Here is a 72089-nt window from a genome sequence, read left to right on the forward strand (position 1 = left end):
TAAAATCTGGGCTGCCTTTAAGAAGAAGACAGGCCTTAGGAGGATGAATTTTTATACTCAACTGTATGGTAACCCCATGCTGCCAGAAATCTTTTTGGATCAAATTATGGCTGAGTGGGCAGAGCGTGGCCTCTTGAAAGTTGGGGATTTATTGGGCTCAGACGTTTTTTTACCAATTTAAGGACATTCAGGACAAATTTGCCATTGACACTAGGATTTTCTTTTTAAATATCTCCAATTTAGAAACTTTTTGAGTAAAAAAAGTGAGTAGGGTTAATGGATTTGGTAAGGTGAAAGCCATTGATGTAACAAGAAGTGGGGATGGCTGTTCTATTAAAGGAATTTATACTGAACTATTGGCAACTAAACTGGATGATCTAGAAAAGCATGGTAAAAAATGGGAAGACAGGCTGAGCATCTATTCGGATAACTTCATCCAGTCTTTAGAGATGGGGCAGACCGTTTTATGCTCTGCTGGGCTTCAGGCCCAGCACTACAAAACAGTCTTTTCCTTGTATTATACCCTGGCAAAGATCTCACAATGGGGGGGGGGAGGGGGGCAGGAGGGTAGCAGGTGCCCAAGGTGCAACTCTCCTAATGCTGATCTAGCCCATATGTTTTCCACTTGCCCTCGCCTTGATATGATAAAATCCTCTATTACAGTATTCTTTGAATCTACCCTGGATCTTAAAGTTAAGTTAACCCCAGCTTTAATGCTTCTTGGGGTTGAAAACAGCCAGGGGCAAACCTTGTCTCATCACTTTCTCTTACTTGCTATGGCGGTGTTACGAATCTGTGTTGCCTCATTCTGTCATTCTGGCTTGATCAAGCCACCCCAACATTCCAGCTATGGCTTGCTCGGCTCCTTTCAGTATTCATCTTGAGAGGGGAATATATGAAAGGAAGGGCAAGAGAGGGAAATCACTCAGTAGACAGATATGGGCTCCAATTTACACCTGGCAGGAAGCACTGACTCATACTGGGCATAGCTCTATGTACTAGAAAGGCAGGTATTTTGTAGTTGAGTTTCCACTTTCTCACTTTTTTTAGTTATGGTTTACCCTTGCTAAATATTCCCAAATGAAATGTTGTTTTGCAAAATTTAGTCTGATTATTCCTCATTTCCAATTCTAAGTAGTTGATATAAGCTGTGCTGTATATTGAAAATGAAAAAAACATAATAAAAAAAAAGAAAAGAACTGCAAAAGTGAAATTCCACTGATCTCACTAAGAAGCAAAACCTTAATGATGTTCTGCAAAATGATGACAATGTTTTGTTTCTTCGATTGTATTCATGTGAGTGCGTTACAGAAATATTTTGGATTCCTATTTCTTTGCTGCCGATCTGTAACAAGGAAGAGGGACACCTCCTTGTCTTGCTACAGTATTGTTTACTGCAGTTGTAAATAGGATAATGCCTTATAGACTCCAATATCCACCACAAGTTTACACAAATCGACAATAATATGTCTTTATCGAGAAGTGACCAATGTCTTGGATCAAAAGCTTAAAACTGCAAAAAAAAGTTGGCAGTTACTTCACTCTTCTGCATAATACATAACAATAAATAACCAAACATGTTAACATATTTACATTTACAAACCATGTGGAGACAGTGGGTAGTGATCAGACATTAATTAATTTTACCACCATTTTAAATGTGCAGCTTCTGGGAAGTAGAACTAAACTATTCCTTTTAAAAGAAAGCAGAATATGACACGCTAAAGTCAACTCCGGGAAATATCCATTTGAAAATATCCTCCAAACAAGACAAAACCTACAATCAAATGGAATTAATAATACTGATTGTAAAAAGACGGGATTCTATTTCAAATTTGAATACCTCCAATCAGTAATGAGCTAAATCAAATCATTACTGAATCAGAGGCACACACACCACTGAATTAATTTTTGGGCATGCAGTTTATTCTGCATGAAAATCAGCTGTATACACTGATTTACGATATACTCATTTAGGATCTTGGGTATCAAATTCCAAATCATTGCGAACAATAAAAGTATTTAATGCAGTATTGACTAAGCTCATTGTATTTGCAAATTAAATAAATGCAATTTGTTGGAACTGGCCCTCTAGGCAGGATCACCCCCACATTTTTGCCTTCTGTTTCTGACCTCGCGTTGTTGACATAGGGGTGGTGCACTTTACCCCTGCTAGCCATTGTGAAAGTGCTTGTGCTCCCTCCTTCAAACTTGGCAAAATTAGACTTCCCCTAATTGGCACATGTGTTTTACTTGTAAGTCCCTCGTAAATGGAACTATCTGTACCCAAGGCCTGTAAACTAATTACTACTAGTGGGCCACCCATCGCCCGTTAAAGGAGCACTGTAAAACTGTCTAAGGCTGGCTACTGCAGCCTGGGTGTGCAGTTTAAACTGCCATTTTGAGCTGGCAAAATAAATCTTTTGCCAGAGCTAAACCTTCCTGTTTAGGTCAAGCCTAGAGTCATGCGCTTCTCTGCAAGACTTGCTCTATTCCTTCTGTGGAGATTGAACAACGCCGACACACGCCCACCACTTTTTATTGGTTGTTTTGTCTACCTTTACAAATTGCATTGCTCTCATTGGTAAATAGTGTACATTTGTCGAGCCTTTTGGCTACTGGCCCTGCTACATGAATCCTTTCTATAGTATCTATGGGCCTCATTTATGAAAAGTGACGCATCGCTGCGTGAAAACAGCGATGCGTCACTGCGCACTCCTTGCGACACCAATGATGCGTCATATTTAATGTATGACGCATCATGTCGCAAGGACTTACAGATACTTCAGTATTTCTGACGTATCTGTAAGCGCAAAAGTGACGCATTGCTGGAGTGTGTCACAAAAGTGACGCAACTCCAGCAATGCGTCCTTTCACATGGGGAAAGCCCCATGTGAAAGGGCTTGCGTCAGTCTTACGCCTGCTGTGAGGCAGGCGCAAGATTTTGACGCATCAGCATCCTAAAAGTGACGCAGTGAAATCTCATAGATTTCACTGCGTCACTATTACGAGGTTTTTTGTGGGGGAACGCCCCCTCTGCATACATTATACCTGACGCAGGTATAATGTGGCGCAGGGGTTTAAAAAGTGACGCATCTACCTAGATGCGTCACTTTTGAAATATGGCGCATATTTTACGCCGCTGGTGCGTCACAAAAAGTGACGCACCGGCGGCGCAAAACTGACGCAAGGCCTCATAAATAAGGGCCTATATGTTTTGCTTGAGAACACTGCTTTTTTTTTAGCTCTCTCCTCACTGCGTGCCAGCGCACAAATTTGCTTCCAGTTCACTTTATCTCCTAGAGCCTTCCCCCCACAAGACCTCCCAAACCTCGCAGGTTCTGTCTTTGGCCTCTGCTCGCTGGCTCACTGCGCTGATTTCACCCCACTTATTATCCCCGTGCCTCCCAACCCCATAACCCTTCCACGGTCCACCTCTCGCAGCCTCTTTTCTTATCCCTTAGGTAACCGGAGCACGGAGTTTCACTTAATCTCCCAGTGCCTTCCTCCCCCCACAATAAATCCCACCCCTGGCAGCTTCTTCCAATGTAACCCAACAAATAAAGCCTCCCTGATGCTCCTGCTGCTTTCACCTCATCTGAGCTGCACAATTAACAGCAAACAGAGGTGCGTATACTCAATGCACATTTAGTGAGTGATTTTAAGTTGTGGAAGCACGTGATCTGACCGTATTGCTTTCTAGAAAAAATGACCACGTATTTTGGTTTCCTTTTCAGGTAAAAATACATCCTTTCTTTTGATTGTCTCTTTTGCGCTCTGCTCTGTCGCGAAACTGCCTCTGGCATCTGAGTTTCATTTGTTGTAGGGGTGCGGACTACAAATCTAGTGCCTGAAGGTTGCCTACTCAAATTTGTGTGAGAATCGAATTAGTTTAAATTTGTCGCAGATGGCCATGCTTCAGATTTCTAGGTTGGTAGGATATTTTTTGTGGCTTCCCACATGAGGTGACACTACTGTTAACAGCAGTTCTCTCTCTCCATCTACCTCCAGGTTTGGATTATGATTAAAAATCAGCACGGGCAGGCTAAAAAGAATTGGCCCACATTTGCATATTGCCTTTCTGCAAAACACTGCTTCGGCGAAATTTTATTTAAAAAAAGGGGGGGGGGGGGGGGGTTAAAAAAAAAATCACAGATTAGTTTACACTGGTGAAACACCTGAAAACTTTTGTTCACGCCCCCTGCCCCCGCTCAATATGCATAAATGAATTGGCCGGCCCAGGGAGAGAAAGGGAGTCACACCTCTGCCGATGATAAGAGGGAGGTAATGGATGCTCATCTACCTCCAGAAAAGTTGTTCAGGCACCCACTGGGCCGCTGGCAGCATTGAACATTGCGGAAACCACCCAAATCGGCCCCCCAAGCTGCTCAAAAAAGCAGCACACAGCTGGAACTGGACACCGGCCCCTCGTGCATTGCATGAGTGCCCGCATTACCAATCCGATGCTGTCTACTGGTCAAGATAGGAAATCTACAAAACAGAGAGCACATGTGTCACTTGGTGAAAAGTTGAAATAATGCTAATATTTTCTTCTCTGAGTACCACCATAGTTTCTCTCACATTCTATTGTACATGAATTCGATATGGCTCTCTAGAAAAAATTTGGTGTTTCTATGTTTTCTCACTCTGTTCTAAGCAGGGCTAGCCTGTGAATTCGACTTATGACGTTCATTAGTAAAAAGCACTGTGATTGTTTTTAGTTTTCCCTTCGTGTATTTTTAGGTTTCGTAACCTGGCGAGGGGCGAAGCCCCTCCCAGATTGAAATCTGTTGTCTTTAACAGTGAGGTTAGGACAGCCTCTGTTTCCAATTGGTTAGCTCCATAAATGGAGGCTAGCCATTGGCAGACATTGCTGTCCGTCACTCTTTGCCCGTCCGGACGCGAATCGGGGGCGTTCCCGTGCCTTTTTTTAAGTCCCGCCCCCTTCTTTCGTCACCCGCCCCTTCGCCCCTTTTTTCATCACGGCATTTGTTCCCGCCCCCCCCCCGCCCCCTTTCCTGTTGTCCGCGTCTCCGTTCGTCCCCGCCCTCCCTTGTGTTGCTGTTTGTGGCGGCCATGGAGGTGCGGCTGCTCCCTTTCGGAGCTTATCCTTCCCAGCCGGGTCGAGTATTCGCAACCCGTTCCCTTTTTTTATTCCTCCTCCTTGTTCTGCCGTTATCTCTCTTGCTGTGGGTCAAAGTCGGTTGATGTAAAATAAGTTTCGGTCCCCAAAATGGTCGCCGGTCCCCACAACCAGTGCCAATCACGGCGAGGATTAAATTGGAGGTCTGGCCACTTACCGACGTGAAGAGAGGCGAGAAGGACCAACAGAGGCGCCGGGAGGGCCATGGCGAGCTTGTCCCGCAGCTGCACCGCTGACGCCTGGAGACTGAACTCTGCCCCCCCCCGGCGCCCTTTATACGGCGGCACCGCTCCCTCGCGCTACCGGGTGCTGGCACGTGCTGTGTAGAAGCACGGGCACCCGAAGGAAAACCACCGACCTCAGGTGCGCACAGAGGGCAACGTCCACCTCTCTCGTGACAGAAGCGCGCGAACACCTATCCGAGGTGTGGGACACTCTCACAGGCAGTAACACCAAACTTACGTTCACAGGTAAAAAAAAAAACGCCGCAGTGCGCGTTGAACACAGGTGGTTTGTTCGAACATTATTTTCACAGAGCAGCTGATGCCTTAAAACATCAAAGCGACAGCTTGAGTGGTAGGTCTGGGCAACTTTTATTTTAGCGCCCTGTGCATAATGAATTGACTGTGCCTCCCCTTCGCTGACTGGATTTTTTGTAACTTTCCCTTTTTAACTTTTCCTGTTTCAACTCTGAAGTTACCTCAAGGCTACCCACAGCTTTAAAAGGCCTGATTAATATTCCCAGTATTTTCTGTACAAATTCAGAACTCTTGGAAAAAAATCACGGTGGAAGGGAGAGTACTAAATAACCTGCAGAATTTGGAAATGGTACAATTTCGGGGGGAAATCTGTGGGGGAAGACCTCGAAAGACATGAAGCATATTTTAATTTTATTTAGTTGAGTATCATGCGAAGAGAGCAGGACACAGAGTAGCATTGTTGCATTTTTTTTAAATATCCAATCACTGATGCTATCATGAAAGAGTTCTGGCTGCTATGCTGCGTGCACCAGATATTAATCCTTTATATGTTCGTTGGTGGTAGGCAGAGGCCAAACTTGTCAGGGAAGCAGCTATGAAGGAAGTGGAGGACACTAGAGATGAATATGGCTAGAGCGTCCACTCTTCATAAGTGACCCCCATAGCCAGGAGCAGAACCGCTGAAAGGAAGCGCACTGGCAGTGGGTTGATCCCGAAGAGATGAAAAATGAACAGGTGGGCCAAGAGGCAGATAGGTTGATTGCCATGGAGAACGAGCATCGGCAAAGCCAATTTTCCTGCCCCTCCTTACACAAACAAGCACTGGCGTTGCCAATAGGTTTCGCATTTAGAAAGTTGGAGCTATTGGTTTTGTAAATGACATTTTATATTTATATATCATTATTGGCATTGTCAATAACAATATATAAATATAGGGCTATGCCAATGCTAATAACGATATATAAATATAAAATGTAATTTACAAAACGAATAGCTCCAACTTTCTAAATGCGAAACCTATTGGCAACGCCAGTGCTTGTTTTAGACTGCTTTTTAACCGGATATCAATCTTTGCTATTTGTAGCACATGATTAATGTCTTCAGTGGAACAAAAGTGAAATTATTGCATACATTTGCAGATTTGGTGGCATGACAAACATACTCCTTTGCCAGCAATTTAATTTTCTAAACAAGTTGTTCTGCTCTTATTCGAATGAAGGTTTGGGCTGCCAGGAAAGGAGTCATTTGCAATAACTATATCAATCAAAGGAGTGGGGTTGCCCTCTTCGCCCACCGTGAGGATGATATGTTTAAAACTGTAATGGGTGGCTGAGTTGGTCATCTTTCTGAAGTCAATATAATTGGCGTTCTGCAGTTTAGTGGTAAGAGCATCTTTCCCTAAGGCAGAAAAAGTCAATTTATTTTTTGATCAGCATGGTCTAATTGGCTTTTTCTATTGTTATTGGTTGTATTTAAACTATGGCTGCATGGCTAAATACTTATGAGATCCCAAAGATGAGACCGATTGCATTACAAATGCTTGTTAATACTTAGAAGTCACCCGTAAGGTAGGCCCTAAAGGCTCAGAGGGCATGGTACATTGCATTTGAAAAGGAGGATTTGTGCACTTAAATTGCACATGTTGTGGTACTGAAAAATACGTAAATTCATTTTTCACTGTTATAAGTCCTATCTTTCCCATTGACTAACACTGGGTTACTGTATTACATTTAAGAAGTGCTGACTTCATACTGGGGAATAGATAGAGACAAGCTGTTTAAACTTAACTAGATTTTAAATTAAAATCCTCTTGGATTGTGAAGTTGGGTTTTAAGTTACAATTCTGAAAATATCACTTTTAGAAAGTAGGCATTTTCTTTTTCTAACCAACTGTGCCTTTCTGCCATTGTCCTGGGTCACATAAATGGGCATAATTCTGCTTCATGGTTTGAGTGTTGCTTCCAGACAGTGAGACAAGGTGCTGGTAGGATTGGCCATCCTGACAGGATGGCTGGGGAGGAAATGCACCAAGCCCTACCTACACTTCCAAGGGCTTTGCCTTTAGCACACACAAAGAAACCGGACACAAGACCTCTGCTGCCTTTTTTCAACCTAGACTGTTTGGATCCTGGACCATGGGAAGGAAAGAACTGACGAGAACCAGACTTGGGGTTGGTATGGGAATTACCTCACACAAAGGTGGGCACAAAGTATGAAAAAGTACCCTTCAGAACCAATCATCAGAACACTCCCACATCAGTGGAAGATTCAGAAGGAGTACCCTCCTGCCAGAAGGACTGCCTTGCTGCTTGAAGGACTGCCTTATTGTCTGACGAAGGAAGTTTGGACCAATTCGCATTGATCTCAGGCTAACCAAAGTGACATCAAGGGTCAGTTGTCTGACAGCCTTAATGAGCCACAGGAACATAACAACCTTCTAGAGACTTACTTGCAACTGCCCAGCCGACCAGTTGCAATTGGACCTGCCAGGGTCTGCCTGAGCCTTGTTGCTTGCCTAGGCTGGAGTAAGTCCAGATTTCCATGAGGTGGCCCCTAACCCTAGGCCCTAATCTTTCTTCACCAGCCCCCTCAGCCTACATCTCACAGGCCCTCCACAACCTTAGATAAGATAATTCTTCAGAGGTTTTTCTCGGGATGCTCACCTAGTCCTATGTACGTGCGGTTAGCTCAAATGGCTGCCTTGTAAACCTCAGACAATACCAGCCTTTCCTCACAATGAGGTGACCTCTCAGCCTAAGGCGAAGGACTTAACGTATCCTCCCCTTCATAAACATCCTAGGTGCTTTAACCTAAACTGTTGCGCCCTCCCTAAAAATGAGACTTGTTTATTTAATTTTATCTGTGACATGGACACTGACATAATCTTTTTAAATGAAACATGGCTTCACTGGCTCCTCACCCAATATAATCTCTGCCAACTTTGCTGTTATGGTGATTAACAGACCTCACAGAATAGCTGGTGGTATCACCATTATTTACAAAAAGGACTAAGGATGCAATATTAAAGACCTTCATATCCCTAATTATGAGGCGCTTCATTTTTATCTATCAGCCTCACCTAAATTTACTCCCTCAGGGGCCCTCATTTATCACTCCCAGGGCCGTCAAGTATCTGGCGTGCAAGTGTACCAGATTTTTTTGGCGCCACTCATTTTATAGGCAGCAAATTTAACTTTTCTTTGCGATATCAATTTACACCATGAGGATCCAGAAGATAAGCTATCAGTAGCCCTCATAGAGGTCATGAGAACTCCTAATCTTCCTCTTCTGAAGTCAGCAGCCACCTACATTGCGGACCATCTTTTGGACCGTATGTTCTCCAACCTATCACTACTCTTTGTTGACCTTCCGGTCCAACTTAGTTGGACAACCCATTTTGCAGTACAGTCAATATTACGGTCCCTTTCTCTTCAGCTATTTGGTCGTCGCGCACAAAATCCTAACAGCCACTGGGCTAAATTAGATACGATGAAATTAAACAAACTCCCCCTTCATACTTTTCCTGTTCTAAATTCTAGATCAGATATTGATCAAATCACTGAACACCATTGGCTCAAATGTGCCACGGACTCAATTCTGCCTCAATCAGATAAATCACATGGCAGAGTGTGTCCTCCGGCACCCTCGTTAAATGAAAGCCTCCGCTTGGAAAAAAAGACTTGTAAAGCTTTAGAAAGGGTCTGGGGGAAGCACTATGCACCTGTGACCAAGGCTGTTTTATGTGTCAGCCATGAAAAAATACCATGCCTCTTACAATGCTGCACCGGCACCTTCCTTTACGTAAGCGATTTCTAATGCTCACAACTGTCCAAAAACATTTTTAAAGTAGTAAAGGATCTGTCTGCAGCTTGCTCATTTACACCACCCCCCTCCTTTACCCATCAACAGGGTGACGCACATGCCTTGTTTTTCCTAAACAAAGTCGAGACAATTCACCTGCATTAGAAGCTGATGCTCCTATGTTTGCGACTCCTTCTCCTGATGTTTAACCACCCCGTTCATCAGTTCCTCATCTTGGAGACAGTCAGCACATAGTGATGTCGGACACGTCCTTGAGAAATAATGGTGACCTCTTTTGGACCTTGAACAATTGCAAATCTTACTGGATAACATTAAGTCCAGTTCCCCGCTCGACAACTTTACAGGATCAAAACTTAGCCTCCTTAAAGGAAATAAGGATGGAGTGTAGACAAGTCCATGAATCTATTGGAGACGTCTGGAGATTTGGCATAAGTAGGACCACCTTTTTTTAGGTTATGTAGCATGCATGCATGTGCTTATGATAGATTTGAAGCCTTTAAGTAAACCATGAAGCTGGTGTGATATGTGCGCTTAATAATATGTTTCTGTTGATTTGTGACAGTCATGTTTGGAAAAGCAGTTGCATTTAACTTATTTACAATTAATTTCAGATGCAGCCAGGGCAGGTGAAGGATAAGGGAACAACATCATTGGGGCACACATCTGGTCACAGTGGTTCTGGATGTGACACCTCAGACAAGAGGGACCTAGTGACCAGGAAGTTGTGGGGTGTGCCATGGAGAACAGCAGCCCATCATCAACTTTATCAGAGTCCTCCGTCTGTGAACACTCCCAAGTGGTAGCGGACCCCACAGGATTAGTAAAACCTTTATTATTGTCCATCACCCCCAGTTCCATTGCCACCCTCCCTGTTGTCCTCCAACCAGTTGTTCAGGCATGCTCCCCTAAGAGGGGAGCTGTCTCCTCTGCCCCAGGCACCTCTGCCCCTGTTGATCCTGCTGCCCTGAGTGAGAAGGTTATTGACCTCCAGAAGAACATCTCTGTTGTCAGCCTGCACTCCCGAGTGCCATCCAGGGTCACTAAAGCCAGCTGACACGGATGGTCGCCTACTTAGAAGGCATTCACAGTGCAATTTATTACCTACTGTGGTCTTTTCACGCTCTGGCCTTGTCCCTCATGAGAGCCCTTTACCTATCCCAACCTTGAACACTACCTTTTGCCCCTGCTCCTTCCTCATCCAAACTCCATATTCCTATGCCTGCCCCAAGCACACATACACATACGCATGGACACACTTCATCAGACCCAGGCACCACACACAAACAAAACACACAGGCATGCAACCACTCACTAGAAACACAACCCCTCCACACCCCCACCATACCCATTCCACCAGACATCATGGCAAAACCCACAGACCCCTCTGCAATGATATCCATACCTATACCCCCGACCACCAAACCAACACCGACACCTCCACAGCCACACCCACGCCAACATTCAAAGACCCCTCTACAACCACACCCATACCACAGACAACACACCAACATCATCCACAGACCCCTCCACTACACCCAGCATGTCCACATCACACACAGTGAAGAAATATAAACAGTCACCCACACAACAGACACCAACGCAACACACAGTTGATACATTTGACACGCCTCTCACTTCCACTCCCTTTACCTCCCAAACTCAACTCTATCCCAAACATCATATCCTTTTGCCCATGAACATGTCTTGTTTGCCCATGCCCTTACCCCTGTAAAAACAGACCACCCTCCCAAAGTCCCAGAAACCTCTTGCAAAGCCCAACCCATCCTCTGAGAAACCTGAGCTCCACCCCACTAAAGCCAGCTCTACCACCCAAAATCCCAAGAAAACCCCTCCCAAAGATTAACCTATCCCTTCCACATCCCAATCCACCCCTGAGAAACCTGATCCCCACTCCTCTAAACCCAGCCATACCACTCAAAAGCCCAAGAAAACCCCTCCCAAAACCAAACCCACTGCTCCCTAAACACCAGCCCAGCAGCCTCTAAATTACCATCTACGAGTTGCCTGCTATACCCAATGGATGCCCATGTGGGAGGAGGTTCCTTGGTAGTGTAGTAAGGGCAGGTTTGGTAGCAGAGCAGTGTGCTGTGGCACATGATTCCAGAATTGACTGGCCATTGGCCTTTGTTTGACATTATGGTTATCCTACATTCTTTTAAACCTTTCATAGTTTGAAAGAAATTGGTCCTGCTATTGCTTTTCTAACGATGTAATGTTATCGTATAGTTAGTGGTGTGTGACTAGAGTTGTGTTTGTTTCATTATTGATTGTTGATCCAGTTGAAATGGTTAGTATGATCTGACATTGGAGCCAGTGCTGGAGTTACCCAGGACAAGGGGAAGTGTTGAATGAGTGTATTTGTGGGATGAATTCCAATTGGGGTTGTAATTGCATTGGGTGTTGTATGGTATGGTAATTATTTTAGCTTGGCCTGGCCACTGTCAACATCATTTAGGATGCACTTCTCGCTATGATGGGGGTTGTGTGGGTGTTTGAAGTCTTCAAGTTAGATACTTGCTTATCTACACATGAAGTGTGTTAAAGTGTCATACCTTTGTTAACATTTTATGGACATGCATCCATTTTTCTGTGTGAACCTTACACTTACTTTATCTACGCATGTGACAAATGCTGTTACTGCTAAGTTTGTTTTCATGACTTGCACTTACACATTAGCTACACATGCAAGGCACCCGGTTAAACAATAATCCCTGATATTCTTCAATCTACAGGTCCTGTGCAGATTGAGGTTTTCACACATGTGCCAAGTGGACTCGGTCTTAGGGCCCCAACCTTTCAGAGTTCCCCCTGGTAAAGGCATACCTGTTCTGCAAACAGTGTTTACACTGTCCCATTTGAATGCTTCTCACACTGATTATTGCTAATCCAATTTATTGAAATTACCTTTTAAGGTGGATGATTGCTGAGAGTCCAATACAGAGTTACAGCAGAGAGTGTGTGCTTCAGTTCAATGATACATCCATACAGATGTATATTTGATATCACAACAGGACCTAGGATGTTTGCAATGTGAGGGTGTCAGAGAGATTAATAGGTTTGATATTGATGAGGAGGTGCTGTCGTGTCACACACTTTAATACACACATCACTATCACTGATTGTGAGATGTAAACACAAGTCCATTTGTGTAAAATGTGCCTTTGCAGTGTCAGTAACTTGGCCAAGGAGGGCATCATACATGTATTTTGGTTATACATGTAAAACAATCACAAACAGGGCTCCACAAAATATGTTTGATTGGGGGAACTCAACCCCATTGCCAGGTCAATGGCAGGCCATCAATTTTCTGAGGATTCTATGGAAGCAGGTAGGAACATGACTTACTGACAGTTGCATCCACAAAAGTGTGGTTTTAAACATAAGCAGGTACAGCAGCATAAGGATATGTACAATCGGCTCCATGGTGGCACAGAACGTGTAGAGACGAGTTTCAGCCTTATATTCCTGCCTTTCTGCCAGCTCAGATGTGGTGGTTGCACTGCCACATTCACACCAGCTGTAAAGCAACTTATAATTGGGCAGTTGGTTACATTGACGGTCGCCCTCCCACAGACTCAATGGCCTATTCCGATGTTGCTGCAGTCGGGATTACCTGGCAGTGACAGCTGGACTGTGGCGGTCTTTGATCTATATAACTGCATGTCTCGTAATGTGGTGGGGAGACCGCCAGTAGTGCAGTGGTTGATGCAGCGCCACAACGGTACCAAGACTGCCAATCTCGCTAACAGGCCCACAGTGGCTGTTTAGTTTTTTTCTTAGAAAATCTGTAAAATAAATCACTTAGTTTTATTATGGTGGTATTAAGGATTAAATCCTTGCATCCAGTAGTGCTTTTATGTGAAGCATGCGTGGGAAAAACTTGTCTCTGTGACTAACCATATCAAAAATTCCAAGGGCTGTAGGGGACCAGCAGTGTACTGCTACTGTGCCACTATATAAATACATATTTGCACTGAGCATTATTTGCAATTTTTTATTTATTTTCTTTCTTGATATAGCTACTCTTTCAGGTCCACCATCTCAGCAGGAGACCAGCTTTTGTGACACTGAAAGGAGTCAATCCAGACAGAACATCGCCAGGTAGTGGCTCTGAAGGAGGAAAGGACGGAGGTGTCTGCCACTGGCCTGCGCCCCAGTACCTCCAGCCAGCCAACTGCCGCCAGCCACCATCCGCCAGCTTCTCCATCTAAGCCAAAACATCTGCAGGTCTGCCGGCAACTGGACTCCTCCACTGCTGCCCTCTTATACTCAGACCACCTCCAACTCCGCACCCTTTATGAGCTGGCGCTGCTTTACCGAGTGGTGGCAAACTTATGCCCTTATTAATGTTTTTGCTTTGGTAGGATGGACTTTTGTTGTAATGGTTGAGGATGATAATTGGGAAGGGAATGGAAGTTGTATATTATTTTGGACATTGTTTGGGGACGGGATGATGCTGATTTGTTTGAGGACAGGGTGGGCCTGTTGTGGGTGAAGAGGGTGGGTTTTTATTCATAAGAAAAAATTAAAGGAACTTCTGTTACTTTATAACTGAATTTGTTTTGTGTGTTTTACTTTGCACTGCTGCTTTCAAGTACAGCATGTTTTTTTAATCCACTTATCAGATTGTATACCAGTTAGTTATACCCTTTCCCTACTAACCTCTGTAACTATTTTGACCACTGCGGTATGCCATGTCCTACGCCTATATTACCCACAACAACATATAAACATCTTATTCTTCAGTAGATGTTAGTTACTAACCAAAGTAGTTCACTTCATTCTATAGTTCTCTTACCAGAATAAATAAAGTGTTGGCTGCTGCCTCTCTCAATCTCCAGAACCTTTCTACAGGGTCCCCCAAAGTACCTTCTTAATGGTGGTGGTAGTAGTAGCTGGCTAGCATGCTGAAAGGGAAGACATTACAAGCAAGATCCCACTCCCACCTAGGTGAACTCCAACTGCAGGATTAATCAGAAGGATTCTCCATCAAGGCTACTCTGGACCTTAAGTGGAAAGCGGAGGACGCTTCTTCTCACACCTGCCTGCCAAGGCATGGAAGAACCTTCCCCTACACCTCAGGACTGCACTTTCACTCCTGCATTTCAGGAAGGAACGCAAAAACTGGCTGTTCAACTGATAATCCCACCAGGAAGCAGCAAACTTCTGCAGTGCCTTGAGACCCTCACGGGTAATGGATGGTAATGGATGTTGTTGTGTTACTGCAGGGAAAGCAATAGTTGTAGACAGATCACCTAATGTAGGGGTGTCATTTTGGCTGCTTGGTGGACTTTCAGTTTTTGTAGGAAAGGTAATGTTAATTTCAGTAGTTGCAGCTTCTGTGTAAAAAAATATTTCACAAATATCATCTGTTTTGGGTGATGTTGTATGAGTAGGGTGAGCTACTGTAGGAAAAATACAGAGACAGTATTCAATTTTATATCAATGATCAACATTATAATTTCATTTCTATATTTCATTCTTCTTTAAAACATGTATAAGAAATTGGTTGAGGGCTTGAAAGCCCTACTAAAGCAACAACTACAATACTTGTCAGGGTGAACCACAAAAGTCCCAAAATTAACCCGTGCTTAATTCTCTAGTAGCTTTGCACAAAATCATCCAGGCTGAAGTTAGAGGCTTGTAAAGGTTTTTGAAGTACTCAGACAGTAATAAGAGTAGGTTTAAATGAAGAAAATGACCCCAAAATGAATTAAATCCAAGCAGTAGAATCAGCGGCCAAGAGGTTCCATTGTACAGTATTTACTTTTGCAGAGAAAAACATAACTGGAGCTGCCATGAATTAAGGCCGACTGGCAATGCACCCTAGGTGGTTTGGCTGTCATGAAAATTTCAGTCTTCTGTCCATTCTCAGGGCAATTTTTAGTGAAAACATTTCGAACTCCAAAGTTTCAGGAATAGGCAGGAGCAGTACCTTTAACACCACTTGGAAGGGTCCAGGGCCTGGAGGGCACTGCTTGAGGGGTTAAGATTCACTCCAGCAAGGTGTGGAAAATTAATATTTTTCGTTCTGTATGTCCCATTATACACCCTCTCTTTCACGTCCCGAGCTCACCATGGTGGAAACTAGAAAACCCGGGCACATGAACGTAAGGTTGCACTCAACGTGCTACTTCCTCTAATTACAACCACACATTCTTATGTCCAAGCCGATTCCGAGAAACGAGCCCCTTTGCAACCACACACTCTTATGGTCAGGCCAATTCTGAGAAAACAAGCCCCTGTTTGCCAAGACACAACCACCGATTCCGAGAAACCAGACCTGTTTGCCAAAGACACAACACCAGACATCCTGTCAATGACCAGTTCTCTTTTCTCTCTCTCTCTCTCTCTCTCTCTCTCTTATCTAAGGAACCAGCCTAGGGTTATTTCTCAACGTTCTGCTTCTGCCGTGACTTCCTCATGATTAAAGACACAGTCACGCTTCTTCCTGTCATGACCTCTGTGTGATTATGACACCGTTACGCTGCCATGACTCCTGTATGATTACAACACGGCTATCCGAGTTTTGCTCTAAGGGAAGCTCCTTCCTCTTTTCTGTGTCAAAAATGTATAAATACCATGTTTTCTTTGATTAAAGTAGAGACTATTCCCGAGCCTCCTTAGGTGACGGAGCTCTCCCTTAACTCGAGTTACTGAATAAAGACCCTTGAATTCTAACCACCACGGACTCTGCTCTTAAAGCTTGACCTTATTGATATTATAAAAATTCCGATCAAGTCAAATCCTCCTCAGTATGACCAAGGTCAATTTCCTCTCCGAGAAGTAAATCCCATTGTAGATTCTAGAGGAAAGCTACAACAAACATTTGTCTTCACTCCCCTGACATAAATAGAGATATTAGAAATGAAGAAAATGGTCCCTTCTCATGAAAAAGATCCTATGGGTTACCATAGGGAACTCAAAGACATCCTTCAAATGGGTTCCTTTACTTATAAGGATCTCAATATTCTCCTCAAAGTCTTACTGCCTCAAGGAACATACGACAAACTAAAAGGGAAAGATTGGGAGGTAAAAGGGAAAAAGATAACATGGACAGCTTTAGAGACAGAAGAAATTACTCGTGCTCCTGGACAAGGCTTGGGACCTCTGGTCCTGGAGCTCCCTCGCCTTCTCCCAAAAATACTTTCCCAGTTATTGGCCACCAAAAAGGAAGATTGGGATGCTATCTCTGCATGCAAGCAAAAACCAGATGAGGATATAGGGGACTATTATACCAGACAAGAGAAATGTTTCCTTATCACTAGTGGTCTCAACTCAGTTGGAGACACCTATAGTCGATTATTTGTTTCAAAGCTTGTAGAAAATGCCTTACAACAAATACAAGATAGGGTATTAAAGGTCGAAAGCACTTGACAAGCAAGTTCCCCTTCGCAAGCACTTCAGATGCTCGAGTACCATCAGAATAGAATTAGAGATGAACAGGAACAGGAGAAAAAGAGGACAAAAGATACTATAATGAAAGTACCGGTAGCACAGACCAATTCAATTCCTCAGACTCATAAGAAACGCACATGAAACACAAGAAAAGGTTACTTGTAATTATTGCAACAAGCCTGGACATTTTGTACGTGACTGTCCAGTCTTACAACATAATTGTTGGATTCCACTCAGCCAACACACTGCAGGAACGAGGTATGTTCCAATCCACTTCCCCGACTCACCAGCCACTCACGAGCTGTCAACTATGAGTGAACCAATGACCCAGGAAAGGGGGTGGATATGGGGAGACACCAAGTCTTCCACCCCTATAGATTGAAGAGTTCACTGCTCCCTCCTCCACGCTTCTGCACCTGAGCAAACAAAAAAAAATACACTTCACAATCACGTACCTTTCCCAGATACCCCAACATCAGTGACCATGTCCTGCTAAAACAATCACGTTGCACTTACCAGTGGATAGTGCAGGTTTAGTGTAGTGGAGAATTCAGTCAACAAGCGTTTCACATTCAAGATAACGTCTCTTGGATTCAAGTAGCTGACTGTTTACTCAGGGTGTCCCTCTTAACGTTTCGTTGTCAGGGGAAAAACATTTCTCACTCTTGACATGAACAAAAAACCCCTTCACGCTGTACACTACGCGTGAAAACCAGCACTTGGGATGGGACTTTAAGTGTACGGTAGCAAACTGGCTATTCCTACACTCGGGATCGAATCTTGATCGCGGAATGACCTGATATGTCATTTCCGCGTGTAACGATGTAGAGCGGTGCGTTGAGGAGACGCGCAACACGAAGGTGGGCGCTGATACAACCACTGCGCTCCTCTGCACCTCGTTACTCACAAATAATAAGAGACAGGGTTGCCGGACGGGACAAAAACTGGGAAAACAGACTCTATCTTACTAGCTCACTACACAGGGAAAACAAGGGAAAGGAAAAGGACTTCGGAAGGCCAAAACTCGTGCTCCAAAGAAGGGGGACAAAACAGTTCTCACAAGCCCGTGAGAAAACAACGAAGCAGAAGCAGATAGCACAGGAACCAGCATCCAGGAACCCACACATTAGCAATAACAAGCAATGACAGTAAGGCAGGACTGGTTTATATCCCGAAACTGGTAGGTCATGTGATAACAGTTCATGGTCACCGAAAGAGGACTAGACCCGATTCCTAACAATAATATTGCTACTGGAAAGACACAGCCTCGCCCCTATACCACTCGTCCCTCTGCTCCAACATCCTCTCCACCAGCCAATACTAAACTAGCCACACAACTCTATCAGTATCCAGTGGCATCCTATCCTGAGTTCCCTACAATTTCATGACATAGCTGGGAGGAACACAACAGTCGTCCACTAATCCCGGTCCCGGTCGACCAAAAGGGTCCCTATGTACATGCTAAGCTCCTAGGTAAAGAAACAAAATTTCTGATTTACACCAGTGCCAGTAGGATGACAGTACAACACAACGAAGTTTCCAAGGTATCCCTCTCTAGCTCAAATAGTATTTCCTTGGGTGTCTCAGGTACACCAGTCATTAACAAAGTTTCTGAGCCAGTATCACTTCAGGTTGGACCTCTTACAGCTTCCACCGATTTGGTACTTACTAAATCCTGTCCCGAAAATTTACTCGGCATCCAGACATTGAAGGAACTGGGTCCTGTGATATGCTGTTCCCCGGAAGGGATCCGACTATTCCTCCGAGATTTCAAAGGTCATTTCACGACACGAGAGCTAGATGTCAGATTAAGGGACATTCCTACTACATTATGGGCTACTGATCCAACTGACGTAGGGTTCATGGATATCACACCACACATAGTCATGTTGAAGGAAGGTGTTATCTTACCTCGTGTTCGCCAATACAAGTTACCTCCAGATGCGGAACAAACCCTTATTCAGTTTATCGATGACTTGATACAAAAAGGAGTAGTCAAAGAAGTGCCTTCCAACATATGTAATTCACCAGTTCTACCAGTGCGAAAAAAGACCGATGACGGTGCACCACCAGTTTACAGACTTGTGGTAGATTTACGAGAACTAAACAAATGCGTGGTACCACAGTAGCCTGTGGTCTCAGACATCAGCACTCTGCTAACAGCTATAGATCCTGATGCAACACATTTTACAGTTGCTGACCTTAAAAATTCTTTCTTCAGTGTACCCATTCATCCAGACAGTCAGTATCTATTTGGATTCTCACTGCAAGGTCGTGGTTTCTGTTTCACAAGAGCTCGTCAAGGGTACACAGAAAGTCCCAGTATCTACAGTCAGGCACTTAAAAGACAACTAGATGACAGTGTTCTGCCCTCCAATACGACATTGTTACAATATTTTGATGACTTACTGATCACTGCACACTCCGAATCAGAATGCGAACAAGCCTCACAAACTGTCCTAATATTTCTTGCACAGCATGGCCACAAAGTATCACCCTCTAAATTACAATTGTGTTTACAGCAGGTGGCATACTTAGGACACCTGCTGTGAAAGGAGGGTAGGGCACTCACACCTGAAAGAATCCAACTCATTTTTAACATTCCTGTCCCTAAGACACAGAAAGAAGTCTGTTCTTTTATTGGCCTCACTTCCTATTGTAGGCAGTGGATTCCCAAGTTCGTCTATTTAGCCAAACCTCTGATACCATTAACGACCTCCGATTTTGCCACCTCTTCTCCATTGCCATGGACACCTGATCATACTTTTGCTTTTGACACTCTCAAACAAGCATTATGCTCTGCACCTGTCCTAGCTACACCCGGTTATGCCAAACCTTTTGTCCTTTTCGTCACGGAACGGGAAGGTACAGCCTTGTCAGTACTCACACAAACACAGGCCAATAAACATTGTTCCTGTGCTAATTTGTCCAGTACTCTTGATCCTGTTGCACAAGGTCTGCCTGCCTGTTTAAAATCTGTTGCAGCTACGGCTCTGGCGATTCGACAAAATTCTTCCATAGTGCTAGGACATCCTCTTGAAGTACAAGTCCCACATGCAGTAGAATTACTTTTGAATAGGACACAGACACAACACTTGACCATAGCTCATCTCACAGGTTATAAAGTCACATTATTCCAACCCCACATTATCATCAAACGATGCAATATCCTCAACCCAGCTACACTGCTACCCACTGTTCTAGAAGACAACCAAACTCACGACTGTCTAGAGATAGTTGAACTAGTCACAAAACCCTGGCTTGATCTTGTAGATGTACCTCTAAATACACCCGAACACACACTGTTCGTAGATGGTTCCTGCATGCGCCTCCAAACAGGCGAGCTTTCAGCAGCTTATGCTGTCACTACAGAGAATGCGGTCCTCTTAGCAGCCAGAATACCCCTACATTCTGCCCAAGCAGCAGAACTCATAGCTCTTACACAAGCATGTGAATGGTCCAAAGGAAAACGGGTCAACATCTACACCGATTCGCAATATGCGTTCGGGGTTGTCCATAATTTCGGGACCCTATGGAAAGAGAGAGGTTTCCTGACCTCTCATGGAACTAAAATACAACATGGGGACCTTATTCTTCAGCTGCTAGAATCAATACACAGAACCACAGAAATAGCTATACTGAAATGCAAGGCACACACAAAAGTCATGGACTCTATCACGCGAGGTAATGCTCTGGCGGATGCCATAGCTAAACATGCTGCTCAGACAGGAACACTGAATACTGAAACTACCATTAAGACTGTTTATCCAGTTATCGACCCCACCAAAGATGTAGTAGACATCCAAAACCAAGCTACAGAGACCGAAAAGAGAAAATGGGAAGAAGAGGGAGGTTCTCACACAGATCAGGGTTGGGTAACAAAAGATAGATTCAAATGGTTTCTCCCTGACATAATGGTTCCTGTAATCATAGAAACTGCCCATGGTCCTGCACATCTAGGAGAAAAAGGAATGTTGGACAGCCTAAATTTGGTATGGTATAATAAGCATCTGCGCTCAGCAGCCAAACAAAAAGTACAAACCTGTATGATTTGCTGTCAGTTCAATCCACGGAAAAGTGTCTCAGTTGAACAAAGAGTGTTCCATCCCCCTAATCACCCCTTTGAAGTCCTCCAAATGGACTACATCCAGATGGAGAGATGTCGAGGACATAAGTACGTCCTCGTAGTAGTCTGTACTTTGACCCGATGGACTGAAGCATACCCCGTCCCAGACTACGGTGCCCAAACGACAGCTAAACAATTAGTAAGGGAATTTTGCCGCCGATATGGGTTGCCAAGAGTCATATATTCTGACAACGGACAACCATTTTCCTCTAAACTAATGGAGGCTGTCTCCTTACTGTTAGGATATACCTGGAAATTCCACTGTGTTCGACACCCCCAAGCAGCAGGCCTGGTCGAACGACATGATCAGACTTTAAAGACCAAACTTGCTCAAATTTGCGCTGACAAACAAATAGACTGGGTTACAGCTCTTCCGGGTGCTCTCTTCTACATGCGAATGATGGCACATTCCCGGACGGGTCTGACCCCCTTTGATGTCACATATGGGGACCTCCGAATATCCGGGGCGTCCCATCCCCTAAAGAGTTAACTGATATTGATTCAAATGTTTTGACAGATTACCGAGCTTCCTTGATGTCTGCACTACGTTCTTGTCGTTCACAGGAGGCTGCAGCCTTCCCAGACAAAACAATGCCCGAGGAACATGCCATCCAACCCGGGGATTGGATCCTAGTCCGGAATTTTGACCGTGCCAGTCCCTTGGAAAGAAGGTGGACATCTCCCAAGTTGGTGCTACTTACAACGAGGACTGCAGTCAAGGTCGAAGGACAAAAAGGATGGCTACACGTTAGTCATTGCAAAAAATTCTTCGGATCAACTCCTACTGACATTTTTGCTAACCCCGAAACAATAGACACTGAAGCGACAGACTTTGTTTCACTCCCTTCCTGAACTTTCCCCCCAAGACGAGTACAGATCGCGGCTGCGATCCCATCAGAAAAAAAGCTAGAGACACTGCATCTGACCTCGACCTACCGGTGGCTGATTAAGTCCAAGACGTAGTCTTGGTGAAGTGGTTGCTGGAAAGTGTCCGGTCACATATGCACGATTGATTCAAACTAGCGACAAACCATGGAAAATATGTTTAAAACTATAAAACTATTACATAACAAACTTTAAATTTTCCTCTCTATCATGATTCTTATTTTTTGTATCACGGCTTGCCTAGGTTGGTTCCTCCATCTTGCTTTCCCACTTGTTTCCCCCACACTTTTGAATAACACTGCTATGCATTCACATGTAGATCTCCCTCCACATCTTGAAAATAGAAGAAAAGAATTTTTCAATAACACGTTCATCTCCACACTCCACTAACATCAAATGGTTATTAACAAAACCAACTGTTGGGTCTGTGGTTTAATGCCACATTCCGTACACGGAGGAATGCCTTTTATTCCTCTCCCTTTCGGCTATGCTGGATCTACCTACGCATTCTCTATGATATTCTCTGCGTCTGTTAGAAACATTCCTGAGACCAAGGCCAAGAACACTAGTACTTGGAACGAGATAAAAACCAAGACAGTACGAGCCGTTGAAAAGATGGTAAATTTCACCGCGACGTGGGGACGAGCAGATAATAATGAGAATACCAGTTACTCCCTTTTTAATGACACTACCTCCTTTAGGGAAATGTTTTCCGTCCAAAAAAGACAGACAGATCAGGGAGGATGGGCTGTGCCCCATAAGGGCCTATTTTGTGTAAGAGGAAAGCCCAAGGGTCAGAAAATGGGAGACAGCGAGTGTAATAAGACATACACCCTACCTGACCTAAAGTTCCCAACAATGGCCACTGCCCCAACACCTATTTTATCTGTGGACCTCACGCACGTACTTGGCTACCTCAAGGCTGGTCCAGGAAGTGCTACATTGCATTTCTCCTTCCCCCTACCTACACCGCCCCGGCAGATTACCATCTAAGTGATCCTCCGACCGTAATTAATAGACGGCGAAGGGGGGTCATAGATGCTGAGGACACAGCGGACAAAGAGGATGGCGATTTCTTTAAAGGAATCATCCCTTTCTGGGGGCCTATGATCAACAGCTGCCACATAAGACAACTAACTCGTGTAGTCCAGGGAGCCATAAACGAGACCGCTGGTGCGTTAAGCAACATCACGGTTGAGATGGCTTCCGACAGACTCATGACGTTGCAGAACCGTGTGGTTCTAGATATTATATTGGGTGACCGTGGTGGCGTATGCGAACTGATCGGGTCCAGCTGCTGTATATATATTCCAGATAATGCACCCTCGGTGTATTCTGCTATCTCCCGCCTTCATGTACTTTCCAGAAAGCTAGATGCAGACACTGATGCCTGGTCCCTGACGGGATGGCTCCGGGGCCTCCTGTCCTCATGGGGATGGAAGGCACTTACAGTCATAGGTCTCGCTCTAGCCATTCTCTTCACCTGTTGCCTTTGTATTCAGTGTGGCCCATTACTCTGTAGTTTCTGTATCACTACCTGCATTCTCGGACCCCAGACTAGAAAGAAGAGATCATGTTACAAGAACATGTGGACAACCTAATGAACATAGAGATAGATTAAGAAAGACAATGTTAAAAGGGTATATTGTGGGACAAGGAGGGAATGTGGAAAATGAATATTTTTCGTTATGTATGTCCCATTATACACCCTCTCTTTCACGTCCCGAGCTCACCATGGTGGAAACTAGAAAACCCGGGCACATGAACGTAAGGTTGCACTCAACGTGCTACTTCCTCTAATTAAAACCACACATTCTTATGTCCGAGCCGATTCCGAGAAATGAGCCCCGTTGCAACCACACACTCTTATGGTCAGGCCAATTCCGAGAAAACGAGCCCCTGTTTGCCAAGACACAACCACCGATTCCGAGAAACCAGGACCTGTTTGCTAAAGACACGACACCAGACATCCTGTCAACGACCAGTTCTCTTTTCTCTCTCTCTCTCTTATCTAAGGAACCAGCCTAGGGTTATTTCTCAACATTCTGCTTCTGCCGTGACTTCCTCATGATTAAAGACAGAGTCACGCTTCTTCCTGTCATGACCTCTGTATGATTATGACACAGTTACGCTGCCATGACTTCTGTATTAGTACAACACAGGTATCCGAGTTTTGCTCTAAGGGAAGCTCCTTCCTCTTTTCTATGTCAAAAATGTATAAATACCACGTTTTCTTTGATTAAAGTAGAGACTATTCCCGAGCCTCCTTAGATGATGGAGCTCTCCCTTAACTCGAGTTACTGAATAAAGACCCTTGAACTCTAACCACCACCGACTCTGCTCTTCATGCTTGACCTTATTGATATTATAGAAATTCCGATCAAGGTAAATTACTAAAATATTTACCACAAAGGTGCAGGGCTCAAGGTCTCTGAAGCTTGTGATCTCTCCGTAGATCACACAGGAGGCCAGCTAACTAGCTCTTGAAGTCACTTCTGGTGGTCTTGGGTTCAAAGATAAGATTCAGTTGGCCTTCAAGCAGCAGGGCAGTCCTCAGCTGGTAGCAGGGATGTCCTCTGGAGGTCCAGTCGTGGTATAAGGGTATTTATACCTGGTGCCAGCCTTTGAAGTGGCGGGACATCCTGGGCCACCCCCACATCTATTTCTGGATGTGTAATCCATTCCCGCCCTAGGCTCCAAGAAGTCTCAGATGACAAATAGCTGGTATCAGGTTCCTTTGCGTGTGTTAGAGCCAAACCCTTTGAAGTGCAAGTGAGACAGGAAACAGTTCCACCCTGAGCCATCATTGCAGGTTTGCCCATCTTGCTTATAGTGAGGTTCCGTGACAATTGTAAGTGGTGTTTTCGACTCGCCCGAATATGGTCGAGTCTGGTATCTATGAACCGCAAATGACGAGTTTAGTGGGTGTACGCGTTTTCGCTGTGCTAGCCTAAACCGTTCGTTTGTTTCGTGGGTTTCTTCATCTGAACCCACGGGTTCCATTTTAGATGTGGCATCTATTTTGTTTCTTGCCCTCAAGTAGCCAGCGAACGGACGCTGTCCGCTTCGTGACCCTGGGATTCCCAAACTCTTGCGGAAGACACGTGTTCCTTTGAGGGTGTCTTTATGATGAGGGGGATGACACTGTAAGGCAGATGGCCCCACTCGAGGCTCATCTTGCCGTGCCGGTCTATTGTTTCAATTGTGCATTCATTAGGCGCGTCTCCTTTGATCCCTGCAATCGTGTTTCCTGATACCACCCCTTTTACACTCTCTTCGATCTGTTCGCTATCCTCGTCTTCCTCTGCACCTGTTTCTGTCTCTTCCTTGATTCGTTTACAGCCGAACGGAATGCACTAATGGTGGGAAGATGTACTTTTACAGTTAGGGACCAACAAATGCTACTGTAATTATGTTCCGGGCCCTAAATACATGAAAACGACCCCCTATGAAATTTACTGTGGGAACCGGGTTGTAATCTTTTGTTTGCCATGTTATCCTATGACGAAAAACTGTATAAAAGGAGCGATCCACAGATACAATTCGAAGCAGGATCCGTGAACCTACATGCTATGTACTTCTCGTGACTTCTGTGTTCCCTGCAGTAAATAAACCTCGAATCTTTGACGCCGAAGGAAGTGTCCTGTGTCTCTGTCATTTGTACGCCGGAACAGGTAACCCACGAAGGTTTCAGGTGTTATCCCTGGCACCGCTGGGTCTTAGAAAAACCCAGTCCTTCAGTTGGCGCCCAACGTGGGGCTGCATCAGCGGTACCGGTCCAAAGCCCGACGATCGTGAGGAACTTCGTGTGAAATCTCCGAGGGAAGGTGCACCCCGCTTCATCGATCCTGTTGTCGAAACAAGTGGCCCGAAGACTTTTCCCACGAAGATCCCCGCCTCCTGACGGCTGTGACGGACTGCTGCCCTGACTGTAGACCTGTTTTGGCGCCTGGCGTAGACCTTGGTACAGCGAGACGATTGACGGGCCTTCCTGGTGACGCCATTGTTCTTTGAGTTAAGTATTTGTGGGTCGCTCCCAAAATCCTTAGTTGTTGTGGGTGCTTAGTTGTTGCATGGTTCCATTGCATTTGTGGTCCTTTGTATTCTGTTCTTAGTTGTTCTATTTGACGTCTGCAGTCGCCAAAAACCGAGGGTTTTTGCACTTTTGCAGGGACATTGTAATCCAATAACCCTTGACGTTTGTGAAACTCGGTTAGTGTGCACGATGCCTGGCCGTAGTACTTTGTTCAGTTGCTTTAGAGGTTGTGGTGCGGATTCCCCGTTGGAGGACTCGTATCCGATACCTCCGGTCGGAACTACAACTTACGAATTATATAGTCGACATGGTTTGGGTCCTATCACATTCAATGATTGCTGGGTTCGCTACACCAAAGATGACGGTGTCCTTAGTTGGCCACCTCATGGTAGTTTTGAGACCCCGATATTAGATAATCTTGAAGCTAAATTGTTCCAAAGAAAAGCAAGGCCGGCCATGTTTGATTCCTTTTGGTTATGGCGTAAGGAAGCCAAGCAGAAAGAAATCAAGCAGCTTAAAAGTAATAAGAGAGAAGGTATTGTTACAACGATGAGGAATGCAGAGCAGTTTCAGCGAGATAAAGAAGAGAAGGAAAAGAACATTTTTGATAGATTGCAACGCATGACAGTGGATAAATGTTATCCCGCTTTGCCGACGGGTACGGATAAGAAGGGAGAGGAAGCAGTAGAGGACCCTTTGTTGTCCTATCTATTGAAGTCGCCACCTCCCTATGCACAGGATACCACAGCTCCTGTGGTTCCTCCTGTCCCCCAACCTGCTGTTCCGGCGGCTGCTAATCAGCCTGTCGTTGGCCCTGCTATTGCGAATCCTCTTATTCCTATTCCTCTACCTGCTCCTGTTCCTACTGCTCCACCGTCTATACCTTCTCAAGCTGTTGTTCCCGCTACTTCTGCTCTTGTAGCTACTCCTACTGCTCCTGCTGCTCCTGTAATTAGCTCTCATGTTGTTGCTCCTGTACTTTACTCCTCTTCTCCGTCTGTTCGAAGACGCATTCCTAACACTGTTGCTAATCTTTATTCTCCTTTTGGACCGATTCTTGAATCTGATGCTCCCCAACGACGGAGTCAGCTTCCTGGCGGTAGGGAACGTGATACACTAATCAATATGGCGCGTAATTGGATTAGGTATCCCCTTAAAAATCCTCTGCGTACAATTGTTGAGACTTTCTCTCAATTCAATGTGCCAACACAGAGATTTGTGTTTGACGAAATGTGAAAATTCTTACGTGAAGCAATATCTAATGATGAGGTCAACGAAGTACCGGTTGACGTAACCGAACTTCAGCTTCAGTTTGCGAGTGGTATACTCGTGGGTAGCAATGTTCAACGTGCTCTCGAGCATCTTCTATCTTTTCGTCCCACTGTGATACCCCGAGCACTGTTTAAAGACGAAACTGAGGAGTGGATGGCAACGCCTGGTCAGTATCCCATGCGCGAAGTTCCACCAGTGTGGATGCCAGGTGATGCACAGGCTAATCCTATTATACCGCCGCACTTCCAGAGAGTGTGGATACACCTTCCATGGAAACGATCGGAAGTCTTGCAGGTTAAGCAGACTTTGCCCGACGCTCGCAAAAATCCTGCAGGGTACTATAAAGAATTGTCTCAGTTAGTGGATGCTACGATAATGAATCTTGCCGACATCGATATGTTGTTCGGCAATGTCATACCGCAACCGGTGTGGGCGAAGATTCGTCAGGAAAACCATGTAGCCGAGTTAGGCGGTGATTGGCCTGCTCTTGTGGTGGCGGATGTCCGACAAGTTGGTGGGGCTAAGCCTGAACAGCTCATTTCCGATCTTCCTCAGCGAATAATTACCCCTATGAAAACGCTTATGCCAGCTATGAAAGTTAACTGGGACAAATTGTCTGCTTGTAAGCAAAAGAAGGACGAGAGTGTCTCCGATTTCTTTACGAGATTTGAGGAGGCATTCATCGATCATAGTGGTCAAGATATGGGCACTGAGGGAGGTCAGAGATTGTTTGTGGACAAATTTGTGTCGAATTTGTTGCCGGACCTAAGCAACAAATTGAGAAATTCAGAGAGTGCTTGGGCTGTCTCCACTTCTGCTCAGATATTGGCTATGGCCCAATATTATGAAAATAGGGAGAAAGAGGAAAATGATCGTGCAGACAAAAAGACGAAAGAACTCAAAACGAAAGTGTTGTTGCAACAAGCGTATCCTCCGCGCTAGAATTAAAATGATTCTCAGCAGCGGAATAGATCGCAATCGCAGTCATCTAGGTCCCAATCACGAAATGACTCTTCTTCACAGAGATCTATGCTTGGGTACAATCAGTGTGCCTATTGTAGAGGTGAGGGTCATTTGAAATTTAATTTTCCAGTTTTGGGTGATCGAAATTGTGGAAATTCATCTAGAGGAGGCCGTAGTGGTCCTCAGCAGGCTTCACGAGGTAGAGGCCGAGGTGTTACGCAAAATCAAAATGATCGTTCTAATAATTCCTCTGATTCTAATAATTATTTTGATCAGCGTGGATCATCATTCGGCAGATCCCTACAGTACAATGTGGATGATTATTACGTTGATCAGGGTGCTGACGACGATAATTACTAGGACAGCCATAGACAAGGAGAGGGAGTAGTATCAGTTCCGGTTGATCAGAGAGGTCCTTACGTCACAGTTGCCACCTCGGGCGTAGTTGAGCCTTTTCTGTTGGACACTGGTGCAGCGAAAAAGTTCCATCATGCATTCGAAACTCCCTGGCGCACCTTTGTCTGGCTTAACAAATGTTTCCGTTGGATTCTCTGGCGCCCCTGTTAGCAATCCGGTTTCTCGCCCTTTGCCCCTTGCAATTGGGCCACGTGAGCTGCAAGCTCCTTTGATTTTGACTACTGGTTGTGGTGAAAATCTTTTGGGCCTGGATTTGCTGAAACGTCTGTATGCGACTTTGTATTGTTCTCCTGCGGGAGTAAAGCTTACATTGGGTGAGAGAGTTATCTCTCCTATGTACCTGTCCATCGATAAGCTCCCACCGGAATTGAGTTCTCTTCCTGCATCTTTGTGGGCAACAGGTCCCAATGACGTGGGCCTGCTTGATATCTCCCCTTATGTTGTTCAACTGAAAACGAATGTGCGATTACCACGTATTCCCCAGTATCGTATCTCCCTTGATGGTGAGCGAGCGTTGTTAGCGATCATCTATGATTTGATCAAGAAAGATGTTATCGAGGAGACTCGGGGAAACGTGTGTAATAGCCCTGTGTTACCCATCTTGAAACGCACTGATCCCTCTAAGCCTCCTGTTTATCGTTTTGTCATTGATTTACGGGAGGTGAACAAAATTGTGGTTCCTCAGTTCCCTGTGGTGCCTGACATTACGTCTCTACTGACTCTGATTCCAGCATCTGCATCCTGGTTCTCAGTGATCGATCTGAAGAATGCTTTCTTTAGCATTCCGATTGCTGAGGAGAGCAGGGACCTTTTCGGTTTCTCTCTAGGTGGCCGCAGCTTTAGGTTTAAACGCGCTCCTCAGGGCTACTGTGAGAGTCCATCAATATACAGCCAAGCCCTGAAGAGCCAACTTGATGCGTTTGTGTTGCCGGCTGGTGCGGCCTTGATCCAATATGTTGATGACTTATTGGTGGCTGCGGACACACAGGACATTTGCAAAACTGCTACGGTGTCTTTGTTGCAACATCTCTGTGACTTACATCACAAGGTGTCACCTTCTAAACTGCAATATTGTTGCCAAGAAGTAACCTATCTAGGTCACTTATTGTCAAAGGAGGGAAGAAGGTTGACCCCAGAGAGAATTGCAGCGATCGCTCGAATGACTGTGCCAACAACTCAGAGAGATGTGCGTGCCTTTTTAGGTATCACGTCATACTGCAGGCAATGGATTCCAAATTTTTCATTGCTAGCGAAACCATTGGTAGCTCTTACGTGCAAGGATGTTCCAACTCCTTTGCCATGGACGGAAGAGTGTCAGAAAAGTTTTTCTGAACTGCGTGATGCGTTGTGTTCGGCCCCTGTGTTAGGTACTCCTGACTACAGTAAGCCGTTTACACTATGGGTTCACGAGAGGGAAGGTTGCGCGTTGAGTGTTTTGACGCAACAATTTGGTGGTAAGCAGCGTCCATGTGCATATTTTTCCTCGACCTTGGACCCAGTAGCTAGAGCATTGCTGAGTTGTTTGAGAGCAACAGCGGCAGCTGCGGTGTCCATCCGAAAATCTGCAGGATTGGTCATGGATAATATGCTTACGGTGATGGTTCCGCATGCAGTTGACACTCTCTTGAATCGTACGAAAACTCAACACTTGATGAGCGCAAGGTTGTCTGGTTATGAGTTGACGCTCCTGGCAAGTCACATTCAAATAAAGCGCTGCAATGTTCTAAACCCGGCGACTTTGTTGCCAACAAATATGGAATCAGATGAGGTACCACCACACGATTGTTACTTGCAAACTGAGGAGGAAACGAAGGGTCGTGTTGACCTAAAAAACACTCCATTGGAAGAACCCAATGGTACTTTGTATGTGGATGGCTTGTGTTTTAAGTTGCCGAATGGTGATGTGATGACTGCGTATGCTGTGGTGACGTTGAGTACGGTTGTGGAGACTGCAAGATTGAACCAGAACTCTGCACAGGCGGCAGAGCTGATTGCCTTAACCAGAGCGTGTGTTTTGTCGAAAGGGAAACGGGTGAATGTGTTTACTGACAGTCAGTATGCGTTTGGTGTTGCCCATAGCTTTGGACGATTGTGGAGAGAGAGAGGTTTTATGACATTGCATGGTACGAAGATTCAGCATGGACAGCTTGTGAATGATCTTTTAGATGCACTTACATTGCCCAAGCAGGTGGCGATTATTAAATGTAGTGCACACCGTAAGGTGACGGATGATGTTGGTCGTGGCAATGCGTTTGCTGATGAGATTGCTAAGGAGACTGCGAGAAACCTTACAACTAGAATGTATGTGACGAGTTCGGTAAGGTGGCCTGCAGAAGCTGGTATGTGTGAAGATACTATTGAAAGTGTGAAAGCGATTCAGAATGAGGCCACCGAGTCTGAAAAGATCTAGTGGAAGGAGAGTACGGGAAAGATGGATGCGAATGGCTGTTGGATTGATTTGTCGGAGAATAAAAGGTGGATGTTGCCGGATGCATATGTGCTAGCTGTTGTGACTATGGCACACGGTTTGTCACATGTTAGTGCGAAAGGTATTTGTAAGTTGTTGTCCCCTGTATGGAAGAATGATGGTATCGCTAAGTGTGCTGAGAGATTGGTCAAGAATTGCATGATATGTATGATGTACAATCCTGGCAAGGGAACTCCTACGCCCCCTGGCCACTTTGCTCCTCCTTCATGTCCCTTTGAGGTAATTCAGTTGGATTTCATCCATATGGAGCGATGCAATAACCTAAAATATGTTTTAGTTGTGGTTTGCGCATTCTCCCGATGGATTGAAGCTTACCCTCTCAAAGACAATACTGCCCTGTCTACAGCAAAGATCCTACTGAAGGAATACTTTCCTCGGTATGGAATGCCACGGATTGTATGGTCTGATAACGGAAGTGAGTTTGTGGGGAGTGTGATGAAGAGTGTGTGTAAGGGCCTTGGAATTACACAAAAATTCCATAGTGCCAACCATCCCCAGTCAGCAGGTTTGGTTGAGGGGTACAATGGTACTCTCAAACTAAAACTCGCAAAGATTCAGGCTACGACTGGTCTCTCGTGGCCTGACGCTTTGCCCCTGGCTCTTTTGTCAACTAGGGCGACCGTACACTCTCGAGTAGGGCTCAGCCCATATGAGATTGTGTTCGGCCGTCCTGCAAATATTTGGGGGGTTCCTAGACCCAGTGCGTTTACCGATCTTGAGTATCCAATGCTGATTGATTACCTTCATGATCTGACTGCTAAACTGAGGTTAATTCATCAACAGGTCTTTGAAGCACTGCCGGCGCAGACAGAGGGTCCAGGCCACCAGCTCCAACCCGGAGACTGGGTGGTTACGAGGAACTTTGGCCGAAAATGAAATCTTGAGCCAAGGTTCATCGGGCCCTTTCAAGTGCTCCTTGCCACGAGAACTGCTGTTCGTTTGGAGGGCCGCAAGCATTGGGTGCATGCCACCCACACCAAAAAGGTACCAATACCTTTACCAGCGGACTCGTGGGTGAGGACGGGCATCGCCTCATCTGAAACGGAGGTTTTGCCGAACTTTGTGCCATTCAGTGACGCTCAGCCTGTGGGAGATACCTCAGTGCAGCCGGATAATACTGTACAACCTTTGTCATTGGAGAACTCAAGATCTGAACTATTGCCTGATCGACAGGACTCTGTTTCATCATCCGACCAACTGTTTGAAGAGCAGACTCGTCCTGGAAGAAGCAGATATTTTCTCCGTTCTAACACTAGAGACTAATAAAAGAAAATTATTTTTGCTTTTTCCTTTTGAAATGCACGTTACCCCATTATCACACTGAACATTTTCGAATAACTGTGATTTTTGTATGAATTCTGAGTTTTTTCCGCATATGTGTATTTGTTTCCACAGCTAGGAGATTTTGTATATATTGTTTAATTAAAAGAACCTTACATCCGGGTGGACCGTAGGGCCGTGCGGGTACTTCCTTCTGTTTAGTAGGTCCTGACACTAGGTTGGAGACCGTCGATTCCTAGGAACTCCTGGGGATTGACTATTGCTACACAGAACGAAGTGCGTCAAGAACGTTGCGGACGATTTTAGAGGATGGCTTTCTCAAAGCTGTCGAAATTGGAAAAGACTCAATCTCAAAGATTCGAACTGCATAGGATTGCACGTACTAAATGCTTCATGTTTCAGGTGTTCCTTCTATTCCCAACTGTTTCCTCGTTATTGGTGGGTGGAGTGTATTATACGATACAGTCATTATTGCCTTCTGTTTCACCTACCCCTTCTTCTGAACCTAAACCTACTTCCACTGTTTCCCCTCATTCCTTCCACATCTTACCCCAACACGAGCAGGTTAGACGTGCGGAATTCATGAACAATTCCTTTGTTCAGCTCCTTCATCAGCATCAGTTGGTAATGAACACTACCAATTGTTCGGTGTGTGGGTTAATGCCACATACCACGGATAGGGGAATTCCGTACTTGGTCCTTCCTTACAGTTCCCAGGGTTCAGCTCGAGCATTCCAAACAATGTTTCGTAGCGCACTAGATTCTTACCCCCATAGAGAGCCACGCACTGCAGATCATGGTCCTGGCCCGTACCACAAGCCTTTGGCAAGAGCGATTGCCGATTTAGATAGGGATATCTTCGACGCATCGCTTATCCCAGAGGAAGAGGTGCGAGCATACCGAGATCTGAGTGAAGCTGAGTATAGCATGTCAGTGGGTGATCGGCAGCTTAAAAGCTCGTCTCTGATCTGGATCGTACCCCATCTCGGTAATTTCTGTCTGAAAGGCCTAGGCCGAATCCCGCGAGCTCAGCTCGGGAGGAGTGCCTGTACCGAAACGTATGTTTTGCCGACGGCCTCTTCCCCTGTTCTTTTGACTGCAAAGGGTACTTACTTTGTTTGTTACGATCGCGCATATACATGGCTGCCTCGTGACTTCTCAGGCACATGTTATATTGCGAATTTGTTGCCGCCGACCTTTACTGTTGGGTCGGATTATCATAAGACCAGAGTTGTGAGAGGCGTGATTAGCGAAGAGGACACTGCCGATCAAGAAGCAGGAGATTTCTTTAAGGGTTTTCTGCCGTTTTGGGGACCTATGATCAATAGTAGGAACCTGAGACAGTTGACTCGAGTGGTGGAATCGACCACTAATATCACTGCGAGCAACCTTGGCAACATCACAGCAGAGCTTCAGGCGGACAGGCTTATGACATTACAAAATCGTATGGTTTTAGACGTTGTCTTAGCAGATAGAGGTGGAGTATGTAAGGTGATCCATTCGAGTTGCTGCATTTTCATTCCTGACAACGCTCCAACTGTCTATCAAGCCATCTCGAAGTTGCATAAGATCTCCGAGTCCATACACGTGGACGTAGGGGATTGGACGCTACTAGGGTGGTTTTGGGGCCTGATGTCGACGTGGGATTGGAAGATTCTGATGATCATTGGGGTTGTTGTAGCATTTCTGTTCACGTGTTGTCTTTGTGTGCAGTGTGGTCCTGCCTTATGTGGCCTCTGTGCTACGACGTGTATAAGGCAGCCGCCTGTTACCAAGGAAGCACTGATGGATAGAATAATGTTGCAGCAACATCTGGATGTTCTGATGAATATCGAGATCGATTCTGATTCCGACTAGTGCTTGCCTACATGAGGGCAAAAGGAGCGTCTGAGGTTCCGTGACAATTGTAAGGGGTGTTTTCGACTCGCCCGAATATGGTCGAGTCTGGTATCTATGAACCGCAAATGACGAGTTTAGTGGGTGTACGCGTTTTCGCTGTGCTAGCCTAAACCGTTCGTTTGTTTCGTGGGTTTCTTCATCTGAACCCACGGGTTCCATTTTAGATGTGGCATCCATTTTGTTTCTTGCCCTCAAGTAGCCAGCAAACGGACGCTGTCCACTTCGTGACCCTGGGATTCCCAAACTCTTGCGGAAGACATGTGTTCCTTTGAGGGTGTCTTTATGATGAGGGGGATGACACTGTAAGGCAGATGGCCCCGCTCGAGGCTCATCTTGCCGTGCCGGTCTATTGTCTCAATTGTGCATTCATTAGGCACGTCTCCTTTGATCCCTGCAACCGTGTTTCCTGATACCACCCCTTTTACACTCTCTTCGATCTGTTCGCTATCCTCGTCTTCCTCTGCACCTGTTTCTGTCTCTTCCTTGATTCGTTTACAGCCGAACGGAATGCACTAATGGTGGGAAGATGTACTTTTACAGTTGGGGACCAACAAATGCTACTGTAATTATGTTCCGGGCCCTGAATACATGAAAACGACCCCCTATGAAATTTACTGTGGGAACCAGGTTGTAATCTTTTGTTTGCCATGTTATCCTATGACGAAAAACTGTATAAAAGGAGCGATCCACAGATACAATTCGAAGCAGGCTCCGTGAACCTACATGCTATGTACTTCTCGTGACTTCTGAGTTCCCTGCAGTAAATAAACCTCGAATCTTTGACGCCGAAGGAAGTGTCCCGTGTCTCTGTCATTTGTACGCCGGAACAGGTAACCCACAAAGGTTTCAGGTGTTATCCCTTGCACCGCTGGGTCCTAGAAAAACCCAGTCCTTCAGTTGGCGCCCAACGTGGGGCTGCATCAGCGGTACCGGTCCAAAGCCCGACGATCGTGAGGAACTTCGTGTGAAATCTCCGAGGGAAGGTGCACCCCGCTTCATCGATCCTGTTGTCGAAACAAGTGGCCCGAAGACTTTTCCCGCGAACATTCCCGCCTCCTGACGGCTGCGACGGACTGCTGCCCTGACTGTAGACCTGTTTTGGCGCCTGGCGTAGACCATGGTACAGCGAGACGATTGACGGCCTTCCTGGTGACGCCATTGTTCTTTGAGTTTTTTGGGTCGCTCCCAAAATCCTTAGTTGTTGTGGGTGCTTAGTTGTTGCATGGTTCCATTGCATTTGTGGTCCTTTGTATTCTGTTCTTAGTTGTTCTATTTGACGTCTGCAGTCGCCAAAAACCGAGGGTTTTTGCACTTTTGCAGGGACATTGTAATCCAATAACCCTTGACGTTTGTGAAACTCGGTTAGTGTGCACGATGCCTGGCAGTAGTACTTTGTTCAGTTGCTTTAGAGGTTGTGGTGCGGATTCCCGGTTGGAGGACTCGTGTCCGATACCTCAGGTCGGAACTCCAACTTACAAATTATATAGTCGACATGGTTTGGGTCCTATCACATTCAATGATTGCTGGGTTCGCTACACCAAAGATGACGGTGTCCTTGTTTGGCCACCTCATGGTATTTTTGAGACCCCGATATTAGATAATCTTGAAGCTAAATTGTTCCAAAGAAAAGCAAGGCCGGCCATGTTTGATTCCTTTCGGTTATGGCGTAAGGAAGCCAAGCAGAACGAAATCAAGCAGCTTAAACGTAATAAGAGAGAAGGTATCGTTACAACGATGAGGAATGCAGAGCAGTTTCAGCGAGATAAAGAAGAGAAGGAAAAGAAAATTTTTGATAGATTGCAACGCATGACAGTGGATAAATGTTATCCCGCTTTGCCGACGGGTATGGATAAGAAGGGAGAGGAAGCAGTAGAGGACCCTTTGTTGTCCTATCTATTGAAGTCGCCACCTCCCTATGCACAGGATACCACAGCTCCTGTGGTTCCTCCTGTCCCCCAACCTGCTGTTCCGGCGGCTGCTAATCAGCCTGTCGTTGGCCCTGCTATTGCGAATTCTCTTATTCCTATTCCTCTACCTGCTCCTGTTCCTACTGCTCCACCGTCTATACCTTCTCAAGCTGTTGTTCCCGCTACTTTTGCTCTTGTAGCTACTCCTACTGCTCCTGCTGCTCCTGTATTTAGCTCTAATGTTGTTGCTTCTGTACTTTACTCCTCTTCTCCGTCTGTTCGAAGACGCGTTCCTAACACTGTTGCTAATCTTTATTCTCCTTTTGGACCGATTCTTGAATCTGATGCTCCCCAACGACGGAGTCAGCTTCCTGGCGGTAGGGAACGTGATACACTAATCAATATGGCGCGTAATTGGATTAGGTATCTCCTTAAAAATCCTCCGCGTACAATTGTTGAGACTTTCTCTCAATTCAATGTGCCAACACAGAGATTTGTGTTTGACGAAATGTGCAAATTCTTACGTGAAGCAATATCTAATGATGAGGTCAACGAAGTACCGGTTGACGTAACCAAACTTCAGCTTCAGTTTGCGAGTGGTATACTCGTGGGTAGCAATGTTCGACGTGCTCTCGAGCATCTTCTATCTTTTCGTCCCACTGTGATACCCCGAGCACTGTTTAAAGACGAAACTGAGGAGTGGATGGCAACGCCTGGTCAGTATCCCATGCGCGAAGTTCCACCAGTGTGGATGCAAGGTGATGCACGGGCTAATCCTATTATACCGCCGCACTTCCAGAGAGTGTGGATACACCTTCCATGGAAACGATCGGAAGTCTTGCAGGTTAAGCAGACTTTGCCCGACTTTCGCAAAAATCCTGCAGGGTACTAAAAGAATTGTCTCAGTTAGTGGATGCTACGATAATGAATCTTGCCGACATCGATATGTTGTTCGGCAATGTCGTACCGCAACCGGTGTGGGCGAAGATTCGTCAGGAAAACCATGTAGCCGAGTTAGGCGGTGATTGGCCTGCTCTTGTGGTGGCTGATGTCCGACAAGTTGGTGGGGCTAAGCCTGAACAGCTCATTTCCGATCTTCCTCAGAGAATAATTACCCTTATGAAAACGCTTATGCCAGCTATGAAAGTTAACTGGGACAAATTGTCTGCTTGTAAGCAAAAGAAGGACGAGAGTGTCTCCAATTTCTTTACGAGATTTGAGGAGGCATTCATCGATCATAGTGGTCAAGATATGGGCACTGAGGGAGGTCAGAGATTGTTTGTGGACAAATTTGTGTCGAATTTGTTGCCGGACCTAAGCAACAAATTGAGAAATTCAGAGAGTGCGTGGGCTGTCTCCACTTCTGCTCAGATATTGGCTACGGCCCAATATTATGAAAATAGGGAGAAAGAGGAAAATGATCGTGCAGACAAAAAGACGAAAGAACTCAAAACGAAAGTGTTGTTGCAACAAGCGTATCCTCCGCGCTCGAATCAAAATGATTCTCAGCAGCGGAATAGATCGCAATCGCAGTCATCTAGGTCCCAATCACGAAATGACTCTTCTTCACAGAGATCTATGCTTGGGTACAATCAGTGTGCCTATTGTAGAGGTGAGGGTCATTTGAAATTTAATTGTCCAGTTTTGGGTGATCGAAATAGTGGAAATTCATCTAGAGGAGGCCGTAGTGGTCCTCAGCAGGCTTCACGAGGTAGAGGCTGAGGTGTTACGCAAAATCAAAATGATCGTTCTAATAATTCCTCTGATTCTAATAATTGTTTTGATCAGCGTGGATCATCATTCGGCAGATCCGCACAGTACAATGTGGATGATTATTACGTCGATCAGGGTGCTGACGACGGTAATTACTAGGACAGCCATAGACAAGGAGAGGGAGTAGTATCAATTCCGGTTGATCAGTGAGGTCCTTACGTCGCAGTTGCCACCTCGGGCGTAGTTGAGCCTTTTCTGTTGGACACTGGTGCAGCGAAAAGTTCCATCATGCATTCGAAACTCCCTGGCGCACCTTTGTCTGGCTTAACAAATGTTTCCGTTGGATTCTCTGACGCCCCTGTTAGCAATCCGGTTTCTCGCCCTTTGCCCCTTGCAATTGGGCCACGAGAGCTGCAAGCTCCTTTGATTTTGACTACTGGTTGTGGTGAAAATCTTTTGGGCCTGGATTTGCTGAAACGTCTGTATGCGACTTTGTATTGTTCTCCTGCGGGAGTAAAGCTTACATTGGGTGAGAGAGTTATCTCTCCTATGTATCTGTCCATCGATAAGCTCCCACCGGAATTGAGTTCTCTTCCTGCATCTTTGTGGGCAACAGGTCCCAATGACGTGGGCCTGCTTGATATCTCCCCTTATGTTGTTCAACTGAAAACGAATGTGCGATTACCACGTATTCCCCAGTATCGTATCTCCCTTGATGGTGAGCGAGCGTTGTTAGCGATCATCTATGATTTGATCGAGAAAGATGTTATCGAGGAGACTCGGGGAAACGTGTGTAATAGCCCTGTGTTACCCATCTTGAAACGCACTGATCCCTCTAAGCCTCCTGTTTATCATTTTGTCATTGATTTACGGGAGGTGAACAAAATTGTGGTTCCTCAGTTCCCTGTGGTGCCTGACATTACGGCTCTACTGACTCTGATTCCAGCATCTGCATCCTGGTTCTCAGTGATCGATCTGAAAAATGCTTTCTTTAGCATTCCGATTGCTGAGGAGAGCAGGGACCTTTTCGGTTTCTCTCTAGGTGGCCGCAGCTTTAGGTTTAAACGCGCTCCTCAGGGCTACTGTGAGAGTCCATCAATATACAGCCAAGCCCTGAAGAGCCAACTTGATGCGTTTGTGTTGCCGGCTGGTGCGGCCTTGATCCAATATGTCGATGACTTATTGGTGGCTGCGGACACACAGGACATTTGCAAAACTGCTACGGTATCTTTGTTGCAACATCTCTGTGACTTACATCACAAGGTGTCACCTTCTAAACTGCAATATTGTTGCCAAGAAGTAACCTATCTAGGTCACTTATTGTCAAAGGAGGGAAGAAGGTTGACCCCAGAGAGAATTGCAGCGATCGCTCGAATGACTGTGCCAACAACTCAGAGAGATGTGCGTGCCTTTTTAGGTATCACGTCATACTGCAGGCAATGGATTCCAAATTTTTCATTGCTAGCGAAACCATTGGTAGCTCTTACGTGCAAGGATGTTCCAACTCCTTTGCCATGGACGGAAGAGTGTCAGAAAAGTTTTTCTGAACTGCGTGATGTGTTGTGTTCGGCCCCTGTGTTAGGTACTCCTGACTACAGTAAGCCGTTTACACTATACGTTCACGAGAGGGAAGGTTGCGCGTTGAGTGTTTTGACGCAACAATTTGGTGGTAAGCAGCGTCCATGTGCATATTTTTCCTCGACCTTGGACCCAGTAGCTAGAGCATTGCCGAGTTGTTTGAGAGCAACAGCGGCAGCTGCGGTGTCCATCCGACATTCTGCAGGATTGGTCATGGATAATATGCTGACGGTGATGGTTCCGCATGCAGTTGACACTCTCTTGAATCGTACGAAAACCCAACACTTGACGAGCGCAAGGTTGTCTGGTTATGAGTTGACGCTCCTGGCAAGTCACATTCAAATAAAGCGCTGCAATGTTCTAAACCCGGCGACTTTGTTGCCAACAAATATGGAATCAGATAAGGTACCACCACACGATTGTTACTTGCGAACTGAGGAGGAAACGAAGGGTCGTGTTGACCTAAAAAACCCTCCATTGGAAGAACCCGATGGTACTTTGTATGTGGATGGCTCGTGTTTTAAGTTGCCGAATGGTGATGTGACGACTGCGTATGCTGTGGTGACGTTGAGTACGGTTGTGGAGACTGCAAGATTGAACCAGAACTCTGCACAGGCGGCAGAGCTGATTGCCTTAACCAGAGCGTGTGTTTTGTTGAAAGGGAAACGGGTGAATGTGTTTACTGACAGTCAGTATGCGTTTGGTGTTGCCCATAGCTTTGGACGATTGTGGAGAGAGAGAGGTTTTATGACATTGCATGGTACGAAGATTCAGCATGGACAGCTTGTGAATGATCTTTTAGATGCACTTACATTGCCCAAGCAGGTGGCGATTATTAAATGTAGTGCACACCGTAAGGTGATGGATGATGTTGGTCGTGGCAATGCGTTTGCTGATGAGATTGCTAAAGAGACTGCGAGAAACCTTACAACTAGAATGTATGTGACGAGTTCGGTAAGGTGGCCTGCAGAAGCTGGTATGTGTGAAGATACTATTGAAAGTGTGAAAGCGATTCAGAATGAGTCTGAAAAGACTAAGTGGAAGGAGACTACGGGAAAGATGGATGCGAATGGCTGTTGGATTGATTTGTCGGAGAATAAAAGGTGGATGTTGCCGGATGCATATGTGCTAGCTGTTGTGGCTATGGCACACGGTTTGTCACATATTAGTGCGAAAGGTATTTGTAAGTTGTTGTCCCCTGTATGGAAGAATGATGGTATCGCTAAGTGTGCTGAGAGATTGGTCAAGAATTGCATGATATGTATGATGTACAATCCTGGCAAGGGAACTCCTACGCCCCCTGGCCACTTTGCTCCTCCTTCATGTCCCTTTGAGGTAATTCAGTTGGATTTCATCCATATGGAGCGATGCAATAACCTAAAATATGTTTTAGTTGTGGTTTGCGCATTCTCCCGATGGATTGAAGCTTACCCTCTCAAAGACAATACTGCCCTGTCTACAGCGAAGATCCTACTGAAGGAATACTTTCCTCGGTATGGAATGCCACGGATTGTATGGTCTGATAACGGAAGTGAGTTTGTGGGGAGTGTGATGAAGAGTGTGTGTAAGGGCCTTGGAATTACACAAAAATTCCATAGTGCCAATCATCCCCAGTCAGCAGGTTTGGTTGAGGGGTACAATGGTATTCTCAAACTAAAACTCGCAAAGATTCAGGCTACAACTGGTCTCTCGTGGCCTGACGCTTTGACCCTGGGTCTTTTGTCAACTAGGGCGACCGTACACTCTCGAGTAGGGCTCAGCCCATATGAGATTGTGTTCGGCCGTCCTGCAAATATTTGGGGGGTTCCTAGACCCAGTGCGTTTACCGATCTTGAGTATCCAATGCTGATTGATTACCTTCATGATCTGACTGCTAAACTGAGGTTAATTCATCAACAGGTCTTTGAAGCACTGCCGGCGCAGACAGAGGGTCCAGGCCACCAGCTCCAACCCGGAGACTGGGTGGTTACGAGGAACTTTGGCCGAAAACGAAATCTTGAGCCAAGGTTCATCGGGCCCTTTCAAGTGCTCCTTGCCACGAGAACTGCTGTTTGTTTGTGAGCCGCAAGCATTGGGTGCCACACCCACACCAAACAGGTACCAATACCTTTACCAGCGGACTCGTGGGTGAGGACGGGCATCGCCTCATCTGAAACGGAGGTTTTGCCGAACTTTGTGCCATTTAGTGACGCTCAGCCTGTGGGAGATACCTCAGTGCAGCCGGATAATACTGTACAACCTTTGTCATTGGAGAACTCAAGATCTGAACTATTGCCTGATCGACAGGACTCTGTTTCATCATCCGACCAACTGTTTGAAGAGCAGACTCGTCCTGGAAGAAGCAGATATTTTCTCCGTTCTAACACTAGAGACTAATAAAAAAAAATTATTTTTGCTTTTTCCTTTTGAAATGCACGTTACCCCATTATCACACTGAACATTTTCGAATAACTGTGATTTTTGTATGAATTCTGAGTTTTTCCCGCATATGTGTATTTGTTTCCACAGCTAGGAGATTTTGTATATATTCTTTAATTAAAAGAACCTTACATCCGGGTGGACCGTAGGGCCGTGCGGGTACTTCCTTCTGTTTAGTAGGTCCTGACACTAGGTTGGAGACCGTCGATTCCTAGGAACTCCTGGGGATTGACTATTGCTACACAGAACGAAGTGTGTCAAGAACGTTGCGGACGGGTTTAGAGGATGGCTTTCTCAAAGCTGTCGGAATTGGAAAAGACTCAATCTCAAAGATTCGAACTGCATAGGATTGCACGTACTAAATGCTTCATGTTTCAGGTGTTCCTTCTATTCCTAACTGTTTCCTCGTTATTGGTGGGTGGAGTGTATTGTACGATACAGTCATTATTGCCTTCTGTTTCACCTACCCCTTCTTCTGAACCTAAACCTACTTCCACTGTTTCCCCTCATTCCTTCCATATCTTACCCCAACACGAGCAGGTTAGACGTGCGGAATTCATGAACAATTTCTTCGTTCAGCTCCTTCATCAGCATCAGTTGGTAATGAACACTACCAATTGTTGGGTGTGTGGGTTAATGCCACATACCACGGATAGGGGAATTCCGTACTTGGTCCTTCCTTACAGTTCCCAGGGTTCAGCTCGAGCATTCCAAACAATGTTTCGTAGCGCACTAGATTCTTACCCCCATCGAGAGCCACGCACTGCAGATCATGGTCCTGGCCCGTACCACAAGCCTTTGGCAAGAGCGATTGCCGATTTAGATAGGGATATCTTCGACGCATCGCTTATCCCAGAGGAAGAGGTGCAAGCATACCGAGATCTGAGTGAGGCTGAGTATAGCATGTCAGTGGGTGATCGGCAGCTTAAAAGCTCGTCTCCGATCTGGATCGTACCCCATCTCGGTAATTTCTGTCTGAAAGGCGTAGGCCGAAGCCCGCGAGCTCAGCTCGGGAGGAGTGCCTGTACCGAAACGTATGTTTTGCCGACGGCCTCTTCCCCTGTTCTTTTGAATGCCAAGGGTACTTACTTTGTTTGTTACGATCGCGCATATACATGGCTGCCTCGTGACTTCTCAGGCACATGTTATATTGCGAATTTGTTGCCGCCGACCTTTACTGTTGGGTCGGATTATCATAAGAGGCATGATTAGCGAAGAGGACACTGCCGGTCAAGAAGCAGGAGATTTCTTTAAGGGTTTCTTGCCGTTTTGGGGACCTATGATCAATAGTAGGAACCTGAGACAGTTGACTCGAGTGGTGGAATCGACCGCTAATATCACTGCGAGCGCCCTTGGCAACATCACAGCAGAGCTTCAGGCGGACAGGCTTATGACGTTACAAAATCGTATGGTTTTAGACGTTGTCTTAGCAGATAGAGGTGGAGTATGTAAGGTGATCCATTAGAGTTGCTGCATTTTCATTCCTGACAACGCTCCAACTGTCTATCAAGCCATCTCGAAGTTGCATAAGATCTCCGAGTCCATACACGTGGACGTAGGGGATTGGACGCTACTAGGGTGGTTTTGGGGCCTGATGTCGACGTGGGGTTGGAAGATTCTGATGATCATTGGGGTTGTTGTAGCATTTCTGTTCACGTGTTGTCTTTGTGTGCAGTGTGGTCCTGCCTTGTGTGGCCTCTGTGCTACGACGTGTATAAGTCGGCCGCCTATTACAAAGGAAGCACTGATGGATAGAATAATGTTGCAGCAACATCTGGATGGGCTGATGAATATCGAGATCGATTCTGATTCCGACTAGTGCTTGCCTACATGAGGGCAAAAGGAGCGTCTGAGGTTCCGTGACAATTGTAAGTGGTGTTTTCGACTTGCCCGAATATGGTCGAGTCTGGTATCTATGAACCGCAAATGACGAGTTTAGTGGGTGTACGCGTTTTCGCTGTGCTAGCCTAAACCGTTCGTTTGTTTTGTGGGTTTCTTCATCTGAACCCACGGGTTCCATTTCAGATGAGGCATCCATTTTGTTTCTTGCCCTCAAGTAGCCAGCGAACGGACGCTGTCCGCTTCGTGACCCTGGGATTCCCAAACTCTTGCGGAAGACACGTGTTCCTTTGAGGGTGTCTTTATGATGAGGGGGATGACACTGTAAGGCAGATGGCCCCGCTCGAGGCTCATCTTGCCGTGCCGGTCTATTGTCTCAGTTGTGCATTCATTAGGCACGTCTCCTTTGATCCCTGCAATCGTGTTTCCTGATACCACCCCTTTTACACTCTCTTCGATCTGTTCGCTATCCTCGTCTTCCTCTGCACCTGTTTCTGTCTCTTCCTTGATTCGTTTACAGCCGAACGGAATGCACTAATGGTGGGAAGATGTACTTTTACAGTTGGGGACCAACAAATGCTACTGTAATTATGTTCCGGGCCCTGAATACATGAAAACGACCCCCTATGAAATTTACTGTGGGAACCGGGTTGTAATCTTTTGTTTGCCATGTTATCCTATGACGAAAAACTGTATAAAAGGAGCGATCCACAGATACAATTCGAAGCAGGCTCCGTGAACCTACATGCTATGTACTTCTCGTGACTTCTGTGTTCCCTGCAGTAAATAAACCTTGAATCTTTGACGCCGAAGGAAGTGTCCCGTGTCTCTGTCATTTGTACGCCGGAACAGGTAACCCACGAAGGTTTCAGGTGTTATCCCTGGCACTGCTGGGTCTTAGAAAAACCCAGTCCTTCAATAGCCCCTCCCTGTTGTTTCACTGCTTGGCAGGAATACACAAACCCCAACAAAAGAGCCATTCAGAATCATGTGACCATGGACACTGGCAGCAGGTACCAAATGGTTAGTGCATTAAAGGGTCACATTTCTAAATCTGGCATTCAGAGAATTGCAACCTAAAATACGACTTTACCACTAAAGAGGTTTTCTTTTTAAATTGTCAAATTTTTTGAGTCTATCCATGATACTTCTACCTGCTCCCAATCAAAAGTTAGCACTTATTAAATTTAAACAGTTATGCAAATGTTATCCAATGGATAGATAGGTCCAACAGTATTGAAAAATGAATCCAGGAGGTTTTCTTCCACTACCAGGACATGAAGAACTTAAATCCACATGTCCTATTTCTCAAATACAAAAATCACCCTGCCTATGGGCCTTTAGGGCCTACATTAAGGGCCACTTATGTGTATCAAAAACAAAGGTTTAGGTCTAGCAAAACATTTATTTTGCATGGTTAAAAGGGAAATTTACAACTGCACTACAGACTGAAATGGTAGAAATGAGATAAATATCCTACTTTAATGGGTATACGATTGTCACAGGCCCATTAGTAGCCTTTCATTTACAGGCCCTGGGTACCGTGTAGTACAATACATTTGGGACTTACAAGTTAATTAAACATCACCAATCAGGTGTAAGCCACTTTTACTATGTTTCAGTGAGTGATTGTGATATTTTATATAGGCCATATAGCCAATATAGGTAGACTTTTAAAGATAAAAGTGCTGCATCTAACTATTGGTTTCATCCATATGGCCTGCATTATCCACAATGCATTGAGTTGAACACTTTGTAATCCTAAAAAGTAAAATATTCTCAAATTGTTTTGCTTCTTTTTGAAACATTCTACTTTGAGTATTTTGAAATAAAAATCATTTTGACAAAACGTCTAGTGTAAAGTTAGTATTTTAGCTATGTCTATTTATATAAGTACATTTTAAACACCTAGCCTGCAGCATCAACTACAGGGGCTGAAGTGCCAATATTTAAACCGTGAGATGGCTTAAGGCTGAAATGTCATATCTATTATTTGTTCCATAGAGGTGGGTGGTGACTCTCTACTTGGTACTCCACTTGACCTGGAGCCTTCTTTCTTCTGCAAGCTACCTTATCCTTGATGCTGCAGCATAGGTTCTACCAGTACTTCCTGATCTCTTCCTCAGATTTATGTGCTTTTGGATCCTTGTCAAAATGTGTATCTTAGTTGTCTCTGGTACACACATGGATGTTTTGCCAAAGAATTAGAGATATACTGCCATGGTAATATTTCCAACTCTGTGTAAATGTATTTGGGCTTTCATTCCCCTGCCCGACCTGGTGCGCTTCGCTAGACATGCTGCTATGTGTTAGCTCTCTGATGGAAAAGAAGTTCTGTTTCTACTGTGTAGTTGAAAATAAATATACTTTCTGATATGAGTGAGGCCATCACAAGCTGCTGGTGCTACATTCGCAATTTGCTACCCATAACGATTTATAATTTTTGATAAAGTATTTAGCAAGCATTTGCAATGCAATCAGTCTCGAGTTTGGGACCTTATAAGTATGTAGCCATGCAGCACATTGTCCCGGGGCCTATAATATATACTGTTCTTTAACCTGGAAGCATGCCCACCAATAGGCTCATTATCGCACTGCTTTTAGGCTGATACAACTCTTTCAGCCATCTAGCCCTACATTTGACTATCACCAGTTATGTACACACACTAACCTTACTGTAAAAAGTATTCCTAATTCATCTCAAGGTTGGAGGCTGCAAAAAGGAGCACATTTAGGGATATAATTTTCTTCAATGAGCAGTGAAGTGGTAGCATGACACGGACACTTTTTAGAAGGGGTGGGAGGGATAAGGACTTGGGGTTGTGTCAGTTCCACAAAAAATAATAATTACAAACGTTTTCCTTTGGAGACAACAGTCTACGTGAGAGACAGTTCAGACCCAGCCTTATACAAATCAGCTTTGACCCTGTTCCTCATAAGAACAGTCAGTCCAGCCCAAACTTCCAATCCAGGTCTTCCCTAGACCGGAAACAAGTATCCAGCTAACGATTACTGGGTAACACCCCTCATCAGCCATGCTAGCTAGAATCCAGTGGCAAAGTGAACAAGGGACCCACGTCTGGGCATACCCTGCCAACTGAACGAAGCAAACACAAGGAGATGATGGACGGAGCATATTACCAACAACCAGCGATTATTATCGCTATGTTGGCTTAGCGGCATTATTTTTATCGCTTAGGAACCTTGCTATTATCAAGGTTTATCTCTTAAGCGATAAAAATCGGCCGAAATGCATGAATATTCCATGAAAAGTCAGCAATATTCATGCATTACCGAGCTAATGCTCTTAGCCATGTTATCCACCTACCATTGGATAACATGGGTAAGAACTGCTCAGGGGCAGGTTTTAGCTTTTGGAGATATTCGCGCTTAGTGCGAATATCTCCAAAAGTTTGTAATAGGAGATAGCGATGTTAGCGACTGTTTCCAGTCGCTAACATCTTGGCACGCCCACTTTGCATGTCATTAGTGATAAATTTCACTGACATGCAAAGCGGGGCCCAAGATGGTCGCTATCTCCTACTAGCTGTCGCTCACTGGTGTTAGCGACAGCTAGGTAATAGGGAGATAATGTTATCTCCGCTTTCTTGGCTTTTAAAGCCAAAAAAGCGGAGATAAACCCCCTTGATAATATGCCCCTTAAACTTTTCACACACTCATCCTCAGTCCCAGATCTAGGTTGAATCCATCATCTTTCTTCAGCTCACTTCGCCACCCCAGTTCAGAACCAGTCATATGCAAATCCGTCTTGACCCCGTTCCTCATGGGAACAGTGCATCCTGAACTGCCAAGCCAGGTCTTTCCTGTACCAGAAACAAGCATCCTAGCACAGGTTTTGGGGAAACACCTCCAAACAGCCAGGCTAGCTTGAATCCAGAAAGTGACCAAGGGACCCACATCTGGGCATACCTTGCCAACTTAGGGCGAACAAAGCAAACACAACAAGATGATGTACAGAGCGCTGAAACTTTTCAGACACTCACCCCCAGTCACAGCTCTGGGTTGAATCCATCATTATTCTTTTGCTCACTTCGCCACCCCAGTTCAGACCCAGCCATAAGCAAATCAGTCTTGACACTCGAATTCATCATCGTAGGTCCGTCTTGAACTGGGCCTATTGGATCATCACGGCGTCGATACCGGTGCATTTATAAAGTTCTGCAATAGACTGCGCCATTCAAGGGAGGGCTCCCTGGAGGCAGAACTTTGGCAAGAAATAGCAAAATGCCAGTCCAGCATGAATCATTGTCATCACCTGGATCACAATTTAAAACTACTAGGAGTCAAAGAATTCTGAGAAACAAACCCTTTCCAGCATGTGCTTAAGGCTGCTATTAAGAAGAGCGTCCGACTGTGGTCATTTTATTCAGACAGGGCAGTTCTGTCAAAAAGGAATCATGCCTGGGCAGTAATCACACATTTCAAACCAGGAGTTGAGTCGCCTCACTTATCCAGCTCTTTTTCATTTTACTTGAAACAAAAGTTCTTAGCTCTAAGGATGGGTGACTGGCCATTCTTAAAGAACCTACCCGACTGGCATTGCCCAGATAACAACATCGAATGCAGGTTGTGTGGCTATCACTCTGAGACAATGGACCACATGGTTTGTGCATGCCCCGCTATGCTCACAGACAGACGGGTACTACTGCGAGACGAATGGATCAGGCTAGGAGTTCGAAAATGCCGTCAGGCCATAATAGCAGCCCTCAATCCTGAAAACACCAAGCTCAACATTGGGCTCACTAAAGTAGTCCACAAAGCGTCCAAGCAGCTGGAAGAAATTAGCGCTGCCAAATCTCTCCTACCGCAGCAGGGCGGCAGCCAGCCTGCCAGATTAACAACAGAACCTCAAATTGTTAACATCAGCTGTACTGTTCCCGGTCCTCATGGCGAAGACAATCTGCCCACAATGCATTCAGAGGTTTTAAATAACTTATAACTTCCGCATTTTATTTTTTTTTAAAACTTTTTTTATATATGCTGATTTTCATTTATTGTCAATGCCTTAGTGGGTTTCTACTCAGCGGTCCTTTTTACGATGCACTGATCAAGTTTTAATCTGTAATGGTTTTTAACCAAAGAATATATTCACAGTTTTGACACAGTTCTTCGTGGAAACAGTCCAGCCCGAACTGCCAAGCCAGGTCTTCCCTGAACCGGAAACAAGCATCCTGGGACCGGTTTCGGGGTAACACCCCTCATCAGCCAGGCTAGCTTGAATCCAGTGGCAAAGTGAGCAAGGTATCCACGTCTGGGCATACCCTGCCAATCCTAGGGTGAACAAAGCAAACACAAGGAGATGATGGACAGAGCAATGAAACTTTACAGACACTCACCTCCAGTCACAAATCTGGGTTGATCCCATCATCATTCTTTTGCTCACTTCGCCACCCCAGTTCAGACTGAGCCATATGCAAATCAGTCTTGACACTGTTCCTCGATGGAACAGTCCAGCCCAAACTGCCAAGTCAGGTCTTCCCTGGACTGGAAACAAGCATCCTAGGACCGGTTTCAGGGTAACGCCCCTCATCAGCCAGGCTAGCTTGAATCCAGGGGAAAGTAAGCAAGAGACGATGCGTGAGCATACCCTGCAAACTTAGGGAAAACAAAGCAAACACAAGAAGATGATGGACAGAGCTCTGAAACTTTTCCGACACTCACCCCCAGTCACAGATCTGGATTGAATCCATCATCATTCTTTAGCTAACTCCGCACCCCAGCTCACACCCAGTCATGTGCAAATCAGTCTTGACCCTGTTCCTCATGGGAACAGTTCAGCCCGAACTGTCAAGCCAGGTCTTCCCAGGACCAGAATTAATCATGCTGGGACCGGCTTCGGGGTAACACCCTCATCAAACAAGCTAGCTTGAATCCAGGGGCAAAGTGAGCAAGGGAATCCCGTCTGGACATACCCTGCCAACTTTCGGACAAACAAAGCAAACACAAGGCGGTAATGAACGGAGCACTGAAACTTTTTAGACACTCACCCCAGTCACTGATTTGGGCTAAATCCATCATTATTCTTTAGCTCACTTCGCCACCCCAGATTAGCCCCAGCCATATGCAAATAAGTCTTGACCTTGTTCCTCATGGGAACAATCCTGCCCGAACTGGTAATGTCATATTCCATTCACGTGGATACATTGATAATTGGATAGATACTTGTGGCGACAAAGATAGTCACTAGGTTGAAAATGGATGCCTAAAGTTACCGACTTCATTTTATGATATAGTTAAGCTGTGGTGAACAGGTTTGAGATGTGTGGTTGTTACAGTTATAGCAGTGAGCCCAACTGGTAGGGTGATTAGGATGCATTGTGATACTGGTCCTGGTTGTGGCCCTATTACAAATGGAGGTGGGGAAATTCAGAAGACATACGAACTGTAGAAAGGAAGGGTAGACAGCCACAACATTCATATATCCAAACTTCATTATTTCGGGCAAGCAGCATGTAGATGACAAGTCAGATGTGTGTCTGTGTGTAAAGGGGGGAGCTCAACTGTTTGTAGACACAGAGACATAAGTTTAGAGTCAGCATCTAATTGCAATATTAACACATGGTGCAGGGTTAAGATGATTTGCTTAGTTACGGCTGGATGTAGAAGGGATCTGGTACTTCTACAATCAAAAACCTTGGTAAATCTCGGCAAGGCAAATGTGTTCTTCACCTGCTTATTCTCATCAAGTCATTTCTTCTGAAGGTCCCCTGTAGTGCCTGCTTTCATTTCAATGCATTCATAGAGTCTGTAAACTCCTGACACATGACAGCATTGTCTGTTACACCAAAGATGTGTTACCCTGACCATGTAGTTTCATATACAGACTGTAGGAAAATGCGTATTTTATGTATAGTACTCCCATTGTTTCTGGACTGATGCTGCTGAGCTTTTGACTCTGCACTCTGGAACACTGCTAACCACACCCTAGTGCATGTGCTCTGACCCATAAAACATACTGAAATTTGCTACATTCCTAACTGGCATATTTAGCTTTCTTATATGTCCCTTGTATACAGTATAGATATGGGTACCCATGGCTTGTAAGTTAAATGTCACTATTAGAAGGTAGCACACATTGTACCACATTAAAAGTGAACATGCAAAGTATATCTCCAGGTCTGCCCCTACAGCAATGATATGCATTTTTAAAACTGCCAATTGGACTTGGCAAAATATATCTTTTATGTATACTGTGGTGTGATTACTAGCACTCCTCGTTATTTAGATCAGTTTGTGGAATAACTAAGACCTAATTATTCTATCTCGAACATGCTACTAGGTTTCAAAGGGCTGCCTGTCCCTAGGCTATCTTAAATAGATTAGTCTGGGTGCAAGACATGCCGTCAGGACCTCACCTAGTGCACAGTTGAGGTGAATTTATCTCACTGCTATTCTGTTAATTGACAAGCTTAGTATAAACGAAACCAGAATCTTTTCAATTGTAAACAAACACGAATTGTTATCATTCATGAAATACTCAGATTAATCATATATTACTCTATATCATTTTTAATCTGATTGCTTTAGTTTTCACTTATTTTCAAATACATTCATTGTTTTCATATGCAAATCATTACTTCATGATTTACATATACAATACTATTGCAATGCATCTTGTTTTTCAACGAAACGGCGATTGATGTTGGTGGCCCGAAGCATTTTGGGACGCCTGTCCCTTCTTCAGGGGCCTCTGTTGAAGAAAACCCAACGAGTGTGTTATACATTGTTTATTCATGATTACACTTGTGTTGTAATAACATTTAACATTTTTCTTGACCATCTGTTTACTTTTGAGACATACAGGGTTTTGTATGCTGTCACTAGTTGTGCATTGTTATGTGTGAACGCTGCTAGTAATTCAACTTCTTCCTTCGTTTTAAAAAACCTTTTGTGACTGTTACGTTTGCATACCTGAACGACTGACTACATATAGAAGTGAGTGTACATAGTCATATGGATTTTTAATTCATGCTTAACATGCGTTTTTTTCTTTTAAGTTTGAGTTTATTGAAGAACAACAACAGAATCAGAAAAAGAAGAAACAGTCAAAAAGTTATAACTGTACCAATTAAATATGAAAGTACAGAAAGGTAGAGTATATAAGAATAATAATGTGAGAAAAACAGTCAAAAGTATGCATATAAATTACATTGTAACCATAACATAATTAAGAAATATGAAAAGAAAAAATATAATTGATATAACAAGAAAAACTTGAATGATAAGCAATTAGATAAATGAGAAAAAGGCTAGGGGAATTCAGGGTGGTTTTCGAACCTCAGCAGATCTAGTGTGAGAAGTGGAGATTGGGGGAGCAGTTGAGGAGAGAAAATTAACCAAAGGTAGCCAAAGGAGGTCTCTTTTAATTGCCAGGGAAATGGGAGAAACATAATTAGAATCCAGTCGGTGATGAAAACAAATTTAATTCCACCAAGAGCGAAATGTGATGTGTTGTGCTTGTTTCCAATTGAAAGTAATGAGGTGAAAGGCAATAGCTGTCAAGAGGTCAATAAGTATGTAATTTGATGATGGTGAAGGGAAAATGGGAGAAAGAGAACCTAGAAAAATGTGTATAATAGAAATAGGGAATTTGAAACTGAAAAATCTTTTGAAATTGGGACCAAACAAGTTTCCAAAATTGGGAAATGGTAGTGCAATCAAATAACATATGTTTTAGATCAGCTGTGAGACATGAAGAAGACCAACAAGATGAAGGTGTGTCTGGTGAAAAAGTTGATAAGGTCACTGGAGTAAATAAAATCCGATTATAAATGAAAAAAAGGGTTTGGGTAGTATTAACAATTATAGAGATTTTATGGATTTTAGACCAGATCTTATCCCAAAAGGAAATTGACCAGTCTTAGGAAAAATCCTTTTCCCAAGCAAATTCAATCTTTGTCTTAATCCTGTCCAGTGAGAATTCAAGAGACTTATAAAGGAAAGAAGCAGAGGAAGATTGATCTAATACTGATGATATAGATCGATAAGTAGTGGGGATATCATTAGTGACTGGAATGGTCCGAAGTTATTGAGAAAGGACGGGGTAGAGTGAGTTATATTGTGAATGGGAAGAGGAAGGCAGATAGAATTAGGACTGAAGTTCAGAAAAGGAAAGAGGTTGATTATGAGAAAGGAGCTGAGAAACCCATTGTAAGCCTATAGAATGCCACAACTTCCAAAATATGGAAGGATTACGAATTTTGAGTTGTGTATTATGCCAAAGATGCTGATCGCATAAAGAATGAAGAGAAGGATAAGGGGAATGCATTAAGGGGGTAAGAAGATTACAAGAATGGGATATAATAGGATTTCGAAAGGAGATCATTTTAGTAGAAAAGGATAAGAATTCGCGAAAATCTAAGGGAGCAAGAAATGAATATTCTATTTTTAACCAGATGGGAGGATAAAAAGGAAGCGTAGAGGAAATCCAATGGGACCTTTGCTTCAAGGAGAAAGCACAATGATAGGTCTTAAAGTCCGGAAAATGAAGACCAGCATGAGGTTTATCTTTATTTAAGGAGGCAAGCGAAATATGCGATCGTTTACCCTTCCATAGGAATTTAAGTAATATGGAACCTATCTTCTTAAAATAATAGAGAGGAATGTGAATTGGAATCATGGAAAGTGTATAAAGTATGAGAGGAGATAACATAATTTTTATTGAATCAAGGCGACCCCACCAGGATAAAAAGAGAGGATTCCAACGTGTGATAGCAGCATTCAGTTTTGTAAATATATAGTCAAAGTTTATTTTAAGGGTGTCGGATAAATGGGAAGCAAACCAGACGCCCAAGTATTTGATCTTGGATGGTTGCCAAGAAAAACCAGAATGTTCAAATAGATGTTTTTGACAAATGGGATTCAAGGGTAAGATTTAACACTTATTGACATTAAGACAATAACCTGATGCATTAGATAAAGAAGACACCTGTTGCAGAAAGAAAGGAAGGGAAGATTGTGGGTCAGAGCAGTAAAGAAGAATATCATCCGCATAAACCAAGAGTTTAACTTGTTGGGAACCAAAATTAAAACCAGCGATGTTGTCATCAAGACGGATCTTAGTGAGGAAAGGTTCTAAGGCCAACACAAATAATAAAGGAGAAATGAGACATCCCTGTCGAATGCCTCTTTGTAATGCAAAATAATCCGAAACCATACCATTAATGAATATTGACGCCCGAGGACCTGAATAGAGTAAAGAAATAATAGAAATAAATTTGGGTGGAAAGCCAGCCCATGTGAGAGCATGAAACATGAAATCCCAACCTATCCTGTCAAATGCTTTCTCATCATCATCGAGAGAAATGGCAGCTAGGGGCTGATTTAGTGAAGGCGCCTTACTTAAAATATCAAAAAAGACTTGTGAGTTATCTGAAGAGAGACGTCCCTTAACAAAACCTGATTGTTCAGGGTCAATTAAATCAGGTAGGAGAGGATCGATTCTAAGAGCCAAAATCTAAGCAAGAATCTTATAATCTGTATTTACTAAGGAAATTGGCTGGTAATTCCTGCATAAGGAATGATCTTTATAATCTTTAGGAATAAAACAAATCAAGGCTTGTTGAAATGTACCACACGAAGAGCCAGAATCAAGAAAGGATTGATATAACATTAAGAGCTTTGGTAAAAGGAGTGAAGCAAAATGATTATAAAACTCAATAGTAAAGCCATCAGGCCCAGGGGTCTTTCCACGATGTAAGACCGCAACAGCATGAGAAATTTCTGCTAGAGAGACATCAGATTCCAGGGAACCAAAATCAACGTGATCAGAAGGAGGCGAAGGAATATCTTGAAAATAGGAGAGAAGATCAGACGGAGATGGAATAGATTCCGGAGTGTAGAGTGTTTTATAGAAAGTGACTAGGGACCATATGTATCATACTACCGTTTAGCGAATTCCAAATAGCGAATTTTAAGGAATCGCTATTTGGAATTCGCAAAACGGTATGTATGTACAAAATCGCTATTAAATAGCGATTCTTTACCATTCCTAATTTGCGATTAGCAAATTGCTAATCGCAAATTACCCATTCATTACCATGGGCCAGGAGGCCCAGAGGAATGAAGGTGCAATTTGCGATTAGCAATTAGCTAATCGCAAATTAGGAATTTCTTCAAGGGTGCCGGGGTGTCTCAAGAACACCCTGCTGCACCCCTGAAAAAGACATTTGGGGGCATATGGCGCACATACATGCCCTAAGGGCATGTATGGGCGTCACATGGCACCTTTTGTTTTTTGGAAAAAAGCTTTTTGAGAAGAATTTGCAAATTACCACCAACTAGAAGTTGGTGGTAATTTGCGAATCCTTAATGGCATTTTTTGAATATTTTTTGTTTGATACATTGCATTTAAGGAATCGCAAAATTTGCGTTTCCTTAAGTGCGATTGCAAAATAAGGAATTGCTAATTTTGCGATTCCTTATTTTGCATCAAACATGTTTGATGCATACCATTTGTCAAATTGGCTTTGCAAAGGCCGAAATTCGCAGAATGTCGGCCTTTGCGAATGCTAATTAGCTTGATACATATGGCCAAAATCATTTAAGATATCTTTGTCCTTAAAGAAAGAATCCCCAGTAGAATTTTTTATACAGTCAATTTTCGTCCGTTCCTTCCGTATTTTCAAATAATTGGCTAATAGTTTCCCCATTTTATTATGACCTCCATAATAACGAGTATTACATTTTAATTAAAAATTTGAGGCAGCCTCAGTGGTCAATTTATTAAAAGTAAATTTAGCATCAAAGAGATCTTTGAGAGATGATTCAGTGTTGGAAGTATAATAGGCATTTTCTAGTCACTTAATCTTATTTAATAACTGAGTGGATTGAACCTCCAAGAGCTTTTTCTTATGTGATACTTATGTGTTAATTATAAAACCTCTAGAAGCCGCTTTACAAGAATCCCACACTGTAGGGAAAGAGGAGTCAGGGGAATGATTGATGATAAAAAACTCAATGGCAATATCATTACATTTTGAGCAAAAAGTGGTTTTAAGAAGTAAAGAATTATTAAACCTCCATCTGCCTGAATGAGGGGAAAAAGGAAGGAGGTCAATGTCAACATGTACAGGAGCGTGATCAGAAATTAAAATAGAACCAATGTTAGAATGAACAACATGTTGGGCTGGGGGTTTGACTGTCAATAAAGTTTCCCCTTTGGGTGAACTTATAGGTTAACCACAGTTTCAAACTAAGCATACATACATACAGTTAATTCAATACCACAGACTAGGAGCAGCAAATGATAAACATGATACAGTCATACAAAAAATTTACATTTTATTTTGGTATATTAAAAAAAATATAAAAAACAATACTTTGTGATACACCATAAATTAATAACAGAAACAATGGGACAATACACAAGGAAAATATTTCCAATTAAAAAGAGGAGAGTACACTAGTTCAGACAAATTGTTGAATCCTACTCCAAGTTGTATATTTAAGTTCACAATCAGAGGAGTTTCTTTGTTCAATGACTAAGTGTAGCTCCACCCAACATTGCATTGCACTGGGGGTTTGCTAAGGAAAAGATAATCTATGCGGGACTGTGAATGGTGGGTAGGAGAATAAAAAGTATATTCCCTAAGGTCAGGATGACATAATCTCCAAATATCTACAAGTGCATTGTCATGTATAGAAGCAACAAATTAGGAAAGCATCTTGGATGTAGAAAATTTTACTTTAGAAAATCTATCAAGGATAGGGTCTAGAATTTGATTGCAATCACCACCAAAAATAATGTAATCCTCAGGGATTGAAGCAAGTTTCCTAGAAATGATAGGCCAAAAGGATTTGTCAACACCAGTAGGAGCATAAACATTAAATATAACAATAGGAATCTTATCAATAAGCAATTTAACAATCACCCAACGACCATCCACATCGCATTTGTGAGAAACATTGGAAACAATTAATTTTTTTATGGCATAGCATCACAACCCCATTTTTCCTGCCTGCAGCAGGAGAATAGAATACATGACCAACCCAATAACGTTTAAGTTTCAAGGCTTCAGTTTCTGAAAGATGAGATTCCTGAAGAAGGGCAACATCAGTTTTAAGTCTAGCTAAATGACATAACACCCGTATCCTTTTAATTGGGTTATTTAACCACTTAACATTCCAAGTAATAACCTGAAAAATGTATCAGAAAAAAGATATAAGCAATATTATGCTTACTAGTACGAAAAAGAGAATTTTTAAGAGGAAATGCAAAGATAAAAAAGAATGAGGGAAAGTGCAGATAAGAAAAGGTGCACAAAGGTAAAGAAAACAATGTAGTATGAAAGTTGAAAAAGAAAAAGAGCCAAGAGATACAAAAGGGGGAAGAAAGACAAGATAATGAAAAAAGAAGAGAGTGCACGTCAAATCCAGACGACTGAGAGACATACCTACAAATACAAACAAAAAACGGGGGTGACGACGCCAGACAGATGACGACGACAGCAGCCAGAGAGACATTAACAAACATCCGCTGAATGACATCGGAATGTAGTGTGACAAGAGGAACAAGATGGGATTGTTGAAAGAAGGCAAAACCTGTGGGGAGGAGGAAGAAAATATTATAAAGTGGAAAAAGAAAGTTTTGGAAAAACGTGAGGTAAGGAACATAAGGGAAGAAGTTATACATACAATGATGTAAAAGAGCATGCCAATTAACAACTAAGGGAATAACAACAATGTAGAGACAATTATAACAAATAGGACGGAAACATCAAGTCAAGGAACTCGTGAAATGTCCATGACGTTAGCTGCATGTTGACGAAGAAACTCCTGAAGTGCTTCTGGATCCTCGTATGTTGTAATCTTGTCCTTATAGGTAACTTTAAAAGGGCACGGATGCAAAAGACCAAATCTGGAATTAAGCGCACGCAACTGAGGATGAAGATCAAGAAACATCTTCCGCCAGTCTGCTGTAACTTTAGCAACATCTTGAGAGAGATACAACTTGTGCCCTTCCCAAGAAAGTTGTTTCTTAGATTTAGCAGCTGCCAGAACTTGTAGAAGGTCAGTATATTAGAGAAACAGCATTATGACACCACAAGGTTTAGTGGAGAGTCTCGGACCAAGTCTATGCGCCCTTCGAATATTAAATGAGGAGGATGCTGGCAAGTCCAAAAGTTTCGGAAGAAAGGACTGAAAGAAAGTCGTTGGGTTGGAACCCTCTGTGTGCTCCGGAAGACCATAAAGATGAAGGTTGTTCCTGCGATTATGCTTTTCCAAATCCTCTGCCTGTCTTTTAAGATGGGAAACATCCGACTCCAGAGCAGTAATCCGAGAGCATGAAGCTTGAAGAGATTCCGTCGCCTGCTCCACAAGGAGAACTCGAGAGTCCAAAGAGGACCATTTGTCATGTAAAAATTGTAAGGTTTTATTCATTTCCTCAATGAAAGGTTTAAGAGAACGTATTTCTGCAAGAATTATGTCCATGGAGCCTGTCGAGGAAGAGGAGGAGCCTGGAGAAGGAGGATCTTTTTTCGGCTGTTTAGTGGATGTTGTTGGTAATTTACTCGTAGTATGTGTTTTCGGCGTAGCACCAGAAGTACTCTGCAATGGTGAATCCTCCATATCTTGCAAATTAGAATCAGAATCTGAGCCTACAACAGGTGTAGTAGAAGCGGAGAGTTTAAGCTGAAGTAGTTTTCCCATAGACATAAAATGAAGTAGGGCAGAAAGCGAGATATTCGCAGTAACTTGCAAGCAACAGCGAGCACTAGCATGCAAATATTTGATAATGAGTACCAGTCACTTTTCTTCAATATTCATTTGGAACTGTAATCACCATATTGTAAATAGGAGCATTGCAGCGTAAATCAAATGACGTAGAAAAAGCCAAAGGTAGAGCTCAAAAGCAAGAACAATCATTCCGCAGCATATTCTGTGAAGAAGGAAAGCCAGAGCCATATTGCTGTACATAAATCGCTCAACTTCATAGAGAATACAGTTAAGAGCTGGTTTTTGCATATAAAAAAAGTAAAGAGCAAAGAAACTACGGTAATTGAGCTGCATTAGCAGAATTCAGCGAGGAACAATAATTTAAAATGTACCGTTTCTGCTGCGATGCGGTAAAACTGCGATGTTAGGCTTCAAAATGGCGGCGGTTCTTGACAGGACGCGTCACGGTGAAAATCTCGCTGGAAAAAGTACACAAAGCGGGTATAAGGATAACCGCGAGTTCACCTCATCTTGGGGAAAGGGAGTCTGGTGTGCACTGCTGAAGAAAGCAGGTTTTGAATAGTAGAAGAGTCCGAAACCGGGACTCGGTGAAGGAGCTCCGACGCTACGCCGCCATCTTGATTGGCGCGCAAGCCACGCCCCCTTAACATGAGGTTTAAAAAGCAGTAAAAGTGACATTCGTGATTTCCTTGTCTATTCTGTGAGACGCTTAAAAGATTAAATGAATGTGGAATTTAACATACTATTTACCGGTTCTATTCATTAAGCCTATTTTACCATGTTCACATATTCAAACTATGTTCGAATCTGTGATCTGTGAATCTTTTGCCAGGCCTAAATCTTCCTGTTTAATGCTTGTAAAAACCCCTAATGTAGACCCTAAATGCCAATATGACAGGGTGCATGGTATACAATATGTTTTACATGTAAGGGCAATGCAAAAACTTCCAAAGTTTTTCATTTGTGGCAAGAGTCTGTGGTGTAACAGAAAATTATACCCACCCTGCAGAATGTGATGGAGATGATATTGTCACCCAGATTGCACAAACCTTTATTGGCCTTGGGCTCAATGTGGCCCCCTGAACAATTGGGCACCTCAATGCTGAAGGGGTCTGCTTGCCTTTCACAAGTGTTAAGCTATTCCTTATTCCATGCTGTTGCAATCATTCAGCAAGACATGCAATGGCATGGCTTATAGGGTGAGGGGGGACCCTTCTAAAACAAGAAACCCTGGAAACCCCTCTGCACTACAGGGGCTGAGGGGGCCTCTGTTATGCCCCAGGCTGGGTGACTCTCCCATAGGAAAGCACTGGGTAACATTATAACAACTTGTAATGCCTAATCTCAGTTTGGGAGTGGCTAGAAAAATGATTCAGGGATTTTTTAAAACCATTTTGAAATTAAACATAACTGTGAAGCCAGATTTTGTATCACTCTTTTGGCTATTTTTCTGCATGAGCCAATTATTCCTTTCTGCCAGTGTTCACTGTCTCCCAGGAGCTGAATGGCTCCATGATTTGGTATGAAGTGGCTCCCAAAGGTAAAGGGGTTGACCTTCTTCTGATAAGATGGCCACCTGGGACTTGCTCAGACACTTAATGAGCTTCAAAACATGTGCATCCTCTCACAAGCAGATGACACCTCTGCCCACCCACTGAATTGTCGTGCTTGTCAGCCTGGCACCAATCTCACTGGGAGAGGAGCTGCCTCCAGAAGTGGTTTGGAGTGACCACAAGGGATGTTTTGCCCAATATCATAGTGTAGTATCCTGTATATGTATTTATCCTGTTGCTTTCTCTCTAGCTGCTCAGCAAGTGTGAATGTGCTGCGTGGAATGTTGGTGTGGTGAAGCTGAATGGAATGTTTGGGTGCCTGTGAGGTGAAGTGTGACAGTTGGAGTATAGGCTGAGCAGCAGGCAGGCTGCTCCTGCTGGGGCTGCTCCACATGTACTTACCAAGCTACAACTAAGACTGAAAAAACCTACTTGAATTACATCTCAGCTACTGTCCTTCATCATTACATTTTTGATGATGATCTGGAGACAGACTCATGCATACAACTGGTCTTACTGAAGATGAAGAAGGCATGGAAAAGAAGATTGTGCTACTGAAGAAACTAACCGGGACTTTCAAATATGAGGAAACAGGAGTCACTTGCTAAGGACTTAAGAAACCAGAGAAGTCAAGACAGCAACTAAAAAAGCCCTGCAGCCCCACCAGTGTCTTTTACATCGGAAAGTCCTAGCTAGGGCGTACTTCTGTTTAGTTCTTCCAACAAGCTGATTTGCCAAGGCTGACAAGAAAAGTATTGTCTGCAGCGAGTTGGATCAGCATTTTACTAGTGTCCACTGAAATTGGACGGTCGAAATGCGTGGCATGACTAATTGTCACCGATCTATGTGGGTTTCAACACCAGCTTTAATCAGACATCACTTGGTCTTTCAACCCTGAAAACAGGTGCGTTGTCTCTATGCTGTTTAACTTGTTCCACACTCCAGGAACCCAGCAGCGGTATGTACTTTAATTACAATGCGTGTAAGCCTGCTGCAGGACCAGCAGTTTGGTTCAGTGGGGTACTCCATGCTGGGACATTGCCAAATTGTGTGTTCGGGTTAGGTAGCCCTGTTTACGGTTATGAAAGTGCACCATTTAAACGGGTCACAAGACATTTGTTTTAATTGGTTCATGCACCCCTTACTTCCTATTACCAGGTAGTCATGTGAAGGGCCTGCTGGGTGATCTGCTGTGTCGTCATCCAGGAACGCACTATGAGCAAAGACGTTTTGGAGCACCTACCCTCCTGGAGCCACCCTGCACCATACTCTAATGCATGATGCCATCTTTGTGTTCAGACATCCTTCTACTTCCTTTGGAACTGCATGGTGGACGGTGGGCTGATAATGCAGAATAAGCCAGGGTGGAACTGCCGGCGTTGTCAGGAGTTTGTTATCAGCTACTTGCGATTGACAATGCATTCCACCACATGGATTCTAGTCTTAGGAGCGGGTCCCATAACGATCTCTGAGGACTGTTTCCGTCTATCGGCTCATCATGTTTGAAGGGCTGAGGAGACACGGAGTCATCAGCATGTCAGCCCAGTGTCATTCAAGTTTGAGGTCTCAGTGTACCTGCTGGGCTGCCCTCCATCGATGTGTTTGTTGACCATCTACAATGATAACACTAAGTTTATATACATTGATTTTTTTTAAGCCTGGCATCAAAAATGTTGCCTGAGTTTTTTCTTTTGTGCCACCGTTCTAAGGATTACACATTCTTCCGGAATGGAGCTCTGTGGTTTTATTGGGAACAGTGAACTGATGTCCTAATTCGTGTGAGATATCTCACACAGGAAATCTTCTCCTGTCTTAAAAGGATACAGTCCACTTTAAACATTGTTGTTCATCTGTAGATTGTTGAGTGACGTTTGATTCACTGCTATGCTGTGTGATGCCGTTATCTTACGTCTTTAATGTGCATTGTTGTCCCTCTTCAGAGTATGTTCAGGTTACAGCGATGTTTTGAGTGCAAAGTTCCTGTATATCTTGCAGTGCTTACTGTGGTACAAGGTTTACACTCTGTGGGTAGGAAACAAAGAGGGAGCACACTCCTACCCTCTCAGCTGGATTGCCCCTTTGCATTCTGGTACATGCAGTTCGTATGATTCAGGACAAAGTTCGTCAGTATTTCACCAAGGTTGGTGCAAGTAGGTACTCGGTATAAGATATCTCGAGACACGAGACACGACTTGTGTTTCTGGATAATATCCTTCATCAGTAGAAATCAGTTTGGGGTGGCTTTGAAGGCTGCCAAACAACACTAACAGGCTTCGTTGCCTCTCTGGCGCGCAGGTGCATCACCAATAACTCGTCAGCTACGGAGGCTCACGGGAGCCCTTTAACAGGAAACAAAGAGGGAGAACACTGCTACCCTCTCAGCCGGATTGCCCCTTTGCATTCTGGTACATGCAGGTCGTATGATTCAGGACAAAGTTTGTAAGTATTTCACCAAAGTTGGTGCAAGTAGGTACTTGGTATAAGGTATCTCTAGACACGAGACACGACTCGTGTTTCTGGATAATAACCGTCATCAGTAGAGATCAGTTTGGGGTGGCTTTGAAGGCTGCCAAACAACACTAACAGGCTTCTTTGCCTCTCGGGCGCGCAGGTGCATCACTAATAGCTCGTCAGCTATGGAGGCTCACGGGAGCCCTTTAACAGGAAACAAAGAGGAAGCACACTCCTACCCTCCCAGCCGGATCGCCCCTTTGCATTCTGGTACATGTAGTTCGCATGATTCAGGACAAAGTTCGTAAGTTTTTCACCAAGGTTGGTGCAAGTAGGTACTTGGTATAAGGTATCTCTAGACACGAGACACGACTCGTGTTTCTGGATAATATCCTTCATCAGTAGAGATCCGTTTGGGGTGGCTTTGAACACTGCCAAACAACACTAACAGGCTTTGTTGCCTCTCGGGCGCGCATGTGGGTATCCTGAGTGTATTTCTGCTGTGTGCCCTTATTCAAATTTTTTGTGTCACTGCTGGGGTGACATCCTATTTATTGTCTGTGAAATTTCTTTCTGAAATGTGGAGTCCTGAGTGTTGCCACTTGTTTGTATGTTGGTATGAGGTACTTATGACCGAGCTTTCTCTAGCGCAGCACCAAGAATTTGGAATGCTCTCCCCACTAACATTAGAAAAATGTCTTTTTATGAGCAAATCCCTTCCATAACATCAGCAGACCTGACATTATCAGAGGACCTTCTTGTTCACACACATGCTACTACACATCAACCACTAACCTCATTTGGTCTTGTATATATGAATGTTAAAGCACAAATGTTTCTCTCACAAATCAATGTACAATTACTTACAAATTTGTAGCATAACTGTTTCTAGCAACTTGCTGTACACTGAGTAGGTTTACTGAAACTGCGTAGCGTTCGTGTGGTTCTCAGTTTAGAGGTATGCAAATGTAAAGCGCTCTAATACCCTATTAGGGTCATGTTCGTGCTATATAAAACACCAAAGAACTAAATAAATAAGTATGTGGTAGCGTTACATTTTCGCATTTTTCACTAACTTGGTATGTTGACATTTTACATTACATGCACACCACTTTTCTACATCTGAATTTACATATACCTTATATGTGTGATTGCGTTATGGATGGCATTTGCCCATTTTCAAAGGTGTTTGTTTACTCTTACATGAGGGATCACTTGGTGGGTGTTTGACAGCCATTCTATGTTAGTTGTTACTTGTCCTTCCATGCGGGTGGACTCCGGCTGAGCCGCGGGAGGCAGAACGGTGTTGCGGGGTGGGCACCCGCTCGGTGTTGAGAAAACAGTGTCACAGGGGTGGGCACCTGCTCGCTGCTGCTTACGCTGATGGGTGGGCTCCGGCTAGGGACAGTGGTAGAGACGGTGTCGCGGGGTGGGCACCCGCTCGATGCTGCTTCCGCTCCTGGGTGCTTCTGCTGCCGTGTGGGCTCCGATTAGCAGCGCCGGTACCTCAGTCCTCCGTAGCTTTGCCTTCCCGACAAGATTGGCAAGATTGCACTCAGACGCCATTGCTGCTCCCCCGCTCCGTGAAGATAGGAGCATGCCTGGGGGAGCAGCGCTTATATGCCCCCCGCTCAACTTCCCCCTCCTGTAGGCCCCCTGTCCATTGGGGGGTTTGTATCCCGCCCCGGCCCCCATTGGCCGGGGGGGTTGGCGCCACTTTGGTGGATGCTGGGGGGGGGGTGCATCCTTTTGCACTTTGTCCTGCTTTTCCCGCCCAAAGGGCCGGTCCACACTAGTTTGTCCGGGAGGCGTGGCGCTGGTTATGGCGCCGGCTCTCGAGCGCCCTTCGGGAGCAGCCTCTGCTAACACTGTTGCCTCAAGCAGCAGGATTGCACTCCTATCAGTGCTGCCAAATGCTTTGGCACTGCAGTGTGTCTTTGTGGATTGGAGCCAGACTGCAGCCCCAGCCCACACGTCGCCATTGACCAGATTGACTGTCTCATGGGAGAGCGGCCGGGACATCTTGCTTAGATATGTGAAAATACCAGCTAACACGTTACAGCATTAATGCTGTAAAGTGTAACCAGCGTTTTGGCAATGTCCTGGCCTCCCTGCACATTTAAAATGAACTTTGCATTAAGGTTGGCAACGGAGGCCGTGAAGGCAGTGTGCAGTTTCCACCTGAAGGGAATGCCTGTCATGCCCTGGGTGAGCGAGGAAAGGAGGGATGGAAATAAGGAACATTTAAAAAATGATATATTGTTAATTAATTTATTGTGAAAACGCCTCACCATAAAGTTACCAAAGATTAGAAGGTAGAGAGCTACTGCAAGTTCAAAGGAATGAATGTCTGCTTACTCAAGCGCACACACATGCACCATGTAACCAGAACACTCCACAAACAAACACACAAACCAATTAATCAAAGGAGGTTATAGCAGACCCTACGGGGACATTCTGCAAACCCCTCCGCACCCATCACTTGTGACCTCTGTAAGGAGACCAGAGCTGGAAATCGGAAGATGTCTGCAACAAACAGCGTTCAACACTTGCACCGGCAGATTTAGTGTGGTTCACGGTAAAACGCTGTTGAACCAAACTTTGTCTTCGATAAGCCTGGGTAGGATTAACTTCAAGGGATATGGGTGGGTTTGCCTGCTGACATATGCAGACCTCACGTGTCACAAGCCCAGGTGTGACAACTTATGCATGTCAATGCTCTTTATTTTCCCACTGCATTCTGATACTCATAGTCCTGATTTTATAATGGCACCAACAGCGCTACTGAACCTGGAATAGATATGTTGTACTCCAGGTTCAGATGGATTAAATCAAATGGGCTGACACACCCTAACACGAGCATTTCATAAAGCCCAAGACTGGTGAGTTAGAATCCAGCGACTTAGAGGTATATGGTAACCATTTAAAATAACTTATACCGTACATGGATTCCTGTTTTGGGGACCAACTAGCAAGTATGGTGTTCGGGTTCTGAGCCGTTCTGCCAAATTTCCAAGGTCCATGTTTGACTAGCAGCTTCAGTCTCAGTGTACATTTATAAACCTAGAGACAAAAGTGTATTTGTGCGTTTATCTTTTGTACCCAGTCCTCATTTGTCCTTCACTTAAAGGGTGGGCAAGTAATGAAGTGGAGTGATCACATGAAATGAATATTAATTTTTTTAACAAGTAGACCAGAGGGCTGTAAAAGTGTTCATTTGTAGCTTACACCTAGCCAAATGTTGTGAGGGTGCCAGCTAGTCAGTCCTTATTAGTTAGCCAACAGCACTAAGCATGCTGGGAGTTGTAGTTCATGCACAGATTTGCAGGCCTATGCCAATAAAAGGACTATATGCTCAGTGTAGTTGGCTGGAAAAGCAACAGTGGATGAAAGCCAGTCTCATTAAATGGATATCTGAAGTTATGTGCAGCAAGGAAGGGGACCTTTTGTCCAGATGAGAAGAGATGCCTACGTAATAGCACTGTAATGTCAGTGTGTAGGGTCAGGAGGAGGTTCTTCTCCCAGACTCATTTCACAGATAAACGGTCAGTATAAACATGAGCTTCGTTTATGTGGCGGCCATAAACATTTTACATAGGGGCAGGCAGCACAGAAGTTAGGATTGCACATTGTCTCGTGCACATGCACTCAATATCTTTTTGAAGAAGTTGGCGCCTGTGTGCCTGCATAGAGCATAGTCACTTAGTCTTTGTCTGGACCACTCCAAACAGTAATGTCATATTAGGTGACACCAACTTTCCAATATGGGGAACACCAAAGAATCACAACAATAGCAGGTCTCTGAGTGACAGTGGCAAGACTTTCAGAGTGCTGACATGAATTATCAGGTATGCAAGAATGGTGTTAGAACCCACATATTTGCTCACTACCCACCCTCATATTCCTTTTAGTGATTTATTTACCCTTTCCATAAATCTGTCTGTAGCCTAAGTGTCACTCACACCTTAATAATAAATGTTATTTAAAATTAAACTTTCACCAGTCTACAGTCTGTTGTAAATAAATTAATTAGGTAGCAGGAGACGTCTTCAGGATATTAAGATAGGTTTATTAAGTTACATAAGATAAGACAGCAGAGCAGTAAACCTCACAGCTGACCAGACCATTAACTGCCAAGGCTGGAATATTCACACACAAGATAGAACACTCTTAGGTAGTATGGGAGGTAGAGAAGACAGGGACACTAAGAAAGGACTAGAGACACCAAGTGGTCATATTGAATGAATTATACATATACAACATATTTTCTCCCTTTACAGATAAAACAAAATAAAAGACTCAAACACATTGAAAGAATTAAAGGATGGAACACATGAAGAAGAAAACATATAACACATATGACATCTTCGGTGGGATTTCATATGTACTTGCAGGCACCTACACACGAGAAAGGGCACATTTTAGATCAAATCTTCTCGACCGTTCTGGTGTCCCTCTCCTCCCTCGCCCCAGTCCTCTGGTCGGACCATTTCCTAGCGGACTTCGTGATAGTACATAATCTAGCGTCCGCTCGCAATGTGCAGCGGCAAGTAGCACGTATGCCTAGAGCCTTCCACAAAGTCACCCCAGCCATGCTTACTCAGGCTTTAGAAACCTATCCTTGTGTTCTCACAGGCAGGTTGGAGGACGATGTAGTGTGTTTTCAGAACTGGCTCACTGCACGTTTGGAAGCCTTGGCACCACCCCGCCAGGTTAGATCAGAACTGGCAAGAGCTTCGGCCCCGTGGTTTTCTGCTGCCTTGGCTGGTAATAGAAGGCACTGCAAGAGGCTGGAGAGAATTTGGCGGAGGCAGTATGATACATCTGCTAAGCAGTCTTATAGAGAAGCAGTGAAGGAATATCATCAGAAGATCACAGCAGAGAAAAAATCCTTTTTAGCTAAAAGGATCGAGGAAGCAGATAACTCCTGCATAGAGATCTTTAAGATTGTTAAGAGTTTATCTCTCCCTCCTGCTGTACTCCCACGTCTGTCTTCTCGGAACCATGGATTACGAAGCTTGCAGAATTTTTCACTAATAAAATTCGTACCATCCAGTCGGCCTTGCAAGGAGCTCATAACATCTCGGATTCCGGCTCTGTGGCCGACGACTCTCTTAATCCCTGGTTACACTCATCTGCATCGGACACGGATACCTCGGGTCCTACCCTTGACTGCTTTCCTGTTTTAGAGTTTCATGCCTCGCTTGACCTCTTGTCCAACTTGAAATCTGGCTCTCCACTTGACCCTTGCCCCGCCAAGTGTCTTGCGACCTTGGCTCCAGCTCTTAACTCTATCATCAACCCTATTATCAACTCATCCCTGAGCACGGGCAAAGTCCCCTCATCTTGGAAGCAGGCCCTAGTCCTTCCCCTTATTAAAAAGCCGAATGCAGATGCCAAATTGCATTCCAACTACAGGCCAATCTCGTTGTTGCCCGCTTTGGCCAAAATAGCGGAAAAGCATGTACACACCACCCTAGCCAACTTTCTAGAGGTCAATTCCTTGTTACATCAGTCACAGTCCGGGTTTAGATCTAACCTGAGTACAGAAACTGCTCTACTCGAGGTGACCGAGGCTGTGAAGGAAACTTTGGATAGGGGTGGAAAGGCCTTGCTCATCATGCTTGATCTGTCGGCGGCCTTCAACACTGTTCCCCACGACCTTCTCCTGACACAACTCTGGGAGATTGGCCTGAGGGGAACGGTGTTCGAATAGTTTCAATCTTTCTTGGCCGACCGCAGACAAACGATCTGGGCTCCCCCTTTCTCCGCCCCTATGCCGCAGCTTGAGGTGGGGGTCCTGCAGGGCTCCATACTCAGCCCCTCTCTTTTTAACATCTTCATGACACCTTTAGCGGCGCGAGTAGAGGAGCTAGGGGCTCAGATCGTCTCCTATGCGGATGATACACAGCTCCTGTTCACTTGTGACAGGGGCTGTGACTTCGATGGAGCGGCTATCCGGAAGTGTCTGGAGTTTGTGTTTGATTTGTTTGGGAAAAGCGGCCTCAAATGCAACTCAGACAAATCCGAGATATTGTTTTTTGGTTGTCCTGCCGACCCGAGATGGAAGCACTGGTGGCCTTCGGCCATGTTCCCCCCTGCCAGCGATTCTGTTACAGCTAAGAATCTGGGCATGCTGGTTGATAACACCCTCTCCTTCAAGGCCCAGGTAGCTGGCCTGACGGGGAAGTGCTTCGCCATCCTAAGGATGTTGAGAAAGTTTCTGCCATACCTATCTGTGGAGCACAAGAAGATTACGGTGCAGGCCTTGATAGGCTCACGCCTAGACTATGCCAACATCCTTTATCTGGGTCTTCCTGAATATCTGCTGACCCGCCTGCAGGTAGTCCAAAATTCGGCAGCCAGGGCAATCTTTTGACTTACTAGAAGAGCCAGGGCCAGCAACCTACATGTTACACTGCATTGGCTGCCGATTCGTAAGCGCATCTCCTTTAAGACCTTAACCACAGCTTTTAAGGTGCTACACAATTTCGGCGCTGGCTATTTGCAGAGAAGGGTCAACTTCTATCTCCCAGCTAGACCCTTGAGGTCGGCTGCCCAGGCCAATGCAATCGTGCCGGCAGTGAGACGTGTTCGTTGTGGAGGTCGCTCTTTTAGTTACCTGGCCCCCCGTCTTTGGAACACTCTGCCCTTGACTTTGCGAACGTGCTCCAATCTGTCTACCTTTAGAAAGGGACTTAAAACTCATCTTTTTGCCCTGTAAGTTGTTTCTGTTGATTTTTAGTGCCGCTTTGGCTGTCTTGTTAGTTGCTGGTATTTGTGTAATGATCTATAGCGCCGGGACGCTCTTCGGAGCAGCTGAGCGCTTTACAAAACCCCAGTAACATAACATAACATAACAGATAGGAGGTCAGCGACCTCATGAACTTCCAGAACACGGAGGAAGCGAATCAGGATCAATATGAAAATGATGATGAAGATCATGATGACCACCTTCTCCTCTTCGAATGACAAAACATGAAGAGCCAGTCCACTCTCTACACTCCGTCATTGTGGCCACCAAAAACGGAAATAGAGAGTTCACTTTATCTAAATGGTGTTTGTCCGTAGATTGTTGAAGAAAGAACAGTTCTGGAAAAAAATTATCTTGAAGATAAATTTAGAGCCAGACTTCTTACAGTCCAAAATCTAGTTCTGGGGTAGGTGTCAAGGATCTGGGTCTTCTCCTGGGTTGTGGGCCTCTGATTGTAGTTCGGACCCCTAAGTTCCCTCAAAATGTCATTACTTTTGTGGACTTTCTTTGTCCTCTCCCGGTATCTTTGTACCCTTCCAGTCCTGGGACTTCCTTTGTACACTCCCGGTTTTTAATTCTGGAATCTACAGGACTACAGACACCAAGTGGTCATATTGAATGAAGTATACGTATACAACGACTCCAGAATTTGCTCAGTAGGAAATGGAAGGCTGCACTTGCACCTTGAGTGATACTAATATTACTAGTTAGACACACTCATGCGCGTCCTCTGTGGAAGCCGTGAGAGTTTAGAGAAGGTAGATGACTTCTCAGCCCTGTGTTTGCTGCCACCGCATGTTCTCAAGCCTGTGTTTGGCAATATGAATAAAGTCGGATAGATGCACAGCTGCTTTGTTTAGAGTATAAACATACTGTTGAGAAAATGTTGACTTTGGTATTATGGTGCTCCGAAAGGTGACGTCGAGGGTCCGACGGCGTCTATGAATATAAGTTGAGAATGTCTTTATATTTCATTGACATTTTTAGCTCATACTTTCAAAATTAGTTCATTTTCATCAGAATATAATGTGGACGATATATACTTCAGGCAATGTCATTGTGACGTGTCCAATGCATTTCGGGCATTTTTGTCATGCCCTTCATCAGGGAAACGACACTGTAAACAATAATATAGTAACCATTAATGTGGTGTATCTCAGCGTCAAAAACTAAGATAAAGAAACATTGTCATAACATCATGTTTGCATTACTATAAACGACATTGGTGGTCTGGTAAACAATCCTGAGAATAATCCTGCATACGTGTGAACATTGGTGTTGTGCGAGAAAACAGTCAGTGGCAGTGAAAACGGCGTGTCACTTACATGGCTTTCTTGGATAGGTTTACTTTTCGAGCGCTTCACCGAAGCACTCTGCAAATTAACGCTGATCGCGCTCTCACTGTTTTTTCACAGATATCACCAATTTCCCAAGAAAGGCATGTAAGTGACACGCCGTTTTCACTGCCACTGACTGTTTTCTCGCACACCACCAATGTTCACACGTATGCAGGATTATTCTCAGGATTGTTTACCAGACTACCAATGTCGTTTATAGTAATGCAAACATGATGTAATGACAATGTTTCTTTATCTTAGTTTTTGACGCTGAGATACACCACATTAATGGTTACTATATTATTGTTTACAGTGTCGATTCCCTGATGAAGGGCATGACAAAAATGCCCGAAATGCATTGGACACGTCACAATGACATTGCCTGAAGTATATATCGTCCACAATATATTCTGATGAAAATGAACTAATTTTGAAAGTATGAGCTAAAAATTTCAATGAAATATAAAGACATTTGAATAGAATCTATGGAGTGGAAGTCTTTTTTCACAAGGAAAGACAACAATTTGTGTGCCTGTAAAGGGATGAAACTAGAGATCCTCTAGCCTCACTTCTCAACTCAAGCCTGTGTTAACATCTCACCCCGGCTCCCCTCCCCACTTCTTTCCCGCTGGGAAAACAAATTCGAATTGCTGTTTACCTCATTCAAAAGCAGTCCATATGTTTTATGAATTACATGAATTAAAACTTGTGCAATTGGGGATAACTCTGAGCTACGTCATAGTGGGTTCTCATGTCTACCTGGTGCCACTAGGAATGGGGAATAACACCTTAAAGTAGAACTCCGCTCCCGTGATGGAACAGACTTCATAAAGTAGATTTGTAAAATCCTAATGCGTTACTCCACATCTTCGTATCGGTTTTACTTGGTTTGTTAATAATAATATAACTCTGTAACAGAATGCTATATAAATGAATCTGCATGTGAAACAATACCTACATGTTAGTGTGTAATTATCTGCTTTATAAAACAAATAACGAAAATCTACATTGTGTGACACATTGCTCTTAAAAGAGTACCAGTTACCTTGTAAGCAACTGGCTGCTAATGCAGTGTTTAATGAAAGATACTTTTTCAAGCTGTCAGTTTTATTGATTGTAGTAATTAGCCAATCATAGGAAGGCAGATATTTACCGACCACAAGACAGGGAAAAACACAGAGCTTTGAAAGACCAAGGAAGAAAAAGACGGTGGAAGAAGAGAAAGACAGCAAAACATTCACAAAGGGAGAAATCAGGGCCTGCAAGAATGTGATAAAGGAGCAGGGACATGAGATGGATTAAAGACAGGGCCGGACTGGCCATAGCGAGCACCGGAAAAACCGCCGCACGGGTGGGGGCCGGTTTCTGTTACATAACTGCAAAAACGGCCCTGTACCAAAATCGGCTGGAAACCGGCCCCGGTAAAGTGCTTGGCGGCCCCTCCAGCTCCCCCGAGTGGGGAGGGGAGGCCGGCCAAGCACTTTGCCAGGGCCGGTTGTGGTTCCCAGTCCGGCCCTGATTAAAGACCACCAGGTCAGCCTTGGAATTTGGGGCGCCAACATTCAAATACACTAGCCTCGGGGACCGGAGGTGAGTTTTGAGCACTCGC

The sequence above is a fragment of the Lissotriton vulgaris genome, chromosome 6, assembly GCF_964263255.1.
Source record: "Lissotriton vulgaris chromosome 6, aLisVul1.2, whole genome shotgun sequence".
In the NCBI taxonomy this organism is placed as follows: domain Eukaryota; kingdom Metazoa; phylum Chordata; class Amphibia; order Caudata; family Salamandridae; genus Lissotriton; species Lissotriton vulgaris.